Below are 72,089 nucleotides of genomic sequence, written 5' to 3' on the forward strand. Positions count from 1 at the left end.
TCATTGAGCTGGCCAGGTGGTGCGGGCGGGCTTGATCCAGGGTCACGGAAGCTAGGGTGTAGATGAGCGCGTCGTTGTCATGACAAGATGGCGGCGAAGATGGCGGCCCCCGTAGTTCACATGAGGCTCTGTTTAAATCGTTTGCCCCGCACAAAGATGGCCGCCCCTGGTTTTCCCATGAGGCTCTGCAGGCTTCGGCTGCCCCGCACAAAGATGGCCGCCCCTGGTTTTCCCATGAGGCTCTGCAGGCTTCGGCTGCCCCGCACAAAGATGGCCGCCCCCAGGGTTCGCATGAGGCACTGCTGGCTTCTGAGGATTTGCTTCTGCAGGCCTTGGAGAAGTGGCCTTTCTTGAGGCAGGTTTTGCAGGTCGAGTTTTTGGCTGGGCAGCGCGACCTCGGATGCTTCTCCTGGCCGCAAAAGAAGCAGCCAGCGGCCCGATCGGGGTTGCCTGATGTCGGGGCCGGTACCGGGGCTAGCGGGCCCGGACGGATCCGTGATGCAGACGCTGAGGTAGGTCCCGGGGGCAGCGCTGTGAAGGGTGGTGGGGTGGGGGTCGGGCCCGAGTCCCAGGGTCGCGAATAGTACCTGGCAAACGCTTCCTGGTCTTGCTGGGTGGCCTCTAGGGTGAGGGCGAGGGCTTCGGCCTTGTCCAGGTCTATGTCCTTAGCTTCAAGCAGTCTTTGCCGTGTGTAGTCGGAACGTAGGCCTCTCACCAAGGCGTCGCGGACATTGTCTTCCATGTTCGCAGTAGCCGTCACCGCTTTAAAGTCACAGTTCCTGCCGAGTTGTCTCAGCGCTCGTGAAAATTCAGCTATCGATTCTCCTGGCTGTTGCTGGCGAGATCTTAAGAGATGCCTAGTGTACATGTAGTTTACCGGGCTCCGGTACTGCTGTTTCAGTAGGTTGATGGCGTCGTCGTACGTAGTCATGTCCTGGATGAGTGTATATACTCTCGGGCTCGCTTGGGCTTTCAGGACTCTTAGTTTGGATCTCTGAGGGACGACGGCTTCCTCCAGGTACGATTCGAAGCAGTCCAGCCAGTGTTTGAAGTCGTTGGCTGAGTTTGGTGCCTGTGGGTTTAGATCCAGGTATGGTGGTTTCAAGGCTTGCAGCCAAGCCGGCTGGTGTGGCCCGTTGTCTGGAGGCTGCTGTTGCTGTGCTGCTGGGTGAGCTCCTTGCTGTTGCTGTTCATTATCAGACATCTTTAAAATTTAGTCAATAAAATTGATATGCCTATCAATTAGTCCAATAAAAGGCGACGAGTTAAGAACGTAACTGAAGGTTTTTATTGGCTAAATAACAGAGCCCACCCTCGTGGGTGATCCGATCCAACAGGGAGGAATACTAGCCAGTCAGCTACCTTTATACCTGGGCAGGTAATGGGCGGAGTCGGAGGTGGTCAGCCCAGGTATAACAGTGCGACAAGAGGCGACCTCGTGTAGTGATGTGACAGTGAGAACAATATACAGTGATAACTATAACAGTGGTTTACCACACCCACCTCTTTGACCAAGTTTTTGGTCATCCATCCTGATTTCCCCTTATGTGGCTAGGTGCCAAAAAAAAAATTTTTGTCTGACTACAGTCCTGCAAAGTACCTTGGGACGTTTTTAACTACTTTAAAGGCGCTATATAAAGGCGAGTTGGTGTTGTTGCTGAGATGTCCAGCCCAAGGTGCCTGGTCACCCCAGCACGTGGTGCGCCGGCTGGTGGGCGGAGCCATCCTCGCTGGCTGAAATTGACACAGCGGCGGCGAGCTGCGCCTGCGCCCGGGCTCGTCAGTGACTCGCTGGCTGACTGGTTACTTCTGGGTTTCTCCGGATCGCCAGCAAAACAGACGGAGGGGGAGAGAGAGGAGCGGAGCGGAGCGCTGGGCAAGCGGAGACGCACGGCCGCAGACAAGGGGGGCTCAGCTGGCGATTCTGTGTTGCGGAAGGACGATCGGGGCGAGGTAGAAACCCTTTTCTTCTTAAAAATCCGTCCTCTTGTAATGGAGGATCGGGCAGTATATAAATATATATAAATCCTTTGTCAGGGGAAAAAAAAATATCAGTACAAGGCTGATGATTCATTAAATGCACGTCTGCGGGTGCACAGACGTATGAAAATTGTCTCCTGATGGTCTATATTATCAGCCTGTCACCCTAATCTCTTCCTGGAGTATTGTTTTAATATTATGCAGTGTTTCTCCTGCCTTTTGCAAAGGGACTGCGCTGTCTCCAGAGAATCCAAGTGCTTTTGTTCCACACAGATACAGAGTAATGCTTTGTCCACCTTTAGTACGTGGCAACAGACTGCTACATTGCCAGAGACTGTCCTCAGCTGTTCACACTGGGGGCTACATTGCACGGGTTTTAAGGGGGAAATCAGCGAATTCTTGTTTTTAATAAAAAAATATAATAAGCAAAAATCGACGATTAGGTTCACCGATGCCCTCTGCACACCTTTTGGATCAGTTTTAAGTGCTCTTATTGATCAGCACTTAAAAAAAAACACTCTCTCCTTCACTGGGTCTATTTGATATCCTGTTTGGGAACAGAACTGTTACATGCAAACAAGATTCCCTTTTTTTTGGCACACACACACACACACATCGAGCTTCTCAGACCGGCTGCACTATTTAAAGTTTGTTTTATTCTGCCTTTTCGGAACGTTCAGTCGTGAGCTGTTTTTCCTCTTCGAAGCAACGGAACTTGTAGAAATGACGTTCATTTTCGGAGTTGTGGTTTGTGCACCTGTTTTGGGGTGGGGGGAGGGACAAGTTTTGTTTTAAAGAGAGAGACTCCGATTTCAGTATTTGGGCTAAAGTTCGGAATATCTTCCTGGCCTCTTTAGGTGGAATGCACAGCACAGAAACATACCATTCGGCCCAGCTAGTCTATGCCGGTGTTTATTCCCTCCCTAAACCTCTCTGCCTCTCTCTCCTCCTTTAAGACGCTCCTTAAACCTACCTCTTTGACCAAGCTTTTGGTCACCTGCTTATGTGGCTGGTGTCAAATGTTGTTATATAACACTCCTGTGAAGCACCTTGGGACCTTTTACTGTGTCAGCAGTTGGTACACACTTGCCTCTGAGTCAGAAGGTTCATAGTCCCACTCCAGGAACTGGAGCACTTCAATCTAGGCTGACACTCCAGTGCAGTGCTGAGGGAGTGCTGCACTGTCGGAGGTGCTGTCTTTCAGATGTGAATGTTAAACCGAGGTCCCGTCTGCTCTCTCAGGTGGACGTAAAAGATCCCATGGCACTATTTTGAAGAAGAGTGGGGTAGTTATCCTCGGTGTCCTGGCTAATATTTATCCCTCAACCAACATAACAAAAATCGATGATCTGGTCATCATCATATTGCTGTTTGTGGGACCTTGCTGTGCGCAAATTGGCTGCTGTGTTTCCTACATTACTCCACTTCAAAAGTACTTTGTTGATTGTAAAGCACTTTGAGACATCAGGTGGTCGTGAAAGGTGCGATATAAATGCAAGTCTTTCTTTACTGTTAAAGGCGCTATATAAATACAAGTTACTGTTATCATGATTCACACGCGCCTCCTCCCACCCCTCTTCATCTAACTTTAGATTGTCCATTTCATTACGAGTTTTAAAATGAATTTGTATTTGGTAAACCATAAATGTGGCGAATGATGTCATGGTGTGGCTCATGTGAAGGGGAATCCCTCACCTCGGCTAGGGATCCGAGCTGTCTGTTGAAATAAGCAGATAGGCTAATGAACTGTCCCTCACTTTCAGTACGCTGTTTGAATGTCGAGAGCTGGCTTTTAGAACAACTTTTTCAGAGGCCGGAGATGTCATGTTGCACCGTATCACTTTGTCAGACTGTGATCATTCTCCAGACACAAAGGGCATGTCCACACACTCTCTCTCTCTCTCCCTGCTTCGCCAGCTGGGGATGAAACTGGTGAATTTCAACCGTGCCCTGGCCCATTATTTCATATTTGCAGAACTGTCACCGCGAGGGAAATGTTATAAATGGGATTTATGATTTTTTTTAAAAAATGGGAGCGAGAAACACATTGGCTGTGAAATGGCACCACGGGATACTAACGTACACAAGGTTAGTGGGTCCGACTCCAAGTTCCTTTTTTCGCTGCAGCAGCGAAATCCTCTCCATTTACTGTAAATTTTGATCGGCGCTTCCCTTAAAATGGAAGAATTTCCAGGCGATTGAGTTGAGCTTTTATATCCCACAATGCAGTTTCAGGGCCACACATTGAATTGCTTGTTTGTTTGTTTTTAAGACGAGCAACATCAAAAACACAGGGTCGCGCGTTTTAAAACCGAAGTGAGCGAGTCTCGGCCAAAGGACCATGGACTTGACAGCTCTGTAATTGACAGGAGCCCCTTCGATCAGCTGGCGCGGGTCACGTGATCACACGTTTCCAGCATCTTCAGGCATGGTGGAGTTGTGTGACTGTTGTGCCTCCACACACTCCCAACACAGGCCTTGATCGTTTCCAACCATTGAGTGCTTCAGTGCTGGGAGCTTCGTGGCCTGGTCAGCAAGAGCTTCCTCAAACTCCTTGCCCCCCCCCCTGTGAAATCGGAATCCTATCCACTTTGCAGCTACGCTATAAATGCCAACTCCTGCATTGTGGGGGTTTTTTTTCCTTGAAAAGTAATGTGATCTAACAAACACAAATTCTTTGTGGCATCTCACATGTCGAATTCTTCTTACCTGACAGCATTCCTTTAAGACGTAGGGCAGTAAGTCACCTTAACCTTTCTGTAGCTATTTTGAGCCGCGTCAGCCATGGCTCAGTTGGTAACATCCTCCCCTCTGAGTCAGAGGTTGTGTGATTATTGTGTTTAAAGAAAACATCCCAACACGAGCCTTGATCGTCTCCAACCATTGCGTGCTTCAGTGCTGGGAGCTTGGTCACCAAGGATTTCCTAAAACTCTTCGCCCTCCTGCGAAATTGGTATCCTAACCACTTGATAGGTACGTGGCAGTTAGTCCCGCTCCAGTGGCCACACTTCAAAAGTACTTAAAAAAAAAAATTGTTTATGGGATGCGGGCGTCGCTGGCAAGGCCAGCATTTATTGCCCATCCCTAGTTGCCCTCGAGAAGGTGGTGGTGAGCCACCTTCTTGAACCGCTGCAGTCCGTGTGGTGAAGGTACTCCCACAGTGCTGTTAGGGAGGGAGTTCCAGGATTTTGACCCAGCGACGATGAAGAATCGGCTAAGTCAGGATGGTGTGTGACTTGGAGGGGAACTTGGAGGTGGTGGTGTTCCCATGCGCCTGCTGCCCTTGTCCTTCTAGGTGGTAGAGGTCACGGGTTTAGGAGGTGCTGCCGAAGAAGCCTTGGCGAGTTTCTGCAGTGCATCTTGTAGATGGTACACACTGCAGCCACGGTACGCCGGTGGTGGAGGGAGTGAATGTTTAAGGTGGTGGATGGAGTGCCAATCAAGCGGGCTGCTTTGTCCCGGATGGTGTCGAGGTTCTTGAGTGTTGTTGGAGCTGCACTCATCCAGGCAAGTGGAGAGTATTCCATCACACTTCATTGGCTGTAAAGTGCTTTGGGACGTCCTGAGGTCATGAAAGGTGCTATATAAATGCAAGTGTTTCTTTCTATGAGCAATTGGTAATGTCTCAGTCTTCTAATAATTTGCAGTGGGAATATTGATTTTAAGACTTACCAGACTAGATTTTAGTGCATAAATGCTTTACATGCCTGTATGAAATTATTTTACTATTTCAATGGTGACATTAACCCATTTAAAATAGATAGGTTAGTGTCTGTTTTAAAATAGCAAAGTAATGCCATACGGACACAAAAGCATTCGTACGCTCTTATTGCACACGGTAATTTCCAGGCTACTGTAATATTTGCTAGTTTTAGCTAAGACATCCGTTTGCTTATCCTGGCAGTGCATTCCAGATTCAATAGCAAACCTCAAAAAGGGAATTGGTGAAAACTTGAATTGGAAAAACTTGCAGGACTCTGGGGAAAGAACAGGGAAGTGGGACTAATTGGATAACTCATCCAAAGAGCTGGCAAGGGCACGATGGGCTGAATGGCCTCCTGTGCTGCAGCATTCTATGAAGGTACTCCCACAATGCTGTTAGGTAGGCAATTCCAGCGTTTTGACCCAGCAACGATGAAGGAACGGTGATACAAGTCCAAATCGGAATGGTGTGTGACGTGGAGGGGAACTTGGAGGTGATGGTGTTCCCATGTGCCTGCTGCCCTAGGTGCTGGAGCTGGTGGGCTTGGGAGGTGCTGCCGAACAAGCCTTGGTGACATGCTGCAGTGCACCCTGTAGATGCTGCTCCATTGAGTGCATCTCTGGTGTCCACTGGGAGTCACCCCATATTGGGGCCAGTGGTGTAGCAGTGCACATGGCCTCCACGCTGCCCAAAGACCTTAACTGTCAGGTCTCATCTTCAGCCCCTGCAACCCTCTCACTCTCTGAGAGACTGGCCAGAGTTTGGCAGCCAATAAAAATTCTGGGGCTCCTCTGTTAATGAACACGTGGTACGATTTGTGTTTTCTGCCACTGGTCTCTGGGAGAATCACAGCAAGGGAGTGATGTGACAGACCACAACTCCAAGCAATTTTCAGCCCGTGCCACAGATCTGTTGAAAAATCAGCAGGGAGGGGGCAGTCATTGTCTCATTACTGTGGGAGCTTGCTGTGCGAAAATTGACTTTCACGTTTCCTACACTACAACAGTCACTACACTTCAAAAGTACTTCATTGACTGTGAAGCGCTTTGGGACGTCCCGAGGTTGTGAAAGACGCTATAGAAATGCACGACTTTCTTTTCATCTCCAGCTCTACTACAGAGAGTGGATGTAGGAAGCCAATTCGATAGGAAAAATATATAATGAGAGAAATAAAGACATCAACTTGAAAGATGTTGGCTGCAATTTCCTGATCAGATAATCTGTTTTTAATGAAGTTGGTTGAGGATAAATATTGGCCACGACACTAGGGAGAACTCCCCTACTCTTCTTCAAAATAGTGCTACAGGATCCTTTACATCCACCTGAGAGAGCAGACGGGGCCTCGGTTTTACGTCTCATCCGAAAGACGGCACCTCTGACAGTGCAGCACTCCCTCACTACTGCACTGTCAGCCTAAATTTTGTGCTCAGGTCTCTGGAGTGGAACTTGAACCCACAACCTTCTGACTCAGGTGAAAGTGAGGCACAGTTGACACTGCATTATATCCAAGTATCAGTGTTCCTCTTTTGCATACCAGTAAGGGCATATGACAGTGCAAGGGAAATACTTATCTACTCTAGGCACGCTGTGTCAGTGTATGGCACAACTGGTTTCAGAATAACGTTTATTTTGCAATGTCCCAATAAGGTGTCTTAATTCATATTAAAAAAAGGGTATCGTCATATTATAAAAAGGATATAGAGGCATTGGAGAGGGTACAGGGAAGATTTACAAGGATGATAGCAGAAATGCCCAGGTATACATATCAGGAAAGGATGAACAGGCTGGGTCTCTTTTCTCTTTAAAAAAAGAAGACTGAGGGGTGACCTAATAGAGGTCTTTAAAATTATGAAAAGTTTTGATAGAGTGGATACAGAGAGAATGTTTCCACTTGTGGGGAAGAGTATAACTAAAGGCCATCAATATAAGATAGTCACCAAGAAATCCAACAGGGAATTCAGAAGAAACTTCTTTACCCAGAGAGTGGTGAGAATGTGGAACTCGCAACCACAGGGAGTGGTTGAAGCGAATAGTATAGATGCATTTAAGGGGAGGCTGGACAAGCATATGAGGGATAAGGGAATATAGGGTTATGCTGATAGATTTAGATGAGGAAAGACGGGAGGAGGCTCGAGTGGAGCATAAACGCTGGAATGGACTGGTTGGGCCGAATGGCCTGTTTCTGTGCCGTATAACCTGTGTAATGTAATTCCAATCCTACAGCATCTACTGCTTCACCAGTGTGAAGTATCCAGTACCCACACCACAGATGTGGCTTCTCCCTTGCAGCTTCTGCAGTTTAGGTTGTGGAAGAACCAATGTCAACAATGTGGGTCTAAGAACATAAGAAATAGGAGCAGAAGTAGGCCCTTCGAGCCTGCTCCGTGCAGATTATTCTATGAATCTGCCATTAAAATAAGGCCTTGGCAACGTAAATACAGGCACCTGGCATGCTGATATTGGTCTCCCGGGGGAAAGAGGCCTAACTGCACTATTCTGCAACCTGTAGGATGCTTGAGCACCTGATGAACACTCCGTGACATAGCACCCTTGTTAGTTACTCAAACAAGTGGTTGCAACAGTAAACATTTTAAACCAGGCCAGCACCAAAATTAGGGTTCGAAACAGCTCTTGTGTCCTATGATGCGGTCACTAAAAGGTAAAAGCTGGTAAAATGTGGGAATGGGATTACATAAATCATTTTCCATAGGATCTTTACAGCCATCAAACAAGAGTCAACCTTCCTCCTGTCATTCTGGGTTCAGTTCAGTTTCAGTCCCAGAAATGGAAATGCTGAGCAGGAATTTCGGTGGGAGTTCTCCCGATCTCCCACTGGATCCTCAGCGGGAAACCCTGGAGAAACGGCGGAAACAGGCACTTGCCTTTTCTCCAGGGTTCCTGGCCAAGTTATGGCGGGAGATCGGGAGAAGACCTAGCTAAAATCCTACCATCACACTATCTAACCAACAATGCCACCCGTTCCCCTGTGTAAGCTTCTGTTGCACCTGTTGTAGCTGAGCATGGTCTGTGAACATCTGTCATTGATGCTGAGAGGCTGTTTCCCTGGCTGAAGAGTCCAGAACTAGGGGTCATAGTCTGAGGATGAGGGGTCGGCCATTTAGGACTGAGATGATGGAAATGTCTTCACTCAGAGGGTTGGTAAAATGTGGGAATGGGATTACATAAATAATTTTCCACTGAAATTCTCTACTCCAGAGGGCTGTGGATGCTCAGTCATTGAGTATATTCAAGACTGAGAAGGATACTAAGGGAATAAAGGGATACGGGGATCGGGTGGGAAAGTGGAGTTGAGGTAGAAGATCAGCCATGACCTTATTGAATGGCGGAGCAGGCTCGAGGGGCCAAATGGCCTACTACTGCTCCTATTTCTTATGTTCTTATGTTCTTATTGTAGTGTGATTGATCTCTGTATCATTCTCCTTCCTAGTTTCCTTAGAAGAAGAGCTTGGGCGGTATGCAAAGTTGTGAAATATCTTCAGACAGTGCAGATGATCCTCTCAGTAGTGGCTCACAGAGAAAGCGACAACCTCGAATAGTAGTCATCGGTGCTGGACTCGCTGGCCTATCTGCTACAAAACAACTCCTAGTGAATGGATTCACAGATATTACCATTCTAGAAGCATCTGAGCGAATTGGAGGCAGAGTGCAAAGCATTAAACTTGGTAAGTCTTCTTTTGTATGTCTGCTTGAAAAGCAACATCTAGTGATATGGAGTGAATAGAAGGATCTTGGCGAGCAGCAGTTCAAAACAACAACTTGTCTTTATATAGCGTCTTTAATGTAGTAAAACGTCCCAAGGCGCATCACAGGAACGTTATCAAACAAAATTTGACACCGAGCCACGTAAGGAGATATTGGGACAGGTGACCAAGAGCTTGGACAAAGAGACAGGTTTTAAGGTGTGTCTTAAAGGAGGAGAGAGGGGGGGTAGAGAGGCAGAGAGGTTTAGGGAGGGAATTTCAGAGCTTAGGACATCAGCAGCTGAAGGCATGGCCGCCAAGGGTGGAGCGATGGAAATTGGGGATGAGCAAGAGGCCAGAATAGAGGTGCACAGAGATCTTGGGGGTGTTGTGGGGCTGGAGGAGGTTACAGAGATAGGGAGGGGCGAGGCCGTGAATGGATTTGAAAACAAGGATGAGAATTTTAAAATTGAGGGGTTGCTGGATCGGGAGCCAATGTAGGTCAGCGAGCACAGGGATGATGGGTGAACGGGACTTGGTGCGAGTTAGGATACGGGCATAAGATACTCCATGGCTTGGATAGCCAGCTGGTTGCAGTGCCCATATGAAGTTCTGATGCGTTTCACTGTGACCCATATTTTAGATGGCCTGGTGAAGCCGGGTGGTTGATCCACGGAGTCTATGATCAGGTCCTGATTCTTGACCCCTGCTGGTTTCCCACGTCCTCTGACAATTTTCTTTAGGTGAGCGTTCCAAGGTTTTGAGAGCATCGACCGTTGACAGGAAAGGGTTCCTGGATTGAAGGTGGTATTTCGAAAGCTTCTGGAGATTATTCACTAATTGGCAGATCTGAGATCTCCTGTATTCTCTAATTGTTGCAGCTTCCCTTCTGCAAGGTAGTGGTAAGATATGTACAAGGACAGGAAGGCAGACAGTCGGCACTGGTTTAATGCTCATGTGATGATTCTCATAGTGATGTTCTGCTATATGTCGACAGGATTTGTATGTGCGATTTCTGCCCATGCTGGTGCACAATATTCAGCTTCTGAGAGCAAACCAGGGGCCATAAATACTAGATAGTCACTAATAAATTCAATAGGGAATTCCGAAGAAACGTCTTTACCCAGAGAGCGGTTAGAATGTGGAACGCGCCCCCACAAGGAGTAGTTGAGGCGAATACCATAGATGCATTTAAAGGGAAGCTAGATAAACACATGAGGGAGAAAGGAATAGAAGGTTATGCAGATAGGGTTAGACGAGGAAGGATGGGAGAAGGCTTGTGTGGAGTATAATCACCGGCATGGACCTGTTGGGCCGAATGGCCTATTTCTGTGCTGTAGATTCTATGCAATACTAAGAAAACAAGGGCCAAGGTGGCTGTCCGCAGGGTCTGAGCATCTGCTTCCCAGCTGATTTGTGGATTACGTTGATCCTAGTCTTCATCTTGGCTGCAGTTTTCCTCAAGTGTTGACTGGTGTTAGATCCGTGGTTCAGTGGATAAATAATTACACGGATGCTGTACATAAACAAACAACAGGTCTTTACTGCAGGAGGGTCATCTCTAGACTGGGGTACAGAGGCATGCGCACAGCTTATATACCGGTGTGGTTACTGCCGGTACTACAGTATACAGGAGCTGTAAAAAGTAGTTCTGACTTAAAGCACATACACTACAATTCCTCCCTTTTTAGATTAATAATACCCCCTTAATATTCAAATAACAATTACATTTTTACACGTACATTCAATAACAAAACGTTCATTTATAGATTCAGTCTTTGGGGCGGCTTCCTGGCCCTTTCGGGATAGCGCCTTTCCGGAGGTTCTTGTTCTTGGTGCAGAGGCGATTCTGACCCCTTTTCATCGGGTAGTTCATCGGGTTCCACTGCTACTGGGTCTGAAGTAGATGCTACCGGTATGTCGGGTTCATCCCCAGGTACTTGAGACATGGGGTTGATGCCTTCCTGTGACACTAAGATCTGATCGACGTGGTGTCTCACAATGTTCTCCCCGACATCCACTGTGTACATTAATGGCCCCTGCCTTGTACATATCGTTCCGGGTTGCCACTTCTCTGTTCGATAGTCACGGGCCAAGACTGGTTGCCCTACATTGAAGCTCCTTGTCGGCTTCTCGTTGATGTGCTGGAATTGTTTGTCCTCAACATTTCTTCGCACATTTGGTCTGAGCAAGTCCAGACGAGATCTCAACCTTCGGTTAAAGAACATCATGGCCGGGGTCTGGTTGGTAACTGCATGTGTCGCGTTTCGGTAGGCTAATAAGAAATTGTCCATCTTATGCTGTAGTGGAATTTCCTCGTCGCACATGGCCTTTATCGCCTTCTTAAAGGTTTGTATGAACCTCTCAGCCAATCTATTGGTGGCTGGATGATACGGGGCGGATGTGTAATGCCTTACCCCCCATACTAGTCTGAGGGCCTCCCTGTCAATCTGGGCGTAGTTGCGCTCAGCTGAGGTTAGTGACCGAGACGCAAAGGCCACTGACCTCTCCAACCCGTCTGGGAATTTGTGCGACAGCACCGCTCCAATGCCGTAGGGTGATGCATCACATGCCAAACGAATTGGTAGTGCTGGGTTGAAATGGGCCAACACCTCTTTTGATGTGATCAATTCTTTACACTTCTGGAAAGCTCGTCTACGTTCGTCATCCCACTTCCATGGTACCCCTGTTTGCAGTAGGGTATTCAGCGGGTGTAGTACCGTAGACAAATTTGGTAAGAACTTGTGGTAATAGTTTACCAGCCCAAGGAACGACCTCAGTTGTGACACATTTTCCGGTGCTGGAGCCGTGACTACTGCCTCAATCTTGTCAGGGGACTTATGTAACCCCTCTTCATCGATGACGTGACCGCAATACGAGATCTGTTTCTGGAAAAACTTGCACTTGTGGCGATTAGCTCGTAGCCCATATTCCTTTAATCTGGCGAGCACCTTCTCCAAGTTAGCGAGGTGATCACCGTCATTTTCGCCCGTGACCAAGATGTCGTCCAAATAACACTGGGTCCCTGGAATCCCTTGCAGGACCTGATCCATCGCCCTTTGCCAGATAGCCGGAGCCGAGGCTACTCCAAACACCAGCCGGTTGTATTGATAGAGACCTTTATGGGTGTTGATCGTAAGGTAATGTTTCAAAGCTTCTTCTACCTCCATTTGCAAGTACGCCTGGGCTAGATCAATTTTGGTGAAGCGTTTACCACCAGATAGCGAGGCGAAAATATCCTCAATTCGTGGAAGCGGATATTGCACCGTGTGAAGGACTGGGTTCACTGTCACCTTAAAATCCCCACAGATGCGGACCTTCTTTGGTTCCCCAGGTGTATTACTCAACGACCTCTTCATTACAGGGACGATGGGTGTAGCCCACTCGCTCCAGTCCACTTTGGACAGTACTCCTGAACGTTCCAACCCTTCCAGCTCTGCTTCAACCGCTGGTCTGATCGCATAAGGCACTGGTCTGGCCTTCAGAAACTTTGGGCTTGCATTATCCTCTATTTTAATTGTTGCTGTTACTCCTTTTAGTGTTCCTAGTCCCTCCTGGAACACTTCTTTTGCGTCAGTTAGCATTTTTGACAGTCGTCCAGGTGTGACGTCGTCATCCTTTTTGGCCTCCACCTTCAGTGCCTGTATGGAATGCCAATCTAAATGTATCTTCCGGATCCAATTGTGGTGTATGTGCCTTTAAGAGCCCCAGGTGTGCTTTACCGAATTGCCACTCGGGCTATATAAGCCTGTATATTGTGTATATCCGTTAGAACCCCCCCCCCCAGACTTTGCTTAGTAAATACCTATGAACCAACTCCTGTCTTCAGTGTCTTTATCAACACACGGACACTACAGTGGCAACGAAGTGGAAACGGACTTACCTGCAATTCGGCAGCACCTCAAGGACATCGATTCCTCGGGCGTCCAGAAGACTCAAGGAAGTGAGAGAAGCTGTGGTTTCACCAGCTGGCCAAGCTGGTGGCAGGTACTGCGCTAATCCTTCCTGGGCATCAGGCTGGGGCTCCAGCGGCTGGCTCTAAAGCTGAGACAGGCAGCGAAATCGGAGGCAAGCAATAACGGACTGGGAGGGAGCACTCGGGAGACGGCCGGCGCGGCAAGCAGGTCAGCGTTCAGACCTCCGGCGGGAACAAGTCTCCAACAGTAAATTAAAAAAAAAGAGAATGGAAACCGCAGTAAACAGCGTTGTTATCGGCAGCAGCGGCGGGAAAGCACGGGAAGCGCCATATCTTTGCTACAGAAAAGAAAAAAAAGCGTGGGAAGCGCCATATCTTTTCTGAAATGCCTAAATCTGGTAATATTGATGCTTTTGATAGCGAAATAGAGGATTGGACCACATACGTGGAAAGAGTAGAGGTATATTGCACTGCAAATGGAATAGAAGATGAAAAAAAAGCTTCAGTACTTCTAAACTTAATGGGCGCAAAGACATACGGGCTGTTATGAAATTTAATCACTCCAGCCAAACCAAAGGACAAGAATTTTAAAGAAATTGTTGATACCCTGCAGGAGCACTTAAACCCAACACCGCTGCTGATAGCGGAACGATTCAAGTTCTTCAAGAGAAATCAACACAAGAATGAAACTAACGCTGATTACCTAACCAAATTAAGAAAGCTATCAAAGTACTGCCCATTCAAGGCAGGACTATCAGATTATCTTCGAGACAAATTCGTTTGCAGTCTCTTAAGTGAAGGAACACAAAAAAAGACTGCTTTCTGAAAAAGGTTTAACATTGGACAAAGCTTTCAGTATGGCTGTATCATACGAAGCAGCAGCAAAAGGAGCTGCAGATATACAACAAAAGACACAGGACTTCGGCACCCATGAAATGACACAGGGTTTCGAAAGATGTTATCGCTGCGGCAGATCCACCCATAACCAAAGGGACTGCGGGTTCAAGGACAAAGCATGCAGGCAATGCGGGAAGATTGGACACATTGCACGGGTATGCCGATCTGGACAAAATAAATCCACTGACAGAAAAAAAAAATCAATAAAGAAAAGTACAGGAAGGTACAAATGATGACGGACAGTAGCTCCGAAGACCAGAAGAGCGATAGCGACTTCGAAAACAAGAGACTAAGCTGTCTCAAATTACATAATGTACTTGCCAAAGATGATTACCAAACCATTTGGGTTACCCTCACAATAGCAGGGTCCCCAGTTAAAATGGAGCTAGATACAGGATCAGCTCTAACCGTAATAAATCGACGGGATTACGAGAGGCTATTTTCGCATATACCTCTAAAAGACACATCCATTATCTTAAAAACATATACGGGGCAGAAAGTATACCCCAAAGGAAAAATAAGGGTGCCTGTTGTATACAACGGCAAAGAAATACAAAAGTTGTATTTATACATTCTACAAGATGGTGGTCCACCGTTGTTGGGACGTGAATGGATCAGGAAGATACGTTTAGACTGGCACTCCATTCAGGCACTGACGGTGACCAGTAAGGAAAAAAACAATGATGACATCATACCTGAACGATTAAAAGACATCTTGGCCAATGCCAAAGAAGTGTTTCAAGAGAAACTAGGAACCTTGAAAGGCATCACCGCCTCAATAAAAGTGGAAGATGCAGCAATTCCCAAATTTTTTAAGGCAAGACCGGTGCCATACGCAATACGTCCAGCAGTCGAGGCAGAGCTGGAGAATTTGGAAAAAGCAGGCGTATTATCCAAAATAGATTGGAGCGAATGGGCAACACCCATCGTTCCAGTCATGAAAAAAGCATTGAATAAAGATAAATCTGAAGAACAGAGAAAAATTCACATCTGTGGTGACTTCAAGGTGACTGTAAACCTGGTCCTTCACACAGTACAGTATCCTCTTCCGAGGATAGAAGATATTTTCGCCTCACTATCCGGAGGGAAACGTTTCACCAAAATTGACTTGGCACAGGCATATCTACAGATGGAGGTTGAGGAGGCCTCTAAAAAGTATCTCATGATAAACACACACAAAGGCCTGTACCAGTACAATCGACTGGTTTTTGGAGTAGCATCAGCTCAAGCTATCTGGCAAAGAGCTATGGAGCAAGTCCTGCAAGGGATTCCGGGGACTCAATGCTACCGAGATGACATCCTTATAACAGGAGAAAACGACAATGAGCACCTTGCCAATTTGGAGCAGGTGCTCACTAGGCTGAAAGAACGGGGCCTACGAGCGAATCGCCCCAAGTGCGAATTTTTCCAAAATCAGATATCATATTGTGGCCACATAATTAATAATGAAGCGTTGCATAAGTCACCTAAAAAAATTGAAGCGGTTATAAAAGCCCCAGCACCTGAAAATGTTTCACAATTAAGGTCGTTCCTGGGATTAATAAATTACTATCATAAATTTTTACCGAACTTATCAACTCTTCTACACCCTCTTAATGAACTTCTACAAACAGGAGTGATTTGGAAATGGAACGAAGACTGTAAACGTGCCTTCCATAAATGCAAAGACTTAATCACATCCGAAGAAGTTTTGGCTCATTACAACCCATCACTGCCAATCAGACTGGCGTGCGATGCATCCCCTTACGGCATAGGAGCAGTATTATCCCATAAATTCCCTGATGGCTCAGAACGGCCGATAGCTTTTGCGTCACGCTCATTAAACTCAGCTGAGCGTAACTATGCCCAAATCGACAGGGAAGCACTCAGCCTGGTATGGGGAGTGAAGAAATTCAACCATTACCTACACGGACAAAAATTTACCTTGTTGACTGACCATCAACCCCTCATCTCCATATTCAACCCTAAAAAAGGTGCTCCCATTATGACAGCGCAAAGGCTACAGAGGTGGTCCCTTTTTCTAGGGGCACACCAATACAACATAGAATACAAAGGGTCAAAACAGCATGGGAATGCTGACGGTTTATCGCGCCTACCGTTGCCAACGGTAGAAGAGGCACCTACAGTAGACCCAGTAGAGATGTTCCACTCTACCATAGTGGAATGTCTACCAGTGACAAATTCTGCCATTGAAAGGGAGATGAAAAATGACCCGACTCTCTCACGGGTCTACGATTTAACAGTGAAGGGATGGCCAGCACATGGCGAACCACTGTTGCCAGCATTCTCGCAAAGAAGAGAACAGCTGCCAGTGTGCCGAGGAACCTTGATGTGTGGATCCAGAGTGGTGATTCCACCCAAACTCCAGGATAAAGTGCTAAAGGAGCTTCACGAGGGGCATCTGGGTGGAGTGAAAATGAAGAACCTAGCTAGGGAGTTTGTATGGTGGCCAGGTATCGATGGAGACATCGAAGAAATGACCAAGAGCTGCCTAGGATGCCAGAAGGTCCAAAACGCTCCACCACAAGCCCCTCTACATCCATGGGAGTGGCCCTCATCTCCCTGGCAAAGGGCGCACATCGACTTTGCTGGTCCATTTATGGACTCAATGTTCTTAATCGCGGTTGATGCACACTCCAAGTGGCCGGAGGTAATAAAGATGTCCTCCACCACCACGGAAGAAACCATCACAGTATTAAGGACCATATTTGCCAGGAATGGGCTGCCGGAACAGATATGTTCTGATAATGGACCGCAATTTGTGTCCGAAGAATTCAGAAAGTTCTTAAAAAACAATGGGGTTAAGCACTACACGTCCACCCCATACCATCCCGCCACCAATGGATTGGCTGAAAGGTTTGTCCAGACCTTCAAGAAGGCCATAAAGGCCATGGGTAATGAAGACATAAAACTTCAGCACAAGGTGGATAACTTCTTATTCGCATACAGGAATGCAACACATATGGTTACCAACCAAACTCCCGCCATGATGTTCTTCAATAGAAACCTAAGTTGCCGGCTGGATTTGGTCAAGCCCAACATCAGAAGGGACGTGGAGAACCGGCAGTTTCAAGGCATGAATGAAAGGCCAACTAGGGCCTTCCAGATAGGTCAACAGGTTTTGGCCCGGGACTACCGTACCGAGAAATGGCAGCCTGGAACTATCTGCACACGACTAGGACCACTGACGTATACCGTGGACATCGGAGAAAGCATAATAAGACGCCATGCTGACCAAATCATAAAGTCATCCGAAAAGGGACAACCTACACCACAACTCTATACATCTAACGATGAAGTAGAGATACCCATATCTACCTCCGATCCGGTGATACTGGAACCCGATGAACCCGACACTGGCATTCAAGCTGAATCAGCCTTGCCAGAAGAACCTACTACACCACCAGAAACTACTACACCCCCGAGGTGTTATCCGGACCGAGTCAGGAAGCCTCCTGAGAGACTAACTTATAATTAATTAACTACAGCTATGTATATTATTTTGCTTATAACATGTAATTAATAATTACTTAAAATATGATGTACTGGTTAGCTAAAAGGGGAGGAATTGTGGTGTATGTGCCTTTAAGAGCCCCAGGTGTGCTGTAATGCTGGTAATTGCCACTCGGGCTATATAAGCCTGTATATTGTGTATATCCGTTAGAACCCCCCCCCCCCCCCAGACTTTGCTTAGTAAATACCTATGAACCAACTCCTGTCTTCAGTGTCTTTATCAACACACGGACACTACACCACTCACGTCCTAGCAGTGGTGGTCCTCCATTTGGCAATACATATATATCCATTTTAGGTATTTCCTGACCTTTATATGTCACTTTCACCCTTATTTTTCCTTTGGGGTAGACTTTTTGCCCCGTATACGTCTTCAAGACAATCTCTGTAGCTTTCAAGGGCATGTGTGAAAATAGCCGCTTGTAGTCTCTTTGATTTATGACTGTTAGAGCTGACCCTGTGTCCAATTCCATTTCCACTTGGACTCCGTCTATCTTGAGTGTAACCCAGATAGTCTGGTGATCCTCTATTTCGGTTACATTATGTAGTTTCAGACAACCCAGCTCCTTGCTTCCGGAGCCTGTGTCACTTTTCTGTTCGTCTGAACCACTGTCCATCACCTGGTGTACCTTTTTGTACTTCTCCTGTGGAGATTTCTTACTGTTGGTTTTCTTCCCAGACCTGCAGACTCTTGCTATGTGTCCTGCTTTCCCACACTGTCTGCACACTTGGTCCTTGAACCAACAATCTTTCTGGTCATGTGTTGTTCTGCCGCAGCGATAGCACTTCCCTGTTCCATAGGTCATTTTGTTGGTGCCGTATTCTTGCGGTCTCCGTTGTATCTCTGCAGCGCCCCTTGCGGCTGCTTCGTGTGATACTGCCATATTGAAAGCTTTGTCCAGCGTAAGGTCCTTTTCTGATAGAAGCCGTTTCTGGGTTCCTTCACTTTGTAGCCCACACACAAACTTGTCCCTTAACGTGTCTGCTAGTCCCGCTCCAAACTGGCAGTATTTCGATAGCTTGCGTAGTTCCGTTAGGCACTCAGCATTGCTTTCGTCTTTGTGTTGGTTCCTTTTATGGAACTTAAATCGTTCTGCTATCAGCAGCGGTGTGGGGCTTAAGTGGTCCTGTAGGATTTCTACTATGCTTCCAAAATCCTTGTTTACCGGATTCTCTGGGGTTATTCGATTTTGCAGTAACCCATAAGTTTTTGCACCCATGGAATTTAACAGAACCAGTGCTTTATTAGCATCTGGCACTTCATTCGCCCTGCAGTACACCTCAATACGTTCCACATATGTCGCCCAATCTTCGACTTCATTGTCGAACGTAGAGATACTGCCACTCTTCGGCATCCTTGGTTCTGCGTTAACTATCCCCAATGGCACCTCCCGCACTTCCCCTTCTTCTCCGCTGGCACTAAATGGCGTCTCCCGCGCTTTCCTTCCCGCGCTCGCCCGTCTTCTCTGCTGCGGCTTCGCAAAATGGCGTCTCCCGCGCTCTTCCTTCTTCTCAATGGCGCCTCCCGCGCTCTCCCTGCTTCTCCGCGGTACAATGGCGCCTCCCGCGCTTTCCCTGCTTCTCCGCGGCTCAATGGCGTCTCCCCTTGCTTCGCCCCGTGGACCCTGATCAGCCCGTGATCCCTGGCTGTGCTCTGCGCTTTCTTCTCTTGATATTTGTCGACGCCGCTCAGCCTAGAACCCGGCTGTTTCTTACCCTCTCTCCGGTTTGCAGTATTTTTCCTCGACGCCGCTCGGTGATCAATCCCTGGCTGCGCCCTGCTCTCTTCACCCTCTTTCTTACCCCGTCGATGCTGCCTGGCTCTCTCTCTCTCTGCCGTCGGTCGGCTCCAGCCGCCGCTGCTCGGGAAGGGTCTGCTCTGGACCTGTCGTCGGTCTCTTACTGCTCGTTGTGGCTGTGGAACGAAGCCCGGCTCTCCACAGCCTCCCCAGCGAAGTTGAATCTCTGCCTGACTGCTGGGCGGTTGCTCGCGGTCGACGCCCGTGTTCCTGGACTCGACTTTTTTTTATTTTTTATGTTGCAGGTAGATTCGCATCAACACTCGTCGCCACTGTTAGATCTATGGTTCAGTGGATAAATAATTACACGGATGCTGTACATAAACAAACAACAGGTCTTTACTGGAGGAGGGTCATCTCTAGACTGGGGTACAGAGGCATGCGCACAGCTTATATACCGGTTACTGCCGGTACTACAGTATACAGGAGCTGTAAAAAGTAGTTCTGACTTAAAGCACATACACTACAACGGGTACGTGACATTATGTTTCAGAACCACTCCAAGGTAATTTGGGAAGTCCCAGTGCCTGTGTTCAGCATCACAGAAAGGAGCACTCGGTGCCTCCTGGCATGCCGAGAAAGGCAATGTAGAGACAAGCGTTTTCTGGGTATTCAGACAAAGCCGTCTTAGCCTACAAGCATTTTCAAGTCTTCTGCAAGTGTGCTGTCCGCTTGGCCAAGAGTTCTCAATATTCCCATGGACTAGTCAGGTGGGCAGGACAGTGGCAAATGGAATTCAATCTGGAGAAGTGTGAGGTAATGCATTTGGGGAGGGCTAACGAGGCAGGGGAATACACATTAAATGGTAGGACACTGAGAAGTGCAGAAGATCAGAGGGACCTTGGAGTGCATGTCCATAGAACCCTGAAGGTAGCAGGACTGGTAGATAAGGTGGTTAAGAAGGCATACGGGATACTTTCCTTTATTAGCTGCGGCATAGAATATAAGAGCAGGGAGGTTATGCTTGAACTGTATAAAACACTAGTTAGGCCGCAGCTAGAATACTGCGTGCAGTTCTGGTCACCACATTACAGGAAGGATGTGATTGCACTAGAAAGGGTGCAGAGGAGATTTACGAGGTCGTTGCCTGGGCTGGGGAATTTTAGCTATCAGGAAAGATTGAATAGGCTGGGGTTGTTTTCTTTGGAACAGAGGAGGCTGAGGGGAGACCTAATTGAGTTGTATAAAGTTATGAGGGGCCTAGATAGAGTGGATAGGAAGGACCTATTTACCTTAGCAGAAGGGTCAATAACCAGGGGGTATAAATTTAAAATAATTGGTCGGAAGTTTAGAGAGGAGTTGAGGAGAAACTTTTTCACCCAGAGGGTGGTGGGGGTCTGGAACTCATTGCTTGAAAGGGTGATAGAGGCAGAAACCCTCATCACATTTAAAAAGTACTTGGATGTGCACGTGGGATGCTGTAACCTACAGGGCTACGGACCAAGAGCTGGAAAGTGGGATTAGGCTGGATAGCTCTTTGTCGGCCGGCGCGGACAAGATGGGCCGAATGGCCTCCTGTGCTGTAAATTTCTATGATTCTATGATTCTTGAATGGCTATCACAAGGTTATCTGCGTGTCCAAAATTCCTTGACTGGGTGAGTGGGATATCACTGACGTAAATAGTAAAAAGTGATGGTGCCAGGACTGAGCTCTGTGGGATCCCATTATTTGGTAGTCGAGGTCTGCTAATTTGCTCCATTGGATGTACGCGGAACTTGATGTTGACGAGCATGGCTGTTAGTAGGCACAATACTGGTAAATACATTTTGGCTGATAGAAGTGGGGCTGTAGTTGTGGTACTGGGTAAAGGCAGTAAAATCTGACTTGCATTTTTGTCCCTTGTTGGGGAGGTGTGGATATATATATTTCACAATAAATGATTGCCCTAAATATTTTGCATCAATTTGCTTCAAATGTTGCATTAAGTAACTAAAAATCCTCTTTCTCTTTGGTTGCTATTTGAAGAAAAAACATTTACCGATATATGTCCTTACAAATATCTTTCCAAAGTCCCTGGGTCAAAATCCTGGAACTCCCTACCTAACAGCACTGAGGAAGCACTCTTACCATATGGACTGTAATAAGAAGGCCCACCACCACCTTCTCGAGAGCAACTAGGGATGGGCAATAAATGCCAGCGATGCCCATATCCCGAGAATGTCTTTAAAAAAAAAAAAAGTGCTTTACTACAGTGCAGTCACTGTTGTTATGTGGGTGAACATGGCAGCCATTTTGGGAACATAGTAGCAGGAGAAGACCGTTCGGCCCATCGAACCTGCTCCGTTATTTTGTTAGCTGTGGTAGCTCTATCTTAATCCCAATCCCCTGCCCTTTCTCCCTAGGCGCAGTTGTAGGATCCCACACTCCCAGTGCGATGCTGCATTGGCAAGGAGTGCAGGTTGGAGATAGAGCTACAATACGGCAACGTTAGATCCGCACTTTGAGCACAGCTTCTGATTGGAAGCACACGATTCCGGAATTACCCTTTTTATCTCCTGATACCGTTACTTCCCAAGTAATTATCTGTCTCCCTCCTAAACATATGGGGCCATAATAGTCACTAATAAATCTAATAGGTAATTCAGGAGTAACTTCTTTACCCAGAGAATGGTTAGAATGTGGAACTTGCTACCACAAGGAGTAGTTGAGGTAAATAGCATAGATGCTTTTAAGGGGTAGCTGGGTAAGTACATGAGAGAGAAAGTAATAGACGGATATTGGATATGCTAATGGGGGTTAGATGAAGTAGGATGGGGGGAGGCTCATGTGGAGCATAAACACCAGCAGGGACCAATTGGCCTGTTTCTGTGCTGTAACTTCTATATAACATCTCGGCTGATTCTACAACTGGGGCAGTTTTCCACATTCTCACAAACTTTATTCTGGATCTTTTAATAGGTTTAACTTGAATCCTAAGGTTATGTCCTCATTCTGGACTCTCTTACTAGAGGGAAGGCTCATTCCCTATCTACCCCCTTAATTATTAGAAATACCTTGATCACCTTAAAGGGAAGACAAAGGATCGACCCCTTACAAGGCAGTGAGGAAACTCCTGGAAATATTGGAGACCTTGTGTACTGCCCAACGGATTTTATTCCCTGTATTTTTCAGAGTAAATAGGATTATTTACATCCTTGCAAACTACTGCCCAATCTCCAACCTCCCTTTCTTCTCCAAAGTCCTTGAATGTGCTGTCGCCTCCCAAATCCGTGACACGGTTGACCACACCATCCTCCTCCAACGCCTCTCCACCGCCGTCCAGCTGGGTGGGACTGCCCTCACCTGGTTCCAATCTATCTGTGCAGTTGTAGCCAGAGAATCACCTGCAATGGCTTCTTTTCCTGCTCCCGCACCGTTACCCCTGGTGTCCCCCTTAGAGATCTATCCTTGGCCCCCTTCTATTTCTCACCTACATGCTGTCCCTTGGCGGCATCATCTGTAAACACAGCGTCAGTTTCCACATGTAGGCTGAATACATCCAGCTCTACCTCACCACCACCTCTCTCGACCCCTCCACTGTCTCTAAATTGTCAGACTGCTTGTCCGACACCCAGTACTGGGTGAGCAGCAATTTCCTCCAACTAAATATTGGGAAGACCGAAGCCATTGTCTTCTATCCCCACAGATTCTCTTCCCTAGCCACCGACTCCATCCCTCTCCCTGGAAACTGTCTGAGGCTGAACCAGACTGTTCGCAACCTTGGTGTCATAGTTGACCCCGAGATGAGTTTCTGACCACATATCCACGCCATTACTAAGACTGCCTATTTCCACCTCCGTAACATTGACCGCCCCCGTCTCAGCTCGTCCGCTACTGAACCCCTCATCTATGCCTTTGTTACCTCTAGACTTGGCAATTCCAACGCACTCCTGGCTGGCCTCCCACATTCTACCCTCTGTAAACTTGAGGTCATTCAAATCTCTGCTGCCCGTGTCCTAACTCGCACCAAGTCCCATTCACCCATCATCCCCTGTGCTCGCTGACCGACTTTGGCTCCCGGTTAAGCAACGTCTTGATGTTAAAATTCTTGGCCTTGTTTCCAAATCCATGACCTCGCCCCTCCCTATCTCCGTAATCTCCTCCAGCCTTTCAACCCTCCGAGATATCTGCACACCTCCAGTTCTGGCCTCTTGAGCATCCCTGATTTTAATCACTCCACCAATGGTGGCCGTGCCTTCAGCTGCCAAGGCCCTAAGCTCTGGAATTCATTCCCTAAATCTCTCCATCTCTCTACCTCTCTTTCCTCCTTTAAGACGCTCCTTAAAACCTACGTCTTTGACCAAGCTTTTGGTCACCCACCCTAATAGCTCCTTATGTTTGGTAACACTCCTGTGAAGCACTTTGGAACATTTTACTATGTTAAAGGTGCTATATAAATGCAAGTTGTTGTTGTGCTACCCACTGAGCCACAGCTGATGCTTGATTGAGCTTACGTTGATTGACAGGTCACTTTAAAATTGATGGTTAGCAACTTTTTTTGACAAGGTCACAAGATAAGTTTGGATGAACAATGCCTTGGGCCCAATTGATCTCATCCCTCCAAAGTTCCAACCTTACCATCTTCCCATTACAGCACCTGCCCTAGATCATGTCTTCAAATAATCAGTTTTTAAAGATTATTTAAAAAAAAGCTTTTCGTTAACCACACAAGAAATTGCTTTTGTAAAATCTCACAGAATGATGCATGTATGGGACCTTGGTGTTGAGGCTTACTCAGACTGATCTATCACGTGACTACCAGCATTTCCCTTAAGGCGCGCAGCCGCGGATCAATCTGGAGGTCCCGCGCAGGCCGCTCACAAGCTGGAAAAGATGCCGCGCATGCAGCCACCGCGCAGCAAATTTAAAGGGACCGTGCACGGGAAAAAAAATTGCTGACTGCCACAGTGTTCTAAACCAGAGCTCCTGTGGCAAAACAGTGAACCTTTCCGAGTAACATCCTTTTCAAACTGCACACAAAGGCACTAGGAATTCTCTTCTGTCCTCGAACAAAGATAGTTTTATTTTTTATATACAGCCAGTGCACAAATGTCTCATTTTACATTATTTGGATATATCATATTCTTTTCTCAGGCTGTGCTACATTTGATCTTGGGGCAACTTGGATTCACGGTGCTCATGGGAACCCGATTTATCAGCTAGCAGAAGACCATGGTCTCCTTGAAGAAACTACAGATGGGGAGCGAAGCATTGGCCGCATCAGTCTCTACTCCAAGAATGGGGTGGCACACTACTGCACCAGTAGTGGTCAGAGAATACCTAAGGATGTCGTTGAGGAATTCAGCGATGTATACAACGAGGTGAGATCATATCGCTGCACTTCATAAATATGCAGCGTGTAACACAGTACAGGAAACTCTCTCTTAACCGGCAAAATTCAGGAGTAGGTTCAGGTAAGTTTTAATATATATTAGTGGCCGTGTAACCGGGGTTCCTGCACCTGTGGCCATGTAACAGGGACTCCTGGATCTGTGGCCATGTAACCGGGACTCCTGCACCTGTGGCCATGTACGGGGCTCTCGTACCTTGGTACGTATACCTCTCTGTAATCAGGACTTTTTGATCAACCGGCACCACACAGGTCCCGTCGGTGCCAGATAAAAATGAGTTTCCTGTACCTATTTTTCAGGCCATCGTGCCCCATAGCCCTGAAAATTTTTTAAATTCAAGTATTCAATTCCCCTTTGAATGTTACTATTGAATCTGCTTCCACCACCCTTTCATGCAGTGCGTTCCAGATCACAACAACTTGCAGCGTAATTTTTTTTTCCTCCTCTCCCCTCTGGTTCTTTTGCCAATTATCTTAAATCTGTGTCCTCTGGTTACTGACCCTCCTGACAGTATAATCAGTTTCTCCATATCTACTCTATCAAAATCCCTCGTAATTTTTAACACCTGTATTAAATCTCCCCTTAACCTTCCCTGCTCTAAGGAGAACAGCCCCAGCATTTCTCGTCTCTCCACATAACTGAAGTCCTTCACCCCTGAGTATTGGCCAACTAGTTATTTTCCCCCATTGCATGATTCTCAGAACTAGTCAGAAAAATCCAGCAAAAGTTGGATAATATAAGAGGATTTACTGATGTTTAGGTAACTTCTTTACATTTGTTTCAAAAACTTCTAACCTAATATTTTCCTCAATGAAAACCTTGATTTCCAGGAATAACTTTGGTGGGCTTTAATGCTTTGAAGATGTCGCGTAAATAATTTTGCCAGTTCAATTAGAGGAACCTCCAAGGGCTCCATGAACAGGAAAAGCAAATGAAGTCTGAGTTTGCTCATCCCTACTCAGGTCTGTTCAAACAGATTTAAATATGATGCGCACTTGTACATACGTTTTTGCAAATTGACAGGCTTATAAAGAGGAGGCAGTTTTTTAAAATTCATTCCTGGGATGTGGATGTCGTTGGCAAGGCCAGCATTTATTGCGCATCACTAGTTGCCCTTGAGAAGGTGGTGGTGAGCCGCCTTCTTGAACCGCTGCAGTCCGTGTGGTGAAGGTACTCCCACAATGCTGTTAGGGAGGGTTTTCCAGGATTTTGACCCAGCGACGATGAAGGAACGGTGATATATGTCCAAGTCAGGATGGTGTGTGACTTGGAGGGTTACTTGGAGGTGGTGGTGTTCCCGTGCACCTGCTGCCCTTGTCCTTCTAGGTGGTAGAGGTTACGGGTTTGGGAGGTGCTGCCGAAGAAGCCTTGGCGAGTTGCTGCAGTGCATCTTGTAGATGGTACACACTGCAGCCACGGTATGCCGCTGATGGATGGGGTGCCAACCAAACGGGCTGCTTTGTCCTGGATGGTGTTGCGCTTCTTGAGTGTTGTTGGAGCTGCACTCATCCAGGCAAGTGGAGAGTATTCCATCACACTCCTGACTTGTGCCTTGTAGATGGTGGAAAGGCTTTGGGGAGTCAGGAGGTGAGACACTCGCCGCAGAATACCCAGCCTCTGACCTGCTCTTGTTGCCACAGTATTTATGTGGCTGGTCCAGTTAAGTTTCTGGTCAACGGTGACCCCCAAGACATTGATGGTGGGGGATTCAGCAATGGTAGTGTTATTGAATGTCAAGGGGTGGTGATTAGACGCTCGCTTGGAGATTGTCATTGCCTGGCACTTGTGTGGCGTGAATGTTACCTGCCACTTATCGGCCTAAGCCTGAATGTCATCCAGGTCTTGCTGCATGCAGGCATGGACTGCTTGATTATCTGAGGAGTTGTGAATGGCACTGGACACTGCAGTCATCAGCGAACATCCCCACTTCTGACCTTATGATGGAGGGAAGGTCATTGATGAAGCAGCTGAAGATGGTTGGGCCTAGGACACTGCCCTGAGGAACTCCTGCAGCGATGTCCTGGGGCTGTGATGATTGACGTCTAACCACCACAACCATCTTCCTTTGTGCTAGGTATGACTCTAGCCAGTGGAGCGTTTTCCCCCCGATTCCCATTGACTTCAGTTTTACTAGGGCTCCTTGATGCCACACTCGGTCAAATGCTGCCTTGATGTCAAGGGCAGTCACTCGTACCTCACCTCTGGAAGTTAGCTCCCTTTTCCATGTTTGGACCAAGGCTATAATGAGGTCTGGAGCCGAGTGGTCCTGGCAGAACCCAGCTGGGCATCGGTGAGTAGGTTATTGGTGAGTAAGTGTCGTTTGATAGCGCTGTCGATGACACCTTCCATCACTTTGCTGATGATTGAGAGTAGACTGATGGGATGGTAGTTGGCCGGATTGGATTTGTCCTGCTTTTTGTGGACAGGACATACCCGGGCAGTTTTCCACATTGTCGGATAGATGCCAGTGTTGTAGCTGTACTGGAACAGCTTGGCTAGAGGCACAGCTAGTTCTGGGGCACAAGTCTTCAGCATGAGAACCGGGATGTTGTCGGGGCCCATAGTATTTGCTGTATCCAGTGCACTCAGCCATTTCTTGATATCACATGGGGTGAATTGAATTGGCTGAAGGCTGGCTTCGGTGGTGGTGGGGACCTCTGGAGGAGGCCGATATGGATCATCCATTTGGCACTTCTGGCTGAAGATGGTTGCAAACGCTTCTGCTTTGTCTTTTGCACTCACGTGCTGGGTTCCACCATCATTGAGGATGGGGATATTCATGGAGCCTCCTCCTCCTGTTAGTTGTTTAATGGTCCACCACCATTCCCGACTGGATGTGGCAGGACTGCAGAGCTTTGATCTGATCCATTGATTGTGGGATCGCTTAGCTCTGTCTATAGCATGCTGCTTCCACTTTTTAGCATGCATGTAGTCCTGTGTTGCAGCTTCCCCAGGCTCGCACCGCATTTTTAGGTACACCTGGTACTGCTCCTGGCATGATCTTCTACACTCCTTATTGAAGCAGGGTTGGTCCACTGGCTTGCTGAAAAGCTTTTATAGATATGTGAAGGGAAAAAGATTGGTGAAGTCAAGCGTAGGTCCCTTGCAGTCAGAATCAGGGGAATTTATAATGGGGAACAAAGAAATGGCAGACCAAATAAATACATACTTTGGTTCTGTCTTCACAAAGGAGGACACAAATAACCTCCCAGAGATGTCGGGGAACATAGGGTCTAATGAGAGGGAGGAACTGAAAGAAATCAGTATTTGTAGGGAAATGGTGTTAGGGAAATTGACGGGATTGAAGGCCGATAAATCCCCAGGGCCTGATAATCTACATCCTAGGGTACTTAAGGAAGTGGCCCTAGAAATAGTGGATGCATTGCTGGTCATCTTCCAAAGTTCGATAAACTCTGGAAAAGTTCCCATGGATTGGAGGGTAGTTAATGTTACCCCACTATTCAAAAAAGGTGGTAGAGAGAAAATGGGGAATTATAGACTGGTAAGCCTGACATCGGTAGTGGGGAAAATGCTAGAGTCCATTATAAAAGATGTAATAGCAGAGCACTTGGAAAACAGTGACAGGATCGGACAAAGTCAACATGGATTTACAAAAGGTAAATCGTGCTTGACTAATCTACTGGAATTTTTTGAGGGTGTAACTGGTAGAATAGATAAGGGAGAACCAGTGGATGTGGTGTATTTGGACTTTCAGAAGGCTTTCGATAAGGTCCCGCATAAGAGATTAGCATGTAAAGTTAAGGCACATGGGATTGGGGGCAAGTTACTGACTTGGATAGAGAACAGGTTGGCAGACAGGAAGCAAAGAGTTGGAATAAACGGGTCTTTTTCCGAGTGGCAGGCAGTGACTAGTGGGGTATCGCAGGGATCAGCCCTGGGCCCCCAGCTATTCACAAAATATATATAAATGATCTAGACGAGGGAACTAGATGTAATATCTCCAAGTTTGCAGATGACACAAAGCTGGGTGGGCGTGTGTGCTGTGAGGAGGATGCCGAGAAACTCCAGTATGATTTGGACAGGTTGGGTGATTGGGCAGAAGCATGGCAGATGCAGTATAATGTGGATAAATGCGAGGTTATCCACTTTGGTGGCAAAAACAGGAAGGCAGATTATTATCTGAACGGCAATAGATTGGGAAAAGGGGAAGTGCAATGAGACCTGGGTGTCCTTGTGCACTAGTCGCTGAAGGTAAGCATGCAGGTGCAGCAGGCGGTTAAGAAGGCAAATGGTATGTTGACCTTCGTAGCGAGTGGGTTCGAGTACAGGAACAAGGATGTCTTGCTGCAGTTGTACAGGGCCTGGTGAGACCACATCTTGAGTATTGTGTGCAATTTTGGTCGCCTTATCTGAGGAAGGATTTTCTTGCCATGGAGGGAGTGTAGCGAAGATTCACCAGACTGATACCTGGGATGGCAGGAATGACTTATGAGGAGAGATTGGGTCGATTGGGCTTATACTCGCTGTAGTTTCGAAGAATGAGAGTGGATCTCATTGAAACATAAAATTCTAACAGGACTAGACAGACTAGATGCAGGAAGGATGTTCCCGATGGCCGGGGAGTCCAGAACCAGGGGTCACAGTCTAAAGATAAGGGGTAATCCATTTAGGACAGAGATGAGGAGAAATTACTTCACCCAGAGAGTGGTGAACCTGTGAAATTCTCTACCACAGAAGGCAGTGGAGGCCAATTCATTAAATATATTCAAGAAGGAGTTGGATATATTTCTTAAGGCTAAAGGGGTCAAGGGATATGGGGAGAAGGCAGGGACCGGGTACTGAATTTGGATGATCAGCCATGATCTCATTGAATGGCGGAGCAGGCTCGAGGGACCGAATGGCCTACTCCTGCTCCTATCTTCTATGTTTCTATGTTGATGGTAATGTTAGAGTGAGGGATATGCCAGGCCATGAGGTTACAGCTTTCTTCCCTAATCGCCTTTTAGATACTGAATTGATATTGCAGTTGGTAAAGGTAGTCCGGGCTGACAGCTCATTATGGAATCATGCAGGTAAACACAGCACCTGATTTCATGAATCATAATGTTCAATCTCCCAGCTAAAATAGGAAGTTAGGATTCAGGACCTCAAAGTAGGAAGAACATCAGTGTAACTCATTAATTATATAGTATTACAGCATAGAAATAGGCCATTTGGGACAACTATGCCAGTGTTTATGAGCCTCCTCCCGCTCTGTTTACTTCATCTCACCCTATCAACGTAACGTTCTGTTCCTTTCTCCCTCGTGTACTTATCTAGCATCCCCTTAAATGCAGCTATGCTAATGGACTCAACCACTTTATTTGGTAGTGAGTGCCACATTCTCACCACTCTGAGTAAAGAAGTTTCTCCTTAATTCCTTATTGGATTTATTAGTGACTATCTCTTATGATACCTTGCATACCCATTGAGGATGCAAGATTTCTTCATGGTTGTTTCTGTAAGTTATCTCAAAACGCTATAAATGTGAACAGTGGACTAAAATTTTTACCCCTTTTTTTTAAAAACTCCACCTACCCCCCCCTCTCCCCAATTTCCGCCCCTCTGTTCCTGGGTGTGCTGACTCTTGCCAGGTTATGGTTCCATGGACAGCCCCCCTGGGTATGTCACTCAAATGGCCACACTTCACAGGGGTGATTCTGCAGTCCAGCACCCTCAATGGGAAGCACCACTCGCAGGGAGCGCGACCCAGCAAATTGCAGGGCGCTCAGCGTTTCTAATTGGATGGAAAATTGTGGGCTGTGTGCCTGCGATTTGCTGAGACGTGGTCCCTTGCAATCGCCTCTTCCTCTTGGCAGTTTGGATAGCAGAATCACCCGGCGATTATGAGAAGAATATTCAAACGCAGATCGCATCAGGGACGAGATTGTTGCCTGGTCCACGAATGTCCTTCAGGGAAGAGACCCACCGTTCCCTACCTGCTTGTGACTATGCAGTTGACCTCACGGGCATTTAGGGATGCGCTATAAATACTGCCTTGCAGAGTTGCCCACATCCCAAGAACATAAGAACACCAACTCAGATCAAATGTAGTGCTGCAAACACTTTGCTTTGGCTAAGACCAGCTAACTCTGTACAGTCGACCATTTGTCGGACCATTTTTTCCTCTAGGGCTTCACAAGATGATGCCTTTGTCCACCAAGTTATTGGCGAAATCGTGCACAAGTTTTCTCATGTTTCCTATCTTCTTTCGATAGGTCTACAACCTGACTCAGGAGTTCTTCCAACATGGAAGACCAGTTGGTGCAGAAAGCCAAAACAGCGTTGGCGTTTTCACAAGGAACGTGGTGCGTAAGCGCCTCAAAGCTGATCCTGAGGACTCGGGAATCACCAAGGAGCTGAAGCTGGCAATGCTTCAGCAGTTCTTGAAGGTACGAGCTGTGACGTAAGAAAGCTACTAGGCACTTGGTCTAAGCGTTAAACAAAGCTTTAATCAACTGTTTTACAACACGGAGGTCTAGTTGTGTCCTTCACTAGTTCCTGTTAAGAATGTCCCTGCGCAAGCTGGGCCCGTGCCCGAGTATTTATACTCTCCCTGGACAGCGCCACCCATAGGCTGCTCAGTATAATTTCATAAGTCTTTCTTTTATGAATGACTGATTCATGTCAAGCTGTCTTGAAATAGAATCGTAGAATCATGCAGCAGAAAAGAAGGCCATTCGGCCCATCGTGCCAGCGCTTTGAACGAGCTATCCAATTAATCCCACTCCCCTGCTGTTTCCCCATATCCCTGCAAATTTTCCTTTTTGAGTAGTGATCCAATTCCCCATTGGAAGTTACTACTGAATCTGTTTCCATCACCCTTTCAGGCAAAGCATCCCAGATCATAACAACTCGCTAAGTAAACCCCTCCCCCGCTCCCCCCCCCCCCCCACCCCCAGGCTTTTTTGACAATTATTTTAAAGCTGTGTCTTCTGGTTACTGACCCTCCTGCCAGTGGAAACAGTTTCTCCCTATCTGCTCTATCAAAACCCCTCATAATTTTGAATCTCTATTGAATCTCCCCTTAACCTTCACTGCTCTAAGGAGAACATTCCCAGCTTCTCCAGTCTAACCTAATATGTGTCAGGAATGAGGGAAGATGAAGCCTAGGAAAATCAACTAATCCACTTTGCATCAAGGGAGGCTGATCTTTGGCCTGTGGTGATGGGGTGGCAAAGACTCTTTGGAGGAAAATTGCTTTGCCTATGTTTTGAATTTTAGCTGTAAAATAAAAACAGAATTTTCCCTGAAAGATGGCAGTGTTATTTATAGAGCCTTCTGACAAGCAACAAAGGTGGAAGATGGGGAAAAATATTTTAAGGCAATCACCAACATTTTAATAAACAACAGGAACGGAAACACATTTCACCAGATTCTGCGTTAATCTTGCAAGCTCAAATCTTGTGCAACAGACTATCTCCAAATCTGTTCTCTGGGGAACATATTTCACAAAGCACTGTATAATCTTAAATTCTGCCATCTGCCTTAAGCTAGACCTGGAAACAAGTTCTTTAACCCTGAGCTGTGAAAAAGTCTCCAGCTGTCTCCTGTCTGTATTAGCAGCCTGTTTAGAGAGGCTTTTATGTCACAGGAGTGCAGCGAATGACAGATCCCCATCTCCTCCGTTAGTAAACAAGCCATTCGGCCCAACAAGTCTATCCTCCACACAGGGGTAGTCCTAATCTTCGAGTGGAGCAGAAACGCCGGCATAGACTGGTTGGGCCGAATGGCCTGTTTCTGTGCTGTATATCCTATGTAATCCCATGTGCCTGCCCTGGTCTCATATCCCTTTATCTCACTCCTCTTCAAGCACTTATCTAATCTATTTTTAAATGTCAACATATTCTCTGCTTCAACCACTAACTCTGCTAATGCATTCCAAAAACCATTGCAAGGCTCTGTGTTTAAAAAAAAATCTTCTGCTCTCTGCCCTAAATCTCTTACATTTAATCTTATATCTATGTCTCCTTGTACCGGACCCCTCAACCACTGGACACAGTCTGTTTCTATTTACTCTGACATAAGTACATTAGAAATAGGAGCAGGAGTAGGCTACTTACTCTGACATAAGTACATTAGAAATGGGAGCAGGCGTAGGCCATTTAGCCCTTCAAGCCTGCTCCGCCATTCAATAAAATCATGGCTGATCTTCTACCTCATCTCCACTTTCCCGCACTATCCCCATATCCCTTGAATCCCTTAATATTCAAAAAGCTAGCGATCTTTGTCTTGAATATACTCAATGACTGACCCACCCCTTCATCATTTTAAATACATTTATCAAATCACCTTGTAATCTTCTCTATTCTAACGAAAACAGCCTCAAGTAATGATTATGTGGAATAGACTGCCAGCAAAAACACTTGAGGCTAAGATAATTCACTGCTTTACAACTGATCTGGACAAATGTGGTTGGGAATAGGATTGATACGTTACATATATAGACCGAGATGATCAAATACTCCACTGGTTACTGTACTGTAGGGGGCGAGGTAAAGTACAGCAGCCCATACTGAATAATGAAATGAAGATGGCTGAATATTCTGGAGTTTTGTTTGACTAATGTTGTGGATCGAGGAGTATTGATGACGATCTGTCACTCAGGAGATTGAAGGGTGGGGGAAGAGGCCGAGTCCACGACAGGGTAGATTCTACACGGTCAGTGATGGGAGTAGCCTGGATGGCCATCTCCCGTGCCGCACTTTCTCGCATTGGTTCGAATCGCCGCGATCTGACTCGATGCCGACTGTGCGTTTTGGGTTGGGGTGGAGAGGATTTTGCCCGTTTAATCGTTTCTCATTCCTGTTGGCAGGTTGAAAGCTGTGAGAGCAGTTGCCACAGCATGGATGAAGTGTCCCTTAGTGAGTTTGGCGAGTGGACGGAAATCCCTGGTGCCCACCATGTCATTCCAAGCGGGTTCATTAACATAGTGGAGATCCTGGCGCGCGATATTCCTAAATCGGTGATCCAGCTGAACAAGGCGGTCAAGTGCATTCACTGGAACCACTCAGTCAGCAAGGAAATCCACTTTATCAACAGCTCGTTCCCGAGCCACAACCTTGACAGCCAGGAGGAGGAGGGCTATCAGGTGTATGTGGAGTGCGAGGATTGTGAGTTCATCCCAGCTGATCACGTGATCGTGACCATGTCCCTGGGCGTGCTGAAGAAGTACCACGAAACCATGTTTCACCCCCGCCTCCCCGAAGAGAAGGTCTCGGCCATCCAGATGCTGGGCATCAGCACCACGGACAAGATCTTCCTGGAGTTTGAGGAGCCCTTCTGGAGCCCCGAGTGCAACAGCATTCAGTTTGTTTGGGAGGACGATGCGGAGAACGAGAGCCTGGCCTACCCGGAGGACCTGTGGTACAAAAAGATCTGCAGTTTTGATGTGGTGTACCCGCCTGAGCGGTACGGGCACGTGCTGAGCGGTTGGATCTGCGGAGAAGAAGCCGTTATCATGGAGAGATATGACGACGAGACGGTGGCGGAAACGTGCACGGAACTGCTGCGAAAATTTACAGGTTATTATCATTGGTTTTCCAGCCTCTTCGCGGTGCCTCCACAATGCAAGTCCTCATTTTGGATCCCTGTATAGAATCGCACTGTACAAGCTGCTTCCCATTTTACTCCATTCTATACAGGGATTCTTGGCAGAGGAAGCATTTTCCCTCAATCCACGTGCAACCTACTAAATGTTGACCAGTTCTGAGATTAAATTAGGCAAAGACGTCTCTCTCTCTCTCTCACTGCAGTAAAAGTAACCCTTCAAATTCAGGTGGAACAGGCTCAAGGGGCCAAATGACCTACTCCTCTTCCTATGTTCGTAAGTGTAATATATGTGGGTGGAACAAATGAAGGACAGAGACACCATGAGTTGTGAGTCCATGTGCTTGCTTTATTCGGCCAGAGCGAACTGAGCATGCTCATACTAAACCATGTGACAAACCATGTGATACTACATTACACTGCTTTCCCCTTAAAACAAAATGTATGTATTCCCCTCTGAAATACAACAAAGCTATGGTCCCACCTTTCCCAGCATTACATGTACCACATAACAAAAACTCCTGGTGTTTTTTTTTAAATGAACTACAAATCCTATTTAATAACAGGTTTGCAGAGTCTTCCTGATCTCCTTAAAGAAGGTTTTGGTGTTGAACCAATTTTTGGGCTGTTTTTGTTTCAGTTCTGAACTCAAAGATGATGCTGTTTCTATCTCAGACTTGTTTGAACCTGGTACTTCAGTTTCTGAAGTCTGAACAGAGTCAAACTCATGTATGAGTTCATGATCAAGTGGTTCAAGATCACGCCTTGATTCATCTCTAGCAGAGATTATTTGATCTACACGAACACTTCGGATGTTGTCACCAATTTCAACCAAATATCTCTTGGTTCCACCAACCTCTACAATGATTCCTACACCCCACTTGTGTGAACTTGACTTTCCAGGGGGACTGAGAACACAAACACAGTTATTTTGTTTGAAAATGTGTTCTTTCTGTTGCTGTTATAATAACGTTTCTGACTCAACTGTTTCTGTTCAACTCTTGAGGCCAAATTTAGTTGAACAAGACTCAATCATGATCTCAAGCTCCTCTTCATCAAGAGTTCTGCTGGGGTATATCTAGTTGTAGTGTGCGGAGTAGTTCTGTACTTCAGCATGAAATTTGCCGAAATTTGCCAAACGTTGCTTCATGCTGAGTCCCGAACAACCCTGCAACACTTGCTTTTTGAGAACTTCCTTTACTATTCTGACTGACCTTTCGGCTGCTCCGTTTGAAGCTGGATGATATGGTGGAAAAAGAGTCTGTTTGATACCGTTCTGTTTCATGAATTCTTGAAATAGAGCAGAACGGAACTGAGGGCCATTGTCAGAAATAAGCTCTTCAGGTAAGCCATGACATGCAAAGATAGACCTCAACTCATCTATGGTACGTTCAGTTGTAGTATTTGAACCCATGTGTTTCACTTCAATCCACTTTGAGTGACTATCTACAAGTACCAGAAAATAATCATTTGCTTTCTCACAGAAGTCTACATGTACTCTCTGAAAAGGTCTACTTGGCCATGACCAGGATTGTAGTGGAGTTTTGGGTGGCCTGTTTCTGCAATTTTGGCAAATGCTGCATTTGCTGACAAGCGATTCAAGATCACGGTCCAATCCAAGCCAATAAGCAAAGTTTCTTGCAATTGATTTCATACTGACAATCCCTGGATGTTCAGTATGAAGTTCGGCCAGAATTCTATCTCTCAGCGAAGTAGGTACCACCACTCTGTTTCCCCACTTGATACAACCTTGCTCACAAGACAATTCAGTACAATGGTTATGGAATGGTTCCAATTCTGTGTCCAGACACTCATCAGTCCATCCATTCAAGGTGTTTTCATACACTCTTTTCAGTACCGAGTCCTTTTGAGTCTAATTTGCAATCTCAGTGCATTCACGGGAAAGTCTTTGTCAACTGCATCTAGCATGAAAACCTCACCTTCACTCCCAACACATGAGTCTTCATGTGGCAACCTGGACAAGTCATCTGCGATTGCATTTTGCTTTGAAGTGCGATATTCAATCATGTAGTTACTGTTGACTCCCTGTCAACATTCAGCTGAGCATAAGCGTGCAGCAGGTCAAGTTTGGAGAAAACCTTTGACCCAGAATGCTGCATACAAATCTTGTGATGTAGGTAACGGGTACTGCTCATCGTCAACTGCTTGGTTGATAGTAACTTTGTAGTCACCGCACAAGCATACAGTTTTTTCTGCTTTGGGCAATACAACAATCAGAGTAGCCCATTCACCTTTGTCAGATTTACTCTGAGCTTCGCTAGCTCTTCCTCCACCTGACTTTTCAACGCACAGGGGACCGGTCTTGCCTTACAATAGACAGGCTTCACGTTGGACCTGATGTGGATATGCGCGTCATACCCAGTGATGCCCTCATAACTGTCTGAGAACATGCTTTCGTACTTGTTCAGCATTGTATTGAGTCCCTTCTTTGAAGCATCTACACTGAAGATGTTTTTCCAGTCTAGTTTTAACTTTCTCAACCAGTCTTTGCCCATGAGGGTTGGCCTGTTGTAGCTCGCTACAATAATAGGCAGCTTTACTGACTGGCCATTATGTTGAACTGTACATTCCATTTGTCCACATGGCTCTAGGATTTCTCCGGAGTAGGTTTTTAACTCTACGGTACTCCTTGTAAATGGTATTTGATTAAACTTACTCTCATATGTGTCCTTACTCATGATAGAGCAATCTGTTGCCATGTTGATACACATAAAAATATATTGGTCATTGATCAAAAGTTTTGTACAGCAGTCTTTCTCACAACTGCTAGCTTTGCCGCTAGTGACATAGATACTGTAGATGCCTAGTTCTCCAACATCAGGTGTGTTCACTTCAATATTGTGAACTCCTCCCTTTTGTTGTTACTGCTTTGCATTACCACGAGAATGGTTCTTACTTCCTGCTTTAGATCTAGCTCTGCAAGCTGTTGAAATATGGCCTTGCTTCTGGCAGTGAAAGTGCTTCGCACTTCTGTATTGGCAGGACTGTGGTGAGTGATTTCCATTGCAGCGATAACAATTCACAGGACTGCTCTCACCGACATGCTTTTGATCCGGTCGCACAACTTTAGGTTCGGCGGTGGCTTTGTGACTGTAGACCTCAGCTGCACCAGTCCCTTGAGTTGGACGGAGCTCCCTAGCATTCTTAGACGCCATCTCCATAGATAGGGCAACTTTGCAAGTTATGTCAAACGTTAGGTTGGGAGTGTTCAGTAACTTGGGCTGTGTGCGCTCATCCACCAGTCCACACACAAACTTATTTCGCAACGCACGATCCAAAAATGTGTCGAAGTTACAATACAAAGACATGTTCTTAAGAGCTACAATGTGTACTCACTGATGGTTTCACTTTGTTTTGGTTTCTGGTACCAAACTTATAGCTCGCTGCTATTTCCAATGTCTTTAGGTCGAATAGTCCTCGAGTTTCTCGACAATGTCTTCAAACGACACATCATCCGCTTTCCCTGATGGGAGTAGGTTTGTCAACGTTCTGTAGACATCTGGCCCGATCTCCGTTAGAAAAATTGCTTTTTTGCGTTCACGAATTACTTTATTTTGAGCTTGAACATTCTCATATGCAAATTGGTCTCAATAATGTTATTGGCCTTAAAAAAACATCTCCATCCGCTCAATGTAAGAACTGAATGGTTCGCAAGCTCAGTCATACATGCCAAGGCTTCTGATGAATCCCGTAGGCGCGGCCATGATTGTCCCGATCCCGTCAAACAGTGACTCAGCACGCTACCTGTGTACCTTAAACTTTTCCACGCGAAGGCTGAACACTGTGTCCTTCCATGATCCCTAAAAATGGTTTTGGGATCCCAACCTCAGTGCCAAAAATGTATTATATGTCATAGAGTCATAGGCCTAGAAATTGGGTTGGGGCGCCAAAGTCGCCTGAGTGCAGGATTTAGCGCAGCGTTCGAGGCTTTCGCGATCGTCAGATATTCAGTTTCATTGCCCCTAGAGGGAGACGGGGCGAGACTCGAGGTGCTCCACGTCCCTCTTAGGGCGCTGAAACTGAATATCGCAGCGCAACGTGCCGCAGCGCCAAACGCTGCGGCACGGCACGCTGCGGTGCTGCAGGCCTTCCTCCCACTGTTAAGGGGGAGGTGCCTGCAACAGCGCGATCCCTGCTCGCGAGTGCCGGCAAACGAGCCCGGCACCAAGGAGACGTGCCGGGCTCTCGGGAAACAGCCGGCAATGCCGCGGGGGAGGGTCAGGAGGCCGGGGACGGAGGTGCTGGCAGGCGGCCGCCAAAAAAGGCGGCCGCCCCGCACCTCCACCTTAACTTGCGCCGCTGCCGGCACAGCAAGGCTCCGTGAACCGGGCGCGGGTAGCGAACGGCGCAACTGTGGCGTTCGCTACCAAATATCGCGAACGGGGCGCTAATGGGGCGCTGCGCACACCGATGACGTCATCGGTGGCGGCGCAGCGCAACAGGCTAACGCCACCATTATCGCCCCAACCCAATATCGTGGGTGGCGCAGCCAGTGGCGCTACAGCCACTGACTGCCTCTTTAGGCGCTAACAGGTGGCGCTACTCACCCAATTTCTCCCCCATCGTGTCATAACGGCACAGAAGGACGTCATTCGGCCCTTTGAAACTGTGCAGGCTCTCTGTAGAGCAATCCAGTCAGTCCCATTCCCCTGCTCTATCCCTGTAGCCCTGCAAGTGTATTTCCCTCAAGTGCCTATCCAGTCTCCTCTTGAAAACATTGTGTGTCTCTGCTTCCACCACTTCCGTCGGCAGCGAGTTCCAGGTCCTCACCACTCGCTGCATAAAAAAGTTTTTTCTCACGTCTCCCCTGTATCTCTTGCCCAAAACCTTAAATCTGTGTCCCCTAGTCCTTGTACTATTAACTAGTGGGAACAGCCTTTCCCCGTCTAGCCTATCCAAACCCGTCATAATCTTGTACACCTCTATCAAATCATCCCTCAACCTCCTTTGCTCTAATGAAAACAAATCCAGCTTCTCCAACCTGTCCTTGTAGCTAAGATTCCCCCATCCCTGGAACCATTCTGGTAAATCTCCTCTGTACCCTCTCAAGTGCCTTCACATCCTTCCTAAAGTGTGGTGACCAGAACTGGACGCAAATACTCCAGCTGTGGCCTAACCAGCGCTTTATAAAGATTCAGCATAACTTCTCTACTTTTGTACTCAGTACCTCTATTTATGAAGCCCAAGATCCCATATGCTTTGCTAACCACTCTCTCAATATGTCCTGCCACCTTCAGGGACCTATGCACATTAACTCGCAGGTCCCTCTGTCCCTACACACTCTTTAAAACTATGCCATTAAGTGTATATTGTCTCTCCAAGTTCCTTCTGACAAAATGCATCACCTCACACTTCTCTGTATTAAATTCCATCTGCCACTTGTCTGCCCATTCTGCTAGCCTATCTATGTCCTGTTGCAGTCGATTGGTATCATCCTCACTGTTTCCCACCCCCCCAAGTTTGGTGTCATCGGCAAATTTAGAAATTCAAGATATTTGGGTAGAACAAATGAAGGACAGAGACACGATGAGCTGCTAGTCCATATGATTGCTTTATTAGGCCAGAGCGAACTGAGCATGCTCATACTGAAACATTTGATAAACCATGTGATAAACCATGTGATTATATATTACACTAAGTATGTCAGCAACTTCTGGAACACAGTTTATCAATGTGACTCAGTCAGCTTGGCAACTGGCTTCCTCGTCAGACCAGGACCTCCAGGAAAACAGGCATTGAGGGTTGTGCCTGTGGATAGTCACTTCAGTCATGGAAATGAGTTTGATTTGTCACCAAATACCTTCTTGGCCCAAAACTTTACCATTAGGATCCCCTGAATGGGTTGAACAATAATGACATGCTTGCATTTGAAAAGCACCATCGATGTAGTTAAAGGTGCTTTGTGGAGGCAAAATGATACCAATGAATAGTAGGAGAGTTAAGGGAGAAGACGCAAAGCATTAGTAACAATACTGTGGAGGAGGAATTCCTGGAGTGTAAACGGGATGGTTTCCTGGACAAATATGTCGAGGAACCAACTAGAGATCAGGCCATCTTAGACTGGGTATTATGTAATGAGAAAGGATTAATTAGCAATCTTGTTGTGTGAGGCCCCTTGGGGAGGAGCGATCATAATATGATAGAATTCTTCATTAAAATGGAGAGTGAAGTAGTTGACTCAGAGACTAGGGTCCTGAATTTAAATAAAGGAAATTATGATGGTATGAGGCACGAGCTGGCTAGGATGGATTGGGGAACATAACTTAAAGGGTTGACGGTGGATAGGCAATGGCAAACATTTAAAGATCGCATGGATGAACTACAGAATTTGTTCATCCCTGTTTGGCATAAAAATAAAACAAAAAAGGTGACTCAACCGTGGCTAACAAGGGAAATTAGGGATAACATAAGATCCAAGGAGAGGACATATAATTTGGCCAGAAAAAGCAGCAAACCTGAGGATTGGGAGCAGTTTAGGATTCAGCAAAGGCAGACAAAGGGATTAATTAAGAGGGGGAAAATAGAATATGAGAGTAAGCTTGCAGGTAACATAAAAACTGACTGTAAAAGCTTCTATAGATATGTGAAGAGAAAAAGATTGGTGAAGTCAAGCGTAGGTCCCTTGCAGTCAGAAAAATGTGGAATTTATAATGGGGAACAAAGAAATGAAGACCAATTAAATACATACTTTGGTTCTGTCTTCACAAAGGAGGACACAAATAAATAACCTCCCAGAGATGTCGGGGAACATAGGGTCTAATGAGAGGGAGGAATTGAATGAAATCAGTATTTGTAGGGAAATGGTGTTCGGGAAATTGACAGGATTGAAGGCCGATAAATCCCCAGGGCCTGATAATCTACATCCTAGGGTACTTAAGGAAGTCAAATCAAATCAAATCAATCAAATCAAATCAACTTTTATTGTCATTGTTAGTGCAGAAGTGCAGTACAACGAAATGTAGGCTTGCGGCTCCCGAGAGTGTACAATTTTGATTAGGACACTTAAACATTTCAACATACATTTGTACATATATATTAGCATAAATATGACCATAATAAAGTGCATCGGCAGATGTGCAGGCTTTAGCGTTTATTTGTGGAGTTCAGTAGGATGACAGCCCTGGGAAAGAAGCTGTTCCTAAATCTGGTCGTACGGGTGCGAATGCATCTGTCGCGTCTTCCAGATGGTAGGAGGGCGAACAGACTGTGGCTGGGGTGGGTAGGGTCTTTGATGATGGACTGTGCCCTCCTTAGGCAGCGTTTCTGATATATATGTTCTACGGTCGGTAGCCGGGTGCCGGTAATGCGTTGGGCAGTTTTGACTACCCGCTGCAGGGCTTTCCGGTCATGGGAGCTGCAGCTGCCATACCATACCGTGATACAGTTTGTCAGGATGCTCTCTATAGTGCAGCGGTAGAAGTTAGAGAGGATCAGGGGTGACAGATTACATCCCTTCAGCCTCCTCAAGAAATATAGGCGCTGCTGGGCCTTCTTCACCAGAGAGGAGGTGTTGAGGGACCAGGAGCGGTCTTCCGTGATGTGGACTCCGAGGAACTTAAAGCTGTCCACCCTTTCCACCTCCGCCCCATTGATGTGGATGGGGGTGTGACTTCCGCCTTTGGACTTCCTGAAGTCCACGATTATTTTCTTTGTTTTCTTGGTGTTAAGGGCCAGGTTGTTGTCGGCGCACCACTTCACGAGATGCTGGACCTCCTCCCTGTAGGCTGACTCATCGTTGTTGGTGATCTGGCCTACTACCATGGTGTCATCTGCAAACTTGATGATGGTGTTGGAACCATTAACAGCCACACAGACGTGGGTGAAGAGGGAGTAGAGGAGGGGGCTCAGCACACATCCTTGTGGGGCCCCCGTGTTCAGGGTCAGGGGGGGGGAGGTGTGGTTACCTAATTTGACAGACTGGGGTCTGTTTGTTAGGAAGTCCAGGGTCCAGTTGCAGAGGGAAGTGTTCAGGCCAAGAGTTTGGAGTTTGGTGGCCAGCTTGTTGGGGACGATAGTGTTGAATGCTGAGCTGTAGTCTGTAAACAACATTCTGATGTAGGTCTCCTTACCATCTAGGTGATTCAGTGCCGAGTGTAGAGCAGTTGTGATTGCATCCTCCGTTGATCTGTTTGCCCGATAGGCAAACTGGTGTTGGTCAAGAGAGGCAGGAACACTGGCTTTGATGTGGGCTAAGACCAGTCTCTCGAAACACTTCATTATGATGGGTGTGAGTGCGACAGGTCGATAGTCGTTCAGACACGTCACAGCCGCTTGTTTAGGCACAGGAATGATGGTGGCGGTCTTGAAGCATGTAGGGACTACTGCCTGGGCCAATGACAGGTTGAAGATGGCGGTGAAGACATCAGCCAGCTGATCAGCACATTCCTTGAGTACCCGTCCAGGGATGCTATCTGGTCCAGTAGCCTTTCGTGTGTTCACTCTGCGTAGAGCGCCCCTTACGTCGGAGGTTGACAGAGTGAGCACCTGGTCTTCCGGGGGTGGCAAGGCTTTGGTAGCCGGCTCTTTGTTGTCCCTGTCGAAGCGAGCGTAGAAGTTGTTAAGCTCCTCCGGAAGGGAGGCGTCGCTGACCGGGGGACTGGTGTTTTTGCCCTTGTAGTCAGTGATGGACTGGATGCCTTGCCACATGCGCCGGGGGTCCGAGTTGTTGCGGAAGTGATCCTCTATCCGCAGTGTCTGTTTCCATTTGGCAGTCCTGATACCCTTTTTTAGGTTGGTCCTAGCTGCTCTGTAAGCCGCCGCGTGCCAGATTTAAATGCTGCGTCGCGTGCTTTCAACAGTGAGCGGACCTCTCCGTTCATCCAGGGTTTCTGTTTGGGGTATGACCTGATATTTTTGTGGGTCGTGACGACCTCGACGCAGCTGTTGATGTAGAATAGCACTGTGGATGCGTATTCCTCGATGTCATTGTGGGCAAACATGCCCCAATCAGTGCGTTCGAAGCAATCCTGAAGCTCCGATACTGCCCCCTCTGGCCATACTTTCACTGCTCTCATTGATGTTCTCTCTCTTTTGATGAGCGGTTTGTATGCCGGGGCTAGAAACAGGGAGAGGTGGTCAGACTTCCCAAGGTGGGGGCAGGGAATGGCCTTGTAAGCATCTACAATGCTCGTGTAGACTTGATCCAGTGTGTTCTCCCCTCTTGTGGGGCAGGAGACATTCTGGTGGAATTTCGGTAGTACAGTTTTTAGGTTTGTGTGATTGAAGTCCCCCGCGACGATAAAAGCTCCGTCTGGGTGCGCAGTTTGTTGTTCGCTGATGGCCCTGTAGAGGTCCTTCAGTGCTAGTTTGGCATTAGCGTGTGGTGGGATGTAGACCGCAGTGATGATAACATTCGTGAATTCCCGAGGCAGGTATGCAGCAATGCATATAGTAGATGCATTGCTGGTCATCTTCCAAAATTCTATAGACTCTGGAACAGTTCCCATGGATTGGAGATAGCTAATGGAACCCCACTATTTAAAAAAGGTGGTAGAGATAAAACGGGGAATTATAGACCGGTAAGTCTGACATCGGTAGTGGGGAAAATGCTAGAGTCCATTATAAAAGATGTAATAGCAGAGCACTTGGAAGACAGTGACAGGATCGGACAAAGTCAACATGGATTTACATACAAAAGGTAAATCATGCTTGACTAATCTAGAATTTTTTGCGGATGTAACTGGTAGAATAGATAAGGTAGAACCAGTGGATGTGGTGTATTTAGACTTTCAGGAGGCTTTCGATAAGGTCCTGCATAAGAGATTAGCGTGCAAAGTTAAAGCACATGGGATTGGGGGTAAGTTACTGTCTTGGATAGAGAACTGGTTGGCAGACAGGAAGCAAAGAGTTGGAAAAACGGGTCCTTTTCTGAATGGCAGGCAGTGACTAGTGGGGTACAGCAGGGATCGGTGCTAGGACCCCAGCTATTCAGAATATATATAAATGATCTAGACGAGGGAACTAGATGTAATATCTCCAAGTTTGCAGACGACACAAAGCTGGGTGGGCGTGTGTGCTGTGAGGAGGATGCAGAGAAACTCCAGTATGATTTGGACAGGTTGGGTGATTGGGCAGATGCATGGCAAATGCAGTATAATGTGGATAAATGCAAGGTTATCCACTTTGGTGGCAAAAACAGGAAGACAGATTATTATCTGAACGGCAATAGATTGGGAAAAGGGGAAGTGCAACGAGACCTGGGTGTCCTTGTGCGCCAGTCACTGAAGGTAAGCATGCAGGTGCAGCAGGCGGTTAAGAAGGCAAATGGTATGTTGGCCTTCATAGCGAGAGGATTCGAGTACTGGAGCAAGAATGTCTTGCTGCAGTTGTACAGGGCCTTGGTGAGACCACATCTTGAGTATTGTGTGCAGTTTTGGTCACCTTATCTGAGGAAGGATGTTCTTGCCATGGAGAGAGTGCAGCAAAGATTCACCAGACTGATACCTGGGATGGCAGGAATGATGTATGAGGAGAGATTGGGTCGATTAGGCTTATATTCACTGGAGTTTAGAAGATTGAGAGGGGATCTCATTGAAACTTATAAAATTCTAACAGGACTAGACAGACGAGATGCAGGATGTTCCCGATGGCGGGGGAGTCCAGAACCAGGGGTCACAGTCTAAGGATAAAGGGTAAACCATTTAGGACTGAGATGAGGAGGAATTTCTTCACCCAGAGAGTGGTGAACCTGTGGAATTCTCTACCACAGAAGGCAGTTGAGGCCAATTCATTAAATATATTCAAGAAGGAGTTAGATATATTTCTTAAGGCTAAGGGGATCAAGGGATATGGGGAGAAAGCAGGGACAGGGTACTGAATTTGGATGATCAGCCATGATCTCAATAAATGGCGGAGCAGGCTCGAGGGGCCAAATGGCCTACTCCTGCTCCTATCTTCTATGTATCTATGGTCGTAAAACATCGGTTTTGAGGTTTTTCCATCTATTTGTTACTGGGGTCACTTACTACACTCAATTAGAGCTCAAGTGAACATGTTAAGCATGCCAGTCTCTGCACTGTAATTATGGCTTGTCTTCTCAAGTATCTTTTGAAATGTTGGGAAAAGTTGACAAGACTTTGAGCTGATCTGGGCTCCCTTTTAAAACAGTTGTGCTCGTGTTCATTTTGTCCATGAGTATTGTGGGTGAACAGCAGCAAGCAGCTTGCAGAGTGCTTTTGGACGCAGGGAAATAAAAGCTCCCGACGCACTTCAACAAGTGGGGGTTGCAATAAAAGGATTGACACTGTAACTGAAAAGAAGAGCTAAAACAAAAATGGGCAAATGCTGGCAATACACAACAGGCCTTAGAGAAAAAGCAGGTTAACATTATTGGGAGGGACTCTTCATCCTTAGTGTGTTTCCAGCATTTTCTGTGTCTAGTCCAGTATTGTAACATTCTTCTCCTCTCTCTCCCCGCAAAAAAAAAACATTGGTAAAGCTTATTCTGGAGAAAGTTACTTTAATAGTTAGGATTTGGTATTAATAAGAAAGTAACGTTGTTTTTTTGAGTGCCCTTTGGCATGCTTTTCAGTTCCTCGGATGAAATAAAACTTGGCATGATTTAACTTAGTCATGTGATGAAGTTCGGTTAGTTCCTCATTGGATTAAAAATGAAAGCATTGTGTTGTCATGCAAGAGCCACGGCTTGATAAAGTTCAGTGGAGGTATTGCGGTATCTGTGTGGGAGTTGTACACATTGGGTGTTCTGTTCTCGATCCCCCTTTATCCTGCTTTTTGGATGCACTCCAAGACTATCTCCACCAATGTGTTTTTGATCTTGTTGGGCCTTTCCGCTTTTTCTGGTGTTAACTGTGGTGTTCTAATGTAGTTACTTGTCAAATACAGCCACTTACCCCACTGATTCTCACTCTCTACTTATTCAGAGCTTCCAAAGCCACACGCCAACTACAGCTAGGTGGGCAGGTGAAGCATCTGCTCTTACTCCTCGGGCAGGACGGCTTTTTAAAAAATTCATGGGATGTGGGCATCACTGGCAAGGCCGGCATTTATTGCCCATTCCTAATTGCCCTTGAGAAGGTGGTGGTGAGGCTTGTTAGGCCATTTCAGAGGGCAGTTAAGAATCAACCACATTGCTGTGGGACTGGAGTTACATATCGGCCAGACCAGGTAAGGACAGCAGATTTCCTTCCCTAAAGGGCATTAGTAAACCAGATGGATTTTTTATGACAATCCGGTAGTTTCATGGTTACTGATACTAGCTTTTTATTCCAGATTTATTTACTAACTGCATTTAAATTCCCCAGCTGCCGTGGTGGAATTTGAACTCACGTCTCTGGATCAATTTAGCATGTGACATTACCACTATGCCACCATACCCCTTTGAGCTGACAACAAGGAGTTTGCACACTCGGTCCTGGTAATGTTTCTCCCCATACCCTTGGACAACATCTAGCTTCCCTTCGACAACTCCGGGGAAAGGCTGCCCATGTCCCACCACCATGGGATCGGCCCACAACCCACCACTATGGGATCGGCCCACCTCCCGCCACTATGGGGCCGGACCACATCCCCTCACCATGGTGCTGTCCCATGTCCCACCAACATGGGGCAGTGCACTGGACGGTCAATTCCTCTCATGGGATGTTCTGCAAACGCAGTTTGGATGGGACGCACCCGACATGCACTTTGCTAGGAGATTGAGCATAATGCCCCCAATTTCCTCTGGAGAATTTGCATAGGGTGGACATGCGCCGGCTGGTGGGAGAAAAGGCATATGAAAGAAAGATGGAACTTGCATTTATTTAGCGTCTTTCATGCCCTCAGGAGGTCCCAAAGGGCTTAACAGCCAATTAAGTACTTTTGAAGTGTAGTCACTGTTGTAATGTGGGAAATGCAGCAGCCAATTTGCGCACAGCAAGGTCCCACAAACAGCAATGTGATAATGACCAGATAACCTGTTTTTTAGTGAAGTTAATTCAGGGCTATGTATTGGCCAGGGAGAATGCCACTGCTCTTCTTCAAAATAGTGCCATGGAATCTTTTACATCCACCTGAGAGAGCAGACAGGGCCTCGGTTTAACATCTCTACCGAAAGACATCCTCAGCACTGCACGAGGAGTGTCAGCCTGGTTTATATGTTTAAGTCTCTGAGTGGGACTATGATCCTACGACCTTCTGACTCGGAGGTGAGGGTGCTACCCACTGAGTCAAGGATGACACCTTATGAAGGACCTTAAAGGCTGCCGCTGGCTTAAAGGGGAATGTCACTGTGTGCCTTCTGATGCGGTGAGCAGCGCAAGTGTTTCTAGCTGCGTTTCTGGATACTTCTCTGCACCTTGAATCAATGGTGAACTCTGAGCCATGGCTCTGCTTGTTTGCCTTGCCTTCATTCCAGGCTGCATTGTGTTTGACTGTTTGCTGTGCCTTTAGCTCGCTGTCCTTTGCTCCTTTACTATTTGCCTTCACCTGTAGACTCTGCTGCTGCTGCTCAACCTGGATAGTATGGCAGGTGCACCTCCTGGAGGAAGCAGGGTGCCCAGCTTTGACGATGGCAGCATTGAGCTGATGTTATGGGCAGTAAAGGAGAGGAGGGAGGCGCTGTTCCTGCCAGAGTGAGGTAGATGTCCAGATCAACTGGCCGGAAAGTATGGCAGGAGGTGATGGGACTTTGTCAATGTTACCAGCACTGTAAAGCACACCTGGCTGCAGTGTAGGAAGAAATGTAACATTCTGACCAGAAGGGGCAAGGTAGGCCACTGGCTTGATATACTCTTGTGCTCTTTACCAATGACTAGGTGCTGGATCACTGAACTACTATGCATGCCTTCCCTCACAATCCCCCCTCCTTACCAGGGGGAGGCTCCATATCCTCAAAAGTTCACTCTTCACTACTTCCCTTACACACCAGTCCTACGCCCAGCACAAGCAAGCCCACTCATCCGCATTGCCAAGCTAGCAAAGCAACTTGTGCAGGCATTCACATCTTTCTCGTCACAGATGCTCTTCACACAAGGACTTGTTAACTAGCACTGCACACTTCATCTGTTTTATCACTGCTTCACACCTTACAGGAGAGTGGAGCTGACTGCTACTGTTACTGGAAAAGCATCTATTCGTGACCTCATCCTTTCAGGCCTGGTCTCTGGGTCTTTGAGGGCCACGATACTCTGGAGCTGGGGGACCAGGTGGGCAAGCCTCAGCCTGGAGTTAGCATTACTAAAGATACTTCCTACACACTGCATTCTCATATCTTCTCAGAAGCTCTGTCATGTAAACTTACAAAGAGCTGACAGTACAGCGCTGCTGTTAGTTCGGTTCCTTCTTATAATGCTCTCTTGTTTCTATCTTTGCAGGAACCTCTCAAGCATCAGGAACCAGCTCGTCCCAGGACTCCTCAACAAGCAGCACCCTGTCACTGCATCTTACCTATCCACATACCAGTACAGAGATACCCACCTCAAGGGAGATTTAGCTAGTCAGCTTGAGGGCAACACAGAGGGTGAGGCACAGAGCAATGGGTTAACAGGAACAGGAGCACGTGCAGGAAGAGGAGCGGCAAGCCTCTCGCTGGAGTGACCATTTCAGGGCAACGTAGCCCCTCGCCACAGAGGCGGTTACGACAGTTAAAACCACTGCTATCCAGTTCTTGGGCTGCAATCCAACCACCTCAGTGGGCTGAATGGTAGATAAGCTGGCCCAAATGACAGCTGATATTGGGACTGGCTCATGAGCCATATCATTGTTGCCACAGGGCTTGCTCACCCACAGAACAAGAGCACAGTCATAACGTTACTTCTTACATCCTTGACAGGTTGGGTGCCTTAGCATGACGTTTCCATGGCCCCAGCACCTCCCGAATCATCATGGGGTAAGATTTCAACTGTTTGCTATTGATAGCGAGATTGTGAGCATGTGTATGAACACATTACAATTTCTCTTTTAATGGTGAACAGTGGAAATCTTCCTCTTCCATATGTTACACCTAATAGTTGACTGTCAATATCAGTGGTTGTAATCCACAGCTCTCTTCTGGACCAGGTCGTCATCCAGTTCTTTTTTTAACTGTATTAACTAAGAGCCAAATAATCCTACTGGCCTGGAGTTCCTGCTAGGGGACGCAATCGGTAAAATACGATCAGAATGCGCTGGACACGGCGCTGGATTTGCCGAGGTGGAGTTAAGTCCAAGTTTCCACTCAAACTCATTAGCATAAGCCCGAATGTATAATCCAGCATAAAGTGGTTATGGGCATAACTCACTTAACGCTTCAAATTCCATGGTCTATCGCCCTATTTCATTGAATTCCGCCCAGATTCCACTGTGCGGAGATCATGTGGAAACTCCGGACCAGTGTGTTTAATCTGTGACAGCCAGAGAAAGTGGAAATGTGTGTGGTAACATTGGGCACTCTCTAAACTCTAGGTCATTTCTAGTCTTGAATGCAGCAGCAAATGTTTCATGTTAACTAAATTGCATAAATGGCTTGCACAGATACATTGGGTGCCTTTTTAAACATGCACAACAGTTCACATTGTGCACAGTATGTACCATTCCCACAGTTCAAATCTGCTTTGTAAGATTTTTGCATTTAACTACTTACTTGACTCAGGTTCTATTTTGTAAATAAATTTACCATGTTCGGCTATCTATCCATCTGTAACTGGTACCTTACCAGCTCAAGAACTCCCAAACCCAAAGCTAATGGCCCATAAATTCGGGTCGGAGGCTTCCCGCGGGTGCAAGCTCCCGACCTACACTTACCTAGCGCGCCGGCCATTGAGCTGTGGGCCCGCGTGGGATTCCGATCCGGGGCCTCCTCCAACTGCCGGCGCGCAGTGCTTGCGTATCCCAGGGGCGCAGTTAGTTCGATGTGTCCCCTGGGATCACGTGGGCATGGGGAGCCAATCGGAGCAGGGAATGCTTCATTGATAAGTTTGACAGGCCCTGTCAAACCTATAAATACTATAAGCCCCAAAACATCACTAAATCTTCAAATAAATTTTAAAAAATAATCACATTTTTAAAATAAACTATAAATTACATGAAATAACTATTTTAAACAATAATTTAAATTTTTGAAAAAATTAATTACATTTTCTAACGGGGCTAAAAATAAACTTACCTTTCTTTAAAGTATTTAAAAATAATAAACCTGTGGAAAAAATGTTTTAATTTTAATTAATTCACCACTTACCTTGTCAAAAGCAGGCCTTACGCCTGCTTTTTACATGTCTAACTTCTGGAGACTTACCTTCCCGGGAAAACCTGCAAAAAAACGTAAGTTCAATGCGCACACGCTGCCTCTCCTGCGCACGCGTTCGACTTCTGAACCCCTTCTTTCAGGGGAACGGAAGTGCCGGTTTCCCACGCATGCGCAGTGCATGTACGAAACCGGTACTTCCATTGGGCTTACGGGTGAGTACCCCGTGCGTACTCACCCGTGGAGACCCGAATATCTGCGCCATTGACAGGTTGTACAACTTAAACGCACTGTTCAATCCATTATTTGTGACGTACCTCAGACTGGCAGATGGTAAGAGGTACAAACGTTGACGACTTATTATTTGTTCACGGGATGCGGGCGTCACTGGCAAGGCCAGCATTTATTGCCCACTCTTGTACATTGAAATCTTTTTCACTTGTACGGATTATAAGCTTTATTCCTGACACTTGTATAACTCCTCTCGAATCTGAGTCAGTTGTCAAAATCGCCTCTTATCAAATCATTTCAAAGTGGGATTTTTGTTTCCTCGTTCACCGAAGAGTCTGCTGGCAAAACTTTGGAGAGCATGCGATCTGTACCTTGGAACACATGTGCTGAACTCTTTTGAAATTCTGCCCGCAGGCAATCCACACATTCCGAAACCCCGGAAAATCCTGAGGTCTGGATGGGGCAGTAACCCTTACATCCGTGGGTCGTATTCCTACACTCGAGTTGGGTCGAGTGGGGCGGACGTCGAGAAACTTGCGAAGCCACTGCCTTATCCAAAAAGCACAAAAGCGGCTGTAAGTAGCAGATCTGTATTTACAACGGTGGTGGAGGGGGCAGGGGGTGGTGGGGGGGGGAAACGGCGACAGTCGATCTTTGGTCGTCTCAATCAAATTCTGATATGCCAGGGCTACTGTCAGTGGGATGTCCACGCCAAGGAACAAGATATTCACGGGATATTACAAATAGTGACCGTACACAGCCAACATGCATGCTGCATGTCGATTGGAAAGTTTTGTCTTATTTGATCATAGAACCTTTCTGGAAAGTCACTTTTTATTATTATTAGCAAGCGCAAGTGATAGGCCAAGGCTCATAGTACCTGATAGTGATGAGGCTAAAAATAGGAGAAAAAAAATAAAGGAGTGCTGATTAGGTGGCAGCAACCTTGGAGTTTAAACGCCTGTAGATTGTAGCAGAACAGAATGCTGAGGGCTCAAGGAATAGCACAGTTTGGAAGTCATGAGAAAGAATGACTTTGAGCAAGACACGGTGTGATGACCCTTTGCATCTATTAATGTGGGTGAATTTAGAAACTCTTGTGATGTCGACCGGAAAATCTTTTTTTATTTGACATGGGTACTTGTGATCCAAAGACAGACCTGTAAATGTTCTTATTGCTACGTGATTCATTACCAACTATGGTTATTGCTCCTCTGACCTTATCTTCATAGAATCATGCAGAATAGGAGGAGGCCATTTGGCCCAACGTGCCTGTGCCAGCTCTTTGAAAGAGCTATCCAAGTAGTCCCACTCCCCCTGCTCTTTCCCCCTAGCCCTGTGATTTTTTGCTTTTAAAGTATATCATATTCCCTTTTGAAAGTTACTATTGAATCTGCTTCCACCCCCCTTTTCAGGCAGTGCATACCAGGTCACAACAACTCACTCCAAAATATGCCCTTCCTCCCCACTGCATCCTCACTGTGCTGAAATCAAGACTGATGGCACTGCGTCCTACACTAATGCATCCTTTCCCTGGACACCATCCCTACTATCCTCAGCCCCCCTCCTACAGGCTAGAGATTTTTAACATTTATGGTTGCCATTACTTAAGCGCTATCTTGATTGTCTTACCTAGTCTTCTCTCGACTGATCTTTTCAACATTGACGGTGTGGCATTTTATCTAAGTTTCTCAATATAGAAAAAGCAAGGAAGTTATGATTACATAGGATTACATCGGATATACGGCACAGAAACAGGCCATTCGGCCCAGCCAGTCCATGCTCCACTCGAGCCTCCTCCCGTCTTTCTTCATCTAAATCTATCAGCGTAACCCTCTATCCCCTTTTCCCTCATGCTTGTCCAGCCTCCTCTTAAATGCATCTATACTATTCGCTTCAACCACTCCCTGTGGTAGCGAGTTCCACATTCTCACCACTCTCTGGGTAAAGAAGCTTCTTCTGAATTCCCTATTAGATTTCATGGTGACAATCTTATATTGATGGCCTCTAGTTTTGCTCTTCCCCACAAGTGGAAACATTCTCTCTGTATCCACTCTATCAAAACTTTCATAATTTTAAAGACCTCTATTAGGTCACCCCTCAGCCTTCTTTTTTCAAGAGAAAAGAGACCCAGCCTGTTCATCCTTTCCTGATATGTATACCCTCGCATTTCTGGTATCATCCTTGTAAATCTTCTCTGCACCCTCTCCATTGCCTCTATATCCTTTTTATAATATGGTGACCAGAACTGCACGCAGTACTCTAAGTGTGGTCTAACCAAGGTTCGATACAGGTTTAGCATAACTTCCCAACTTTTCAATTCTATCCCTCTAGAAATAAACCCTAGTGCTTGGTTTGCTTTTTTTTATGCTCTTGCTAACCTGTGGTGCAACTTTTAGTGATTTGTGTATTTGTACTCCCAGATCCCTTTGTTCTTCTACCCCACCTAGACTAGCACTCTCCAAGTGATAAGTGACCTCCCTATTCGTCCTATCAAAATGTACTAACTCACATTTACCTGTGTTGAACTTCATTTGCCAATTATATGCCCATTCTGCAAGTTTATTAATGTCCTCTTGTAATTTGTTACAGTCCTCCTCAGTATTGGCTACCCCCCGCCTCCCCAATTTGGTATCATCCACAAATTTAGAAATTGTGTTTTTGATTCCAAAGTCTAAATCGTTAATGTAAATTGTGAACAACAGTGGTTTCAACACTGATCCTTGTGGAACACCTCTACCCACCTTCTGCCACTGTGAATAGCTACCCTTTACCTCTACTCTGCTTTCTGCCTTGAAGCCAGCCAGCAATCCATTCTGTTACTTGTCCCTTGACTCCGCATTCTCTGACCTTATTCATTAGTCTATTATGGGGTACCTTATCGAAGGCCTTTTGAAAATCTAGATAAATTACATCTACTGCATTACCATTGTCTACTCTCTCTGTTACCTCTTCAAAAAATTCAATAAAGTTGGTCAAGCAGGATTTTCCCTTTTGAAATCCATGCTGACTATTCATTATTATACTTTTTGTTTCTAGATGTTCTTCTATTCTCTCCTTTAGTAGGGATTCCATTATTTTTCCTACCACCGATGTTAAGCTGACTGGTCTATAATTTCCTGGACATGTTCTATCCCCCTTCTTAAATATCGGTATTACGTTAGCTATCCACCAGTCCTCTGGCACTATACCCTTTTCTAATGAATTATTAAATATGTGTAGTAATGCCTCTGCTATCTCTTCCTTAGATTCTTTTAAAATGCGGGATGCAATCCATCCGGACCAGGGGTTTTATCGTCTTTGAGTTTGATTAGTTTATTTAGTATATCCCCCTTTTTTTATTTTAAATGCACTTATCTCATTACTCATCTCATCATCCAATGTCATGTCCACCTGTTCTATCTCCCTGGTAAATACCAAAGCGAAATAATGATTTAATATTTCTGCATCTCCCTATCGTTACATGTGGTATTGTCCTGTCTATCCCTTAATGGCCCTATTCCCATCCCAACCTTCCTTTTTTTATTGATGTGCCTGTAAAATATTTTACTATTTTGTTTTATGTTATGATGAAGTTATGATGAACCTTTATAAAACACTGGTTTGGCCTCAACTGGAGTATTGTGTCCAATTCTGGGCACCGCACTTTAGGAAGGATGTGAAGGCCTTAGAGAGGGTGCAGAAAAGATTTACGAGAATGATTCCAGGGATGAGCGACTTGAGTTATGTGGATAGACTAGAGAAGCTGGGGTTGTTCTCCTTAGAGCAGAGAAGGTTGAGAGGAGATTTGATAGAGGTATTCAAAACCATGAGGGGTCTAGACAGAGTAGATAGAGAGAGACTGTTCCTATTGGTGGAAGGGTCGAGAACCAGAGGACACAGATTTAAGGTGATTGGCAAATGAACCAAAGGCAACGTAAGAAAAAACTTTTATGCAGCGAATGGTTAGGATCTGGAATGCACTGCCTGAAAGGGTGATGGAGGCTGATTCAATCATGGCTTTAAGCACCTGGTGGAAAAGATTTTGCAGGGCTTGAGAAAGGGCGGGGGAGTGGGACTTGCTGAAGTGCTCTTGCAGATAGCCGGCACGGGCTCGACGAGCCGAATGGCCTCCTTCTGTGCTATAACCATTCTATGATTCTATGATTCTATTTATTTATCCTCTCTTAATGTAGTACCTCCCTAGCCTTTTGCCTTCTATATATCCTCTTCCCTGGAGAACCGGTAAACTAATTGCAGACTTAAGCATAGCAATAGCAATAGCAATATTATTCCTTGCTAAGAAGGCATGTAAATCGGAGCGGTTTCTTACCCTCCTTCCGCCACCCCCCCCCCCCCCCCCCCCCCGGCCCAATCCACCCCATGAGGCAGTCCACCTAAGACACTTGACAATGGGAAGGTGTGAAAAATGCACTTTAACTTTCATTTAAAAAAAAGGATACAGTAAATGTTCACTTCTCTAGATTTGTCTTGTGAAATGGTGAAACTTTTATTTAAATTTAGCAAATAAAAAGAGATTAGAAGTTTAAACTATTATTCAGTAACACGTGATTTCCCTCCTATTAGCCTATGCAGATTTTATTTGCTGGGGAGGCCACTCACAGAAAGTATTACTCAACTACCCATGGTGCTTTGCTTTCTGGCGAGCGAGAGGCTGCACGTCTCGTGGAGATGTATCAAGACCTCTATCAAGGAAAGGGCATGAAGTCAAATAACCAACAAACCACTTACTAGTGAGATCTTATATGGACTGGACTAAAAGTGCATCTTCAATGTACCATTTCTTTAAGTAGAATATTATAATCTTGTTTAATAAGGGTATGTTCAAATCATTTTTAAGTGGATATAACGTACAATTAACACATTCTGGTAATGCTTTGGTCATGTAAATGTTTACACTCTACTATTTTAATTTTTAAATCAATGCACTTCTAACCTCATTTTGATTTTCTGCATCATAAGTGCCTTCCTGTATTCAGTTATCGTTCTAATAAAACAAGGGGCATAATCAAAGCAGCGGTAGCTGTTTGGAAACTGATGATTGAGTTGCATGTCCGTGGAGCTGAGGGTGAGGGGAAGTCCCCCCATGTTGCAGCTGCCTGAAGATATGCTGCAAAACGTTGGTGTGCTTTTCTCTACGTCTTGCCATTAGATGCTATAGCCATTAAATAAAACACACTCCTGTTGCAGGTGTCAGCCGTGGCTCAGTGGTAGAACTTCTCACCTCTGAGTCAGAAGGTTGTGGGTTCAAGTCCCACTCCAGAAAACACAAGCACAAAATCTAGGCTGACACTCCAGTGCAGTACTGAGGAAATGCTGCACCGTCGGAGGTGCCTTCTGTCAGCTGAGACGTTTAATCTGAGGCGCCTTCTCAGGTAGATGTAAAAGGTCCCGGGACACTATTTTGAAGAAGAACAAGGGGTAATGGGTATGTACACAAATTGGCAGGATGTGACGAGTGGTGTCTCCCAGGGATTTGTACTGGGGCCTCAGCTTTTTACTATATTTATAACTGATTTAAATGAAGGAACAGGCAGCCATCTATCCAAGTTTGCGGATGGCACCAAGTTAGGTGGCACAGTAAATAGTGTCGATGGGAGTAGAAAGTTGCAAGGGGACATTGATAGATTAAATGAGTGGGCACAACGGTGGCAGATAGAGTTCAGTGCGGGAGTGTGAGATCGTCCACTTTGGGCCTAAGAAAGATAGATCAGAGTATTTTCTAAATGGTGAGAAACTGGAAACTGTGCAGGAGCAGAGAGAGTTAGGGACCCACATACAGAAATCACTGAAAGCTAGTGGACAGGTTCAAACAATAATTTAAAAAGGTAATGGAGTGTTGGCCTTTATCTCAAAAGGGGCTGGAATACCAAGTGGTGGAAGTTCTGTTTCAGTTATATAAAGCTCTGGTTAGACCCCATTGTGCTGCGTTCAATTCTGGGCCTCGCACCTCAGGAAAGATATATTGGTCATGGAGGGGTCCAGGGCAGATTCACCAGAATGATACCGGGGCTAATAGGGTTAAATTACAAAGACAGGTGGCATAGTATTGGCTTGTATTCCCTTGAGTATAGAAGATTAAGGGGCAAACTAATTGAGACGTTTAAGATGATTTAAAGGAGTTGATAGGGTGGATAGAGAGAAACTATTTCCTCTGGTGGGGGGAGTCCAGAACAAGGGGACATAACCTTAACATTAGAGCTAGGCTGTTCAGGGGTGATGTCAGAAAGCACTTCTTCACACAAAGGGCAGTGGGAAACTGGAACTTTGTCCCCCAAAGAGCTGTTAAGGCTGGGGGTCAATTGAAAATTTCAAAACTGAGATTGATAGTTTTTTGTTAGGCAAGGCTATTAAAGGGTACAAAACCAAGGGGGTGGATAGAGTTAAGATACAGATCACCCACGATCTAATTGAATGATGGAATAGGGCTGAGGGGCTGAATGGCCTACTCCTATTCCACATTCTTATACTGCTCCCCCTAGTGTCCTGGCCAATATTTATCCTTCAAGCAACATCACGAAAACAGATTATCTGGTCATTATCACATTGCTATGCTTGCTGTGCGCAAATTGGCTGCCGCGTTGCCTACATTACGACAGTGACTACACTTTGAAAAGTACTTAATTGGCTGTAAAGAACTTTAGGATGTCCTAAGGTCATGAAAGACGCTATATAAATGCAAATTCTTACTTTCTCTCCCTGAACCACCACTTCCCCATAACCGTTGCTTGACTATAAACATTTCAGACTACAGGAAACTTCGCGATATCTGGCACCGACGGGACCGAGCTGCTGCCGATCTATCAAAACTTCCGGATAGACCAGCACTAATGTTGAAGGATACGGAGGTTTTCATCTCCGTATCTGACAACAAACACTGTTGCTTAGCAACAGCTTGTAAACACTCGGCCCGTACCTTGGAAGCATCTCTGAAGTTGTTGCTAAGCTACAGAGACACTTTCCAGAGCCTGACTGTTAAAAAAATGCTGGGAGAAGAAAAAAAACCTAACCAAAATGGCAGCTGATTTCTGCCGTTAGATCGAGGTTTCCGGACATACAACCTCCGGATAAACCAAAGTTTCCTGTATTACATAAACACTGCGGGGGTGAAATTGGTCTATGCCAATAGCACAAAACCGGCTGATAAGCGTATTACATCGCATCTGATTTTCTTTCCCATTGACTTCTGATAGGAAAATTGAGCGCGGTGTAAAACGGGCTGTCAGTTCGCTATTGGCCCATTTTGCGTGACTGGCGGAGACCAGTTTCCCCTCCTGCATTTTCCAGGGAGTGGGTGTAGGCTGACGGAGCCTCTGTTTTCTACCAATGAATGGAAGAGGCAAAGGCTCGATGGCATCTTTAGTTTTACAGTTAAAATTGGCATTCTTCTTCCATCTCACCTCCCCCAACCTAAGAAACCATCAACTACATTTAACAGATGGGTTCTTGCGTGTGGCACATATGCTAATCTATATGTTCGATATGACTAGCAACCCCTGTGGTACCCATTCTAATTGGTGAAGTAAATGTCAATGCAACGTAGAGAGGAAAAGAAGGTGACACTGTCAATGTCTTAAAACTTGTATCTAAAATTAATTAAATTTAACAACCCTTATGTTATTGTGATCTGCTGATCGACTTTTAATTTGATAATGTTATACTTTGCCTAATATTGGGGTTTTGTTGTCATGTCTAATTACATTTTTCTGTTATATGGAAAGAATGCAGCACAAAATGTGCATAAGCATGCAGATCAGTCACGGAGTTAAATGGCAAATGTAATGTAACATTTGAAAAATGTAAAATATTGCACATCAGTCAAAATAATGTGGGGTCCAACTATTCAATAAATAGAACTGAATTAACACAGTTTCATTTTGTAATTTGCTTTTATATTTAAAGCTTCTGTCGTACGGATTAGGGAGCAACATCCGTGCACCAGCTCCCTGTGCTTGCATTGCTAAAACTGGCTCCCCTTGTTTCAGGGGCAGAACCGTAGATGTACAGAAGTGAAGAGTTGGACCAGGGCAATAAAAAGTAGACATGTTAGTGCTGATTATCCCCAACTGGTGTAAGTCATGTCTATTGGTGCTTATCCTACTCATTAAAAGTATTAACATTTCCTGGGTCAGCTTATTCTCCTCCTTATTCACTGATCCATCAGATGGAGTCTGGGTCACATGTGAGGAGCATGCTTGTGGTGGGGAATGGATGGTTGTGAAATTTAAAGGGACAGGGACAATGAAGCGGAAGTGTCACAAGTAGGGGAGTAAAACTTTTAAAAGCCTTTTGGAAGATTCAAAAATTATTCCGACCTATTGGTTGCCTTTTTCCAAGGCTGGAGTAGCAAGGGATTAAGAAGCGACAGACCAAAATGAAGGGAAACTAAACCCCATATGCAGGCTTGTCTGTCACTGGCATGTTTGTTAGCAGCAGGTGCCCTTACAGCAGGTGGCACCGTTCTGCATTGCCATTCCAGACCCTGTGAAGACACTTCCCCACAGCTGTTGCTAATGTGCGTCAATGCCTGTGCATTTCTTTCTCCGTTCATTTTCAGGCTGTGGGCCTTTATTGGCAAGGCTGGCATTTATTGTCCATCCCTAGATGCTCTGTGTTTGATTCAACTGAGTGGCTTTGCTAGGTCACTTCAGAGGACAGGTAAGAGTCAAGGTGATTAAGGTGGTATAGGCCAGTCTGGATACAGGCCTTCGTGGTAAGGATGAAATTACTTCAATGATAAGAGAGGATATAATGAGAGGTGAGCAGGCAGTGGAGACTTTATAGGTAGAATTAAGAAATAGAAAAGGATCTGCAGTCGGCTGCTCATAAATGGGCCTGGTGACTGATCGATTTTTGCCAGGGCTGGCATTTATGTCAACTTGGCCTGTGATGACACTAGTCAGAATGAGCAGACGCGCGGGCTTGCGTCTCTGGATAGGCAGTGGCAAACATTCAACGACCGCATGGATCAACTACAGAATTTGTTCATCCCAGTTTGGCATTAAAATAAAACAAAAAAGGTGACTCAACCGTGGCTAACAAGGGAAATTAGGGATAGCATAAGATCCAAGGACAGGACATATAAATTGGCCAGAAAAAGCAGTAAACCTGAGGATTGGGAGCAGTTTAGGATTCAGCAAAGGAGGACAAAGGGATTAATTATGAAGGGGAAAATAGAATATGAAAGTAAGCTTTCAGGGAACATAAAAACTGACTGTAAAAGTTTTTATAGATATGTGAAGAGAAAAAGATTGGTGAAGTCAAGCGTGGGTCCCTTGCAGTCAGAATCAGGGGAATTTATAATGGGGAACGAAGAAATGGAAGACCAATTAAATACATATTTTGGTTCTGTCTTCACAAAGGATGACACAAATAACCTCCCAGAGATGTCGGAGAACATAGGGTCTGATGAAAGGGAGGAACTGAAAGAAATCAGTATTTGTAGGGAAATGGTGTTAGGGAAATTGATGGGATTGAAGGCCGATAAATCCCCAGGGCCTGATAATCTACATCCTAGGGTACTTAAGGAAGTGGCCCTAGAAATAGTAGATGCATTGCTGATCATCTTCCAACATTCGATGGAATCTGGAACAGTACCCATGGACTGGAGGGTAGCTAATGTTACCCCACTATTCAAAAAAGGTGGTAGAGAGAAAACGGGGAATTACAGACTGTAATCGGTAGTGGGGAAAATGCTACAGTCCATTATAAAAGATGTAATAGCAGAGCACTTGGAAAACAGTGACAGGATCGGACAAAGTCAACATGGATTTACAAAAGGTAAATCGTGCTTGACTAATCTACTGGAATTTTTTGAGGATGTAACTGGTAAAATAGATAAGGGAGAACCAGTGGATGTGGCGTATTTGGACTTTCAGAAGGCTTTCGATAAGGTCCCACATAAGAGATTAGCGTGTAAATTTAAGGCACATGGGATTGGGGGCAAGGTATTGACTTGGATAGAGAACTGGTTGGCGGACAGAAAGCAAAGAGTTGGAATAAACGGGTCTTTTTCCGAGTGGCAGGCAGTGACTAGTGGGGTACCGCAGGGATCAGTCCTTGGACCCCAGCTATTCACAATATATATTAATGATCTAGACAAGGGAACTAGATGTAATATCTCCAAATTTGCAGACGACACAAAACTGGGTGGGCGTGTGTGCTGTGGGAGGATGCCAAGAAACTCCAGTGTGATTTGGACAGGTTGGGTGATTGGGCAGAAGCATGGCAGATGCAATATAACGTGGATAAATGTGAGGTTATCCACTTTGGTGTCAAAAACAGGAAGGCAGATTGTTATCTGAATGGCAATAGATTGGGAGAAGGGTGTAAAGTCTGTGAGTTGTTTAGTTAATTAATACACAGACTACCAGAGTAACTTAAAACAGGACTTTACTATTCGAAGGTCAGGGCGAATCTGCCAAATAAATCCTGACACAGCACTTATATACCGGTGTGGTCACCGTCGGTATTACAGTATACAGAAGCCAACAAAGTAGTGCCACACCTAAAATAGTTCTCTTAAAGGTGAACGGTTACATATAATGGTTTTCTTAAAGGTAGACGGATACATACACTACAAAGGGGAAGTGTAACGAGACCTGGGTGTCCTTGTGCACCAGTCGCTGAAGGTAAGCATGCAGGTGCAGCAGGCGGTTAAGAAGGCAAATGGAATGTTGGCCTTCGTAGCGAGAGGGTTTGAGTACAGGAACAAGGGTGTCTTGCTGCAGTTGTACAGGGCCTTGGTGAGACCACATCTTGAGTATTGTGTGCAGTTTTGGTCGCCTTATCTGAGGAAGGATGTTCTTGCCATGGAAGGAGTTCAGCGAAGTTTCACCAGGCTGATACCTGGGGTGGCAGGAATGACGTATGAGGAGAGATTGGGTCGATTGGGCTTATACTCGCTGGAGTTTAGAAGAATGAGAGGGGATCTCATTGAAACTTATAAAATTCTGACAGGACTGGACAGACTAGATGCAGGAAGGATGTTTCCGATGGTCGGGGCGTCCAGAACCAGGGGTCACAGTCTAAGGATAAGGGGTAAGCCATTTAGGACAGAAATGAGGAGGAATTTCTTCACCCAGAGAGTGGTGAACCTGTGAAATTCTCTACCACAGAAGGCAGTAGAGGCTAATTCATTAAATATATTCCAGAAGGAGTTGGATATATTTCTTAAGGCTAAAGGGATCACGCGGTATGGGGAGAAAGCAGGGACCGGGTACTGAATTTGGATGATCAGCCATGATTGCATTGAATGGTGGAGTAGGCTTGTGGGGCCGATTGGCCTACTCCTGCTCCTATCTTCTATATTTCTATGTTTCTATGTTTCCTACAGGTGCAGGGTGTCACCAATTGCACACAGGCGGCAATCTGAGCACCACCAGACCAACCAGGAGTATTATTCAACTGCAATAGATTTTGTTCGATCAATGTGCAGCTGGTGTGCAACCACAGGAGAAGGTTTATGCAGGTGTGCGCCAGATGCCCAGGGAGCTGCCATGATGCTTTCATCCAACAACAGTCCAAGCGCCCCGACCACTTTGGACCTGCAAGCAGACTTTAGGGATGGCTGCTAGGAGATAAAGGATACCCCCTTCAAACTTGGCTGAGGATAACGTGAGGAATGCCACCAATGAAGTCCGAGGGGTACAACGACCGCCATATGACCACCAGCTGTGTCATCAAGCAAGCCATTGGCATTTTCTATGTTCTATGCTCAAGATATGCTTCAGGAGGAGGTAAAAAGGGCAGGTGTTGCATCTCCTGTGCTTGCACGGGAAGGTGCCATGGGAAGGGGAGAGGGTGTTGTGGGTGATTGAAGAGTGGACCAGGGTGTCGTGGAGGGAACGGCCCCGTTGGAATGCCGAAAGGGGAGGGGAGGGGAAGAAATGTTTGGTGGTGGCGGAAACCACGGTAGAGGGGAATCCTCAGTTTAGCAAAAAGGAAGACATATCGGAAGCAGTAGTATGGAAGGTGGCATTGTCAGAACAGATGCGACGGAGACGGAGAAACTGGGAGAAAGGAATAGAGTCCTTACAGGAAGTGGGGTGGGAGGAGGTGTAGTCCAGGTAGCTGTGGGAGTCAGTGGGCTATAGCAGGTATTGGTCGACAGCCTATCCTCAGAAATGGAGATAGAGAAGTCAAGGAAGGGCAGGGAAGAGTCGGAGATGGACCATGTGAAGGCGAGGGCGGGGTGGAAATTTGAAGCAAAGTTGATGAAATTTTCCAATTCGGGGCAAGAAACAGAAACAATAGTCATCAATGTATCAGAAAAAGAGGTGAGGGCAGAGTAGGACTAGAACAAAGAATAGTTCATGTATCCCAGGCAGGCATAGTTAGGACCCATACGGGTTCCTATAGCTACACCTTTTATTCGGACGAAGGGAGTGGAGTTAATGGAGAAGTTGTTCAATCTAAGAACAAGTTCAGCCAGATGGAGGAGGGTGGTGGTGGATTAGGACTGATTGGGTGTCCATTCAAGGAAGAGGGCCCTTAGGCCATCCTGGTGGGGGATGGAGGTGTAGAGGGATTGGATGTCCAGAGTGAAAGGGAGACGGTTAGGGCCAGGAAACTGGGAACTGTTAAAGAGGCGAAGGGCGTCAGAAGAGTCGTGGCTGTAGGTGGGAAGAGACTGGACAAGGGGAGAAAAAATTGAGTCGAGATAGGAAGAAATTAGTTTTGTGGGGCAAGAACAGGCTGAAATGATGGGTCTACCAGGGCAGTCCAGATTGTGGATCTTGAGAAGGAGGTAGAAGCAGGCTGACCTAGTTAGGTCATTAAAGTGCTTTCTGCACTGAATCCAGGAATGTGGCCCAACGCTCCTGACGATGACCTCCTGGGCCATCTCCAGCCATGTTCTCTTCATTGCAGCAGCAGGTTTCTTCCTCCCTTTGCTGGGGAAGAGTACCTTTCTTGGGCTCCTCACTGCACCCAGCATTACATCAAACGATGCGCCGTTGAATCTCGGTGCAGCCAGTGCCGGTCCTGAATACATCACATAGAAACATAGAAACATAGAAGATAGGAGCAGGAGTAGGCCATTCAGCCCCTTGAGCCCGCTCCACCATTTAATGAGATCATGGCTGATCATCCAAATTCAGTACCCTGTCCCTGCTTTCTCCCCATATCCCTTGATCCCTTTAGCCTCAAGAAATATATCCAACTCCTTCTTGACTATATTTAATGAATTGGCCTCAACTGCCTTCTGTGGTAAAGAATTCCACAGGTTCACCACTCTCTGGGTGAAGAAATTCCTCCTCATCTCTGTCCTAAATGGCTTACCCCTTATCTTTAGACTGTGACCCCTGGTTCTGGACTCCCCGCCATCGGGAACATCCTTCCTGCATCTAGTCTGTCTAGTCCTGTTAGAATTTTATAAGTTTCAATTAGATCCCCTCTCATTCTTCTAAACTCTAGCGAATATAAGCCTAATCGACCCAATCACAACACTTCTCCTTCAGTTTGCTCCAACTCATAACTCCTCCAAAATCCATCCTTGGATTGGGCCTTTAAATGCTCCAGTTGGGATTGGGTCATGTGGGTCCACCCCACTCCCATGTTGCACAATCAATGCCAAACCCAGCAGTTAAATTAGAATGAGGTGGCCCTGTTGAAATTACACACTCTGATGCACTGAGACTTTGCACCCGATATCGCTCCGAACACACCTTGGAGTTATCTGAGCCATTGTGTCATAAATGTAAGAAGTCACACAACACCAGGTTATAGTCCAACAGCTTTATTTGAAATCACAAGCTTTCGAAGCACTGCTCCTTCATCAGGTGAGGTGAAGAGAAGCATACAGGCACAGCATATATAGTCAGAAAACTGCCAGATGATTACAGGTAATCTTTCTAACTGCCCTTTATCACACCTCGGCAGAGAGATAATCACAGCAATCAAAGGTGTGAATGGTGTCCAAACAGGTCAGTCAGGAAAACATTACATCAAAGAACAATGAGGTGGGGTCACAAGGGGTCAAATGTTGCAGATGCTGGGGTCTGTATGAAAAACAGAAAAAGAACAAAAAACTTTGCTGGAAATCACAGCAGGTCCGGCCGCATCTGTGCAGAGAGAACAAGCCAACGACGACTCGAGTCTGGATGACTCTACGTCAGGTGGGGTTATGTGTAGCGTGACATGAACCCAAGATCCCAGTTGAGGCTGTCCTCATGAGTGCGTAAGTTGGCTATCAGTTTCTGCTCGACGATTTTGCGTTGTCGTGTGTCTCGAAGACCGCCTTGGAGAATGCTTACCCGAAGATTGGAGGCTGAATGTCCTTGACTGCTAAAGTGTTCCCCGACTGGGAGGGAACACTCCTGCCTGGCGATTGTTGCGCGGTGTCCGTTCATCCATTGTCGCAGTGTCTGCATGGTCTCGCCGATGTACCATGCAACGTATGAGGTAGACAACGTTGGCCGAGTCACATGAGTATGTACCATGTACCTGGTGGGTGGTGTCCTCACATGTGATGATGGTATCTGTGTTGATGATCTGGCATGTCTTGCAGAGGTTGCCATGGCAGGGTTGTGTGGTGGCGTGGTCGCTGTTCTCCTGAAAGCTGGGTAATTTGCTGCGATCGATGGTCTGTTTGAGGTTAGGCGGCTGTTTGACGGCGAGTAGTGGAGGCGTGGGGATGGCCTTAGCGAGGTGTTCGTCGTCGTCGATGACATGTTGAAGGCTGCGGAGAACATGGCATAGTTTCTCCGCTCCGGGAAAGTACTGGACGACGAAGGGTACTCTGTTGGTTGTGTCCCGTGTTTGTCTTCTGAGGAGGTCTATGCGATTTTTCGCTGTGGCCCGTCGGAACTGTCGATCGATGAGTCGAGCGTCATATCCCGTTTTTACGAGGGCGTCTTTCAGCATCTGTAGGTGTCCATCGCGTTCCTCCTCGTCTGTGCAGATCCTGTGTATTCGCAGGGCTTGTCCATAGGGGATGGCTTCTTTGACGTGGTTAGGGTGGAAGCTGGAGAAGTGGAGTATCGTGAGGTTGTCCGTGGGCTTGCGGTAGAGTGAAGTGCTGAGGTGTCCGTCTTTGATGGAGATTCGTGTGTCCAAGAATGAAACCGATTCTGAGGAGTAGTCCATGGTGAGTTTGATGGTGGGATGGAACTTGTTGATGTCATCATGTAGTCTTTTCAGTGATCCTTCGCCGTGGGTCCATAGGAAGAAAATGTCGTCGATGTATCTGGTGTATAGCGTTGGTTGGATGTCCTGTGCAGCGAAGAAGTCTTGCTCGAACTTGTGCATGAAGATGTTGGCGTATTGGGGTGCGAATTTGGTCCCCATGGCTGTTCCGTGTGTTTGGGTAAAGAACTGGTTGTCGAAGGTGAAGACATTGTGGTCAAGGATGAAGCGGATGAGTTGTAGGATGGCGTCTGGAGATTGGCTGTTGTTGGTGTTGAGTACTGAGGCTGTTGCAGCGATGCCGTCATTGTGTCATGTGTGAGGAGGTAGCTCCATAGCAAATGGTATAAAGATACAAGGGAATTGTCAATGGGAAACCCAGTGAGGGCAATTTTAACCTAACCCGCTTTTTGGGATACTGATGGGATTGGGGGCACTGCTGGTTTTAGCCCCCGCCCGATTTTTACCCTCCATTGAAGTCAATATTGGGCGGGGTGCAAAACTGGTATTCCACCTGATCTCGTGGGTTAGGTTAAAATTGTGTCTTGTGTGAGATGGCCGCCCACATAGAAAATCGTACAAAGATACAAGGGAATTATCAATGGGAATCCCGTTGTGTCTCGTGTGAAGTCGCCGCCCTAGGGTACAAACCAAATGAAAAACCTATTAGCTAGAGAAAGACAATCAGAAACACCCTTTCGAAAGTTATTTGTACTGCAGCTGTTGAGTTCATTAAATGCTCTTCTGCATTCCCCTGCGCGTCTAGCAACACTGGTGTAGGGGAGGAAATGGTGCAAGTCAGGGGAAATGATGGGAAATGGGTCATATAATGTTATATAGGATTATACAGCACAGAAACAGGGCATTCAGCCCAAGCAGTCTATGCCGGTGTTTATGCTCCACTCGAGCCTCCTCCCGTCTTTCCTCATCTAACTCTATCAGCATAACCCTCTATTCCCTTCTCCCTCATGTGCTTATCTAACCTCTCCTTAAATGCATCTAAACCATTCGCTTCAACTACTCCCTGTGGTAGCGAGTTCCACATTCTCACCACTCTTTGGCTAAAGAAGTTTCTTCTAAATTCCCTCTTGATTTCTTGGTGACTATCTTATATTGATGGCCTCCAGTTGTGCTCTTCCCCACAAGTGGAAACGTTCTCTCTGTATCCACTCTATCAAAACCTTTCATAATTTTAAAGATCTCTATTAGATCATCTCTCAGCCTTCTCTTTTCAAGAGAAAATAATCCCAGCCTGTTCATCCTTTCCTGATATGTATACCCTCACATTTCTGGTATCATCCTTGTAAATCTTCTCTGCACCCTCTCCAGTGCCTCTACATCATTTTTATACTATGGAAACCAGCATTGTACACAGTACTCTAAAGTGTGGTCTAACCAAAGTTCAATACAAGTTTAGCATAACTTCAGTACTTTTCAATTCTATCCCTCTAGAAATAAAGCTTAGTGCTTTATTTATGGCCTTGTTAACCCGTGTTGCGACTTTTAGTGATTTGTGTATTTGTACTCCTAGATTTCTTTGCTCTTCTACCCCATTTAGATTCATATTTTCCAAGTAATAATATCCCTATTTTTCTTACCAAAATGTATTACCTCACATTTATCTGTGTTGCAATTCATTTGCCAATTATATGCCCATTCTGCAAGTTTATTAATGTCTTCCTGTAATCTTCCTGTATTCTCCCTTGTCATGCTCTCCCCTGTTGTCCATTGTAGGGGGTTTTGGTTTGGGGTTTTTGTCTGGTCAGTCAGTTGTGTGCCTGAACTGCCTCAGCCCCGTGCGGTTCGAATCACTTCCCCCTTTTTAGTTCTGAGCACCAGACTTATTTACGAGTAGCGACATAGACAAACGAGACCAGTGGTTCGGTGCGAAGAAAACCAATGTTTATTAAAATAGAGAAATAATTACTATACAGAGAAAATCACTACGGATGCAACACAATTACACTTAGCAGGGGAGGAGAAACGGACACATCGAGGGAAAATGACTAAAATGACACTTTAGCAATTCTCCTTAACTCCCACCCTTTACACCTATCTAGGTTGTCTTGTAATGGGCCAGAAAGTTGATGCTCACCAGTCTAGGGTGTTGAGCTGCCTGCTCCATGCCCCTGTTGCCTGTTGATGTTTTTAGGTTTTCACCGCCCCAGAGCAGAGATACCCCAGTAATTCAAACGTAACTGCGGGTGTCCTACTTCCCTGGACGGGCTCTTCATCGACGATCCTCTCGCTGGGTTGATGATACGGCAGGGCACTGGAGGTGAGGTGAGAGAGAGAGAGAGATGGCTTCCCGAGGGACTAGTTATACCCTTCCCGGTAGCCCTTATCTCCCGCCAGATCAGCTCATTTCTTTGTCTGACCTGGACGTGTTGAAGCTCATACAAAGGAAACCGATCTGGGCTCATCGACCTGGATGGCCGGTTAATCGGTTTTAAACGTCCCCTTTGTTCAACTGGTTTGGTGATGGGGCCATTCCAGTTTGAATGCCCCGTTGATCGTTTTGTAAACAGTGTCGATGTTCTCTAACGAAGGTCTGAAATGCAGCTAAGCTTGTCCCATTACATATTGAATAGGCCTTGCTTGCTCTTGATGGGTTTTAATCAGAGGCCTGAATGCCACTGGGTTTGCTTCTCATGCATAAATGCAGAAGGTCTGTCTGCATTCGAATTTTCTGGAAAGTTCCTTCTCACAGTCATCGGAATCCAAGATTGTGAGTCCAAACTGAAACTTACAGGCCTTGGCCATGAGGTTGACCGCAGCCATCTTGTTGAGCCCTGGATTTTAAACTCAGTCCAACCAGGGTTTCTTTAATAAACCAAAAGTAAACCTTCGGGGGGGGAAACATGAAATTTGCAAATCCTTTCAGTCCCCCCTAGGATACTGAAACTTGCTTGAAGTGTCCAATTAAGGTGAGCAAATTTCTGACCCCCCACAAACAACCTTCCCCTATATTTATCTATTCACGATCCCCCGACACATACATTCCCCTTACTTAGAGAAAACCGTAGTGCACGGCAGGCATCTATCGATAGCAAATATGATCTGTTACAATAATCCAAGCACAGAGGGGTCCGACACCCTTGCACTACTTGGGACATCATAAAACTTTATTACAACACACAATCTTTAATAAAATCAACATCAGGCCAAAACCATATTTATTAAAAATAACGAACGGAAGGAATGAGCTTTATTAAAAAAAAATAACCAACGGATCTGCCATCACTCGGCAGTGATATGACACAAAGCTCACGCGGGTGTTTCTTCTTCCACTCGGGCATACTGGTCCTTCCACAACCTTTTTGCTTTAAATTCTACCTCGGGACCCTTTCTCCTACACTGGACACAAACCAGGCAGAGGACGATCCCTAGCTGACAGAAGACAAAAATGTGGGATACAATACGAATCCAGGAGGGGACCTCTATACTCTCAAAAACGTCCCACCAGGGTGGGGTCGTAATATCTAAAATGTCGGCCCCTATCTGTACAGTCTTCTGTTCCAAAGTGTAGAAGTGCTTTTGTGATACTAGAACGGCTTTTAATAATTTGGTAAGGTGCTCTGGGAGAGGGGGAATCGGGTAACTGAAGTGGGTGACATATTTCTGGAGATGGGTGAAATTCTCCTCCACAGTGAGGTGAACAGTGGATGGTTCAGGAATGGGGACAATTCGTATCTGTGCCACTTGAACTTCTGCCTCGGGTTTGAAACAGAAGCTGCTGTCACTCACCGCGCACCAGCTGTGCTGTCCATGCTGGTAGTGAGACGCTCCTGTGGTGATGCAATATGTCCCACCTCCTACATATGCTACCTGTGGGGGAACATGGCCTTGTGCCATGGCTTCCATGGTACAATTTATAGGTTTTGCGTCAGCAGCTCTGAACCCGCATTGTGGTTTCGAATAGGCATTCAAGTGCTGGGGACACAGGATGATGTGTGCTCCCCGGCTACGGCACCCCGAGAGGTCAGTAGCCGTCATAACGTGCTCCCACCTTATGACATAGGGCGGGACCGCTGCAAAACAAATGTGTGCACCCCCTCGAATGATTCCAATGTTCTCCACCCTGTATACCGGTGCGGGTCGGGCCGTCCCGCCCATGATCGGCATTTTTACAACTATCCCCATAATTGGTAAAATTCTCCTCTGCATCCCGTTCGCCACTCCCATCGATCGCTATCAGTGCTGTGTCTCCGGAGCACCCATAGAGGTGGGAATTCTCCATGTCATCTCTCCTTCCGAAGCTCAGTCCTATCAGGGCGAGTAGGATTATGCCCCCCTTCATTCCGTAAATTTTCCTGTAACAGGTATCGAAGCACACAGCCAGGTTCCCTAGAGATTCTCTGGCTTGGGTGAAGCATGGTCGGGTCTTGTGACCCCGACTCAAATGTACACACTCTGAGCAGATTACTTAAAACTAACCATCACCTTAATTAGAATTAATTAAACACCCTAACTTAACCTTTTACACATTACTTAAAATTATACTACCTAAACTATATACAACCTCCGCCCGTCTCCGGGCGGCCAGTTAATCCCTGTTTGGGCTGCTGCAGGCTGCTCCCTGCGGCGTGGCTGCACTGATCTCCACTTCTGGTCCCTCGCAGCTTATGGCTGCTGGCTGGGGACCTCTGTCTTTCGGCTACTCCCTGACATGGGAGGCCGCCCTTTTTAACTGAAGAGCCGGTGACCATACTTTTCTGGGCTGGGGTGGCCGAGGAGACCTCCTAGGGAGTGCTACCTGTGGGGCTACCCTGGCGAGCGGACCCTTGGCTCAGGTCACAGTCCTCGCTGGCTGGGGGCCTTCTCCCCTGGGTCCCTCCCCTCCCAAACCTGAACTGGGGATGGGCAATCCCTCACTGCCGGTTGCTGAGGGTCTTCCCCTCCAGGTTCAAAACCTGGTTCGGGCTCAGGGCCATCTGATTCGGGCTCCTTTTCCTCGGAATCCCATAGGAGAGGGGGAGTGGTCTGGACAAAGTGCTGGGGAACTTTTCCCTTGACGCACGTGACTGCGCCTGCGTGTGCAACCTGTGTGTGTGCGCCCACTGCGGGCTGAGGATTTCTAACCTCGGGTTGAATCCCAGCTGCCTGTTTCCCTGCCTCTGGCTTAAACAACTCACATTGGTCATGAACCATTTAAAAAACCCTTAGCTGACCCTCTAAACTGCCAGCTCTCGCTGTTAACCTAGCGTTCTCCTCCATTAAAGCCTGCTCAACTAACTTACCCTTCGCAACCTGGCACCGCAGGTATTCCTCCATTTTACAGGAGGTCTCTTCCTGTGCGTGTCTTTCTGGGGGACACAGGTCGACAGGCTGCGCTGGCTCTAGTCATTGCTGTGGGTTGTATGGGGCTGATGGGATTACAACACCGATGGTGGCTTCTATTTTCCCCTGGCTGGCCAGGAGGAGAGATCGTATCGACTCCAAGAGTGGCTCGATCGCAGCGGGAGGGATACCTGGCTTTGCCTTTTGGGCTGGGGCTGATGAATTCTTTACTTTATTGTCTTTCCATGGATTTTTACAATCCTTGCGCCAGTGGCCATCCTTCCTGCACCCGCAACAGTTTAACTTAGTCTGGGAGGGACGGTTCCCCTCCTGGTGCCACTCTTTCTTATTCTGGCCCGCAGGTTTAACCTCATGGACTTTCCCCTTGGGTTGGGTCGTCTTGATACCCCTTATATTTTTAAATGCTATCGTGAGCTGGCGGATCACCATTTCCTTGGTGGTCTGGGGGCTACTGGGGTCAAACCAGGCCACAGCCTGGGCTCGGATTTGGGGCAGGCAGTTTGTCATTAGACAACGGAGCCAGTGGGTCAATTGGACTTGGTTCAGTAATGTCCGCGCTGGCATTCCCGGGCACGCGCTCCGGTAGACTGGCCACAGCCTGTCTGTGAACGCCTGCGGGGACTCCCCTGGGAGCTGTACCGTTTTTTCCACCCGGGCGAACGGACTACCGTCATTGAGTCCCATGGCCTTCAATATCTCGTTCCTCAAATCCTCATAATCTTTCTGCCCCTTTTTACATTCATCAGATAAGGTCTGGAGGAGATTACTCCCCAGAGAAAACAGCAGCATCTTAGCTTGCTCTGCGTCATCGCAGTCATTAACGCACACTGCCTGTTCTATCTCCCTGAAGTGCAGAGAGGGG

General features: G+C 46.4%; 1 protein-coding gene across 1 annotated transcript; it reads left to right on the forward strand.

Annotated features, from left to right (window-relative positions):
• Positions 1-1,836: 1,836 nt before the first annotated feature.
• smox (spermine oxidase) lies at positions 1,837-58,665 on the forward strand. Its single transcript, XM_085975530.1, has 7 exons — positions 1,837-1,953; positions 9,132-9,366; positions 24,584-24,810; positions 31,059-31,232; positions 33,656-34,364; positions 51,215-51,375; positions 55,367-58,665. The coding sequence occupies exons 2-7, from the start codon at positions 9,159-9,161 to the stop codon at positions 55,532-55,534; spliced, it is 1,647 nt and encodes a 548-aa protein (XP_085831656.1). The 5' UTR covers positions 1,837-1,953; positions 9,132-9,158; the 3' UTR covers positions 55,535-58,665.
• The last annotated feature ends 13,424 nt before the right edge of the window (positions 58,666-72,089 follow it).

This window comes from Somniosus microcephalus, chromosome 2 (genome assembly GCF_052327205.1).
Source record: "Somniosus microcephalus isolate GS21.2 chromosome 2, FLI_Smic_1.0, whole genome shotgun sequence".
Taxonomy (NCBI): domain Eukaryota; kingdom Metazoa; phylum Chordata; class Chondrichthyes; order Squaliformes; family Somniosidae; genus Somniosus; species Somniosus microcephalus.

Coding starts and splice junctions, on each gene's coding strand:
- smox (XM_085975530.1), top strand. CDS start 9,159: ATGCAAAGTTGTGAAATATCTTCAGACAGTGCAGATGATCCTCTCAGT. Junction 31,233..33,655: donor TGCTTCAGCAGTTCTTGAAG/GTACGAGCTGTG, acceptor TCCTGTTGGCAG/GTTGAAAGCTGTGAGAGCAG. Junction 51,376..55,366: donor CAAAAAGCACAAAAGCGGCT/GTAAGTAGCAGA, acceptor CCCTCCTATTAG/CCTATGCAGATTTTATTTGC.